The following is a 57,085-nucleotide window of genomic DNA, read 5'->3' on the forward strand; positions in this document are numbered from 1 at the left end:
TATTTAAATTGATCAAATTATCACATAAATTGATTTAATTCTAACAAAAACCGATAATTAAGTGTGTGGCTTAAAAATTAAAACAAATGGACCGTATAATCGACATCAAATTAAATTCAATGAACCTAATGATATTAAACATTAAGTTCAGTTTATTACATATCATTTTCAATAATAATTCAATTATTTTGTACAATAAAATATATTAAAAGTGATTAATTCGTGGCGGATTAAATTAAAATTCGGATTTAATTATTTAGGATAAAATGTTTAAAGTAAATAATTATTTTAATTTTGAATAATTTATTTAAATTATTTTTTGTCCACTTGAATTCAATTTGAGTAGAATATATTTTTATTCATCACTTGATCTAATTTAGGTTTAGAAAGTTTCATCATATTCGAAATTTGACCCGATTTTAAGTAAAAACTCCACCCGACCCAATAAATATATATATATATATATATATATATATATATATATATATATATATTACTTTCATTAGGTAAAATAGAGACCTAGTTGAAAATATATAGAGATGGGTATTATAACAATTATCCCTAAATATATAAATATCAATTATAATATTATTTACGAGTCGAGTTGAGTATTTTTCACCCTAAGTTCGATCTAACCGAATTGATTTTTCTTAAAAATGAAACAACTTTGTAAGATCGAATCGAATCAAAACTTATAGAGTTAATATCAAATTATAATTTTGATTGACCATAGACTTGATTAATTCTAACAAAGTGATAAAAGAAGTGCGTGCATGGATTAAGAACTAAAACAAATGAAGTTTAAAATCAACATCAAATTAAATTCAAAGAACCTAAAAGATATCAATTATTAAATTGAATTCATTACATGTCAATTTAAATATTAATTAAGTTGTTTTGTCAATAAAATATATTTAAAGTGATTAGTTCATTGCAGATTGAATTAAACTTAACAAATAAATACTACCGATCAGTTGGTCTAATAGGTTAAGACATTAGATCCCTTAAGTAAGGCCAGATGTTTGAATTCTGACGTTTGCGAATGGAGTAAACTGAATTGGGAGAGTCGCCCTTACCTCTGCAGTACCCGATCTAAATTAGTCGATCAATAAATCGGATATCAATAATTATATCAAAATATTTCAAATTTCACGCTAAAATCAAATTGGTATATGGCGGATTTGCTTTTTTACGGTTAGACAACTACCTAATTTCTTTTAAAGATGCGTGCCTAATTTCAGACCTACCCTTGTGGTTCATCTCACTTTTCAGAAATTATTTATCTATTTATTTTTAATTTAATAACATCAGATAATATTTGAATAATTACAAAGAAAAAAATGTAAAATTAATTTAAAATATAATAATTAAAGTAAAGTAATCACGTTAATATATCTTTTTTCTTAAAATCGCCCAATAATATAAACTAATCACTAAATAATGAAATAAAAATATAAAGGAAACGGTAAAAAATTTAATTCAAAGCAATCACATTTAACTGGTTCATCAAGTTGTTCATCTTTGTTCCCTCATATTTTCTTAGGTCATGTGTTCTAGACTAACTCGGAGCACTCTCCTTCCTTCCCATGGAGTTCCCCCCCTTCCCCTCCCCTCTAAATAGAATTAGGATTAGATTTAAAATTTGTTAAAAAAATAAAATAATAATAATAGATAATTCATTAATTCATACAAATAATAGATACAAACAAAAACCATTTTCGAGAGTGGAGGATAAACGCAATCGACACTGACATAAAAATATATATAACAATGATGATATGTTGACAAACTAACTTTACCGCAATTCAAATATGATACATACAGGGTGATTGCGAGCAACTATAAATATAAGATAATCAATATAAAGGTCCAAAATAATGTGTATATAATAATTTAAATAAGATAATCATAAGTAAAAATGAAGCACGTTATAAGAGTAGACAAAGAATGTGTTATAAAAATAAACAAAAACTATTAATTATTTTCGTACGGAAAGGAGAAGATTGATTGAAGAAATAAAAAATTTAAACTAATGGTTTAGAGTATTGATCAAAGTCATTTTTTACTGTTGAGTTAAAATCTCATGAGTTTTATAAAGATTTTAAAAAAAGTTAAATTAATAATGGTAAAAATCGATATTTTAAGTTATCTAAGAAGGCATTGAAAAATAATGGAAAGTTAATAGGCCACATCACCTTATTATTTTCTATTTAACGTCTTTTTTTAATATTTTATGATGATTATATGTAATATTTGTTTAAAATCTTTCTTAGTCATTGACAACTCACGCACACCCTATAGAGGCAACTGCTAGAACCTGAGATTTCTAGAAAGAATAATATTTCCTTTTAGTATTGAGGTTGCTTGATGGAATATTGATTTAACATGTCAATAATCATAAACAAAGCAATTAAAAAAATTAAATGGTCAAATTAATGTTTTTAAAGTTTAATGACCAAAACAAGAACATAATCAAAGTTGAGTGATGAAAAGCATAATTTAGCCTAAAATATGTCCATTTTAAGAAGTTTGGGAATCGCAGACTTCCGTTGTGAGTTGCTCCCAACTTCATCATCCGTAGCCACAACCTTACCTGACCCACCAATTAAACCCATGCATAAATATCACACAATCCTTCGCATTTCCCACGCCGTTTTCCTACACAACCAAAAGCAAAAACTTCTTTCGTTTCTCTTCTTCTTCATGGGGATTCCCACTGCTTACTCAAAATTTGTCTTACCAGAACCCATCCTTCACGCGCTTTCGATACTCGATCTCATTCTCATCCGCCTCGGACTCTCCGATTCCCTCCTCCAACCGGACATGATTTGGCCTGATAACCGGATCCAAACAACATCCGAACCCGCTCCATTGATCCGGATGAAGAGCCTTCCCGTTAAGAAGTTCGAGGAGCTTGTTGTCGGAGGGGACCCGCCAGAGAATTGTGCTGTTTGCTTGATCGAGTTCGGAGGAAGGGAAGAGGTCGGGTGGTTGAAGAACTGTAAACACGTTTTCCATAGGGCATGTTTGGAGCGTTGGATGGACCATTATCACAATACGTGCCCGCTTTGTAGGGCACCATTGTTTTAACAAGTTTATGATATTATATCATAATACTAAATTACGATTGCATCATAATATAACGATCGTATCATAATGTTTATTATCGTGATACTGCAATCGCAACTATAATTTAGTAGTATGGTTTATAAATAGGTTTCTAAGTTGCATAAGAATTGTTTCTTTATGGAGTAACGTGATTCATAACAAATGAATTTGAATGTATTAAAAATAGGATAAAATATACAAATGGTACATCAATTATATGATACAACTTTATTGAGTCTCTTGATTATTAAAAATTACAGAATGATCCTTCAACTATAGTGAGTTGTTTTGTTGAGTTTCTTGACTATTAAAAGTTACAAAATGGTCACCTGACTATACATTATGTTTCAAACTCGTCTTTTTCCGTTAAAAAATTGATGACAGTCTGAACTGGACGTTAACCTGCTAACTGAGATATGATAAAATTTGATTTCATAATCTCAAACGACTATCATAAATCCGTCAGTATGTTAACATCCAACTCAGATGACTGTTAAATTTTTAAATAAAAAGGATGAGTTTGAAACATAATGAATAGTCGGGTGACCAACAAAGCAATTCCCTATAGTCGAAGATCATTTTGTAACTTTTAATAGTCGAGAGGCTCAATAAAGTAATATTTTATAGTCGAGGGACCATTTATGTACTTTACCCTTAAAAATAATGGTGAAGGTGAAGTTAAAGGCAAAGGCAAAGGCAATTTGAGCTTCTTACTAAAGTCGGAGAGGTGGAGTAGCTGAATCCCGAAAATTGTAACACCCCAATTTAGGGGCTAAAATTAAGAAATTATAAAGTGGCGGATTTAATTGATATTTTGAAAGAAACATTGGGGATTAAATTGTAAAGTTTTAAAGTTGGCAGACCATTTTATAAAATGCAGGAAATTCAGTGGCTAAACCCATGATTTAACCATTTCTTATATATGATGAATTATAAGCTCCTCCCCGTGCGCATGTTTCATATTTTCCAGATTTCCCTTCTCCAACAACCCAACTTCCAACTCCGATCTACTCGCCGTCCGACCTCCAAATGACGAGCCGAAACCACCATCGTGTTCGTTGTCAATCGAGGAACAAAACCCCTCAAACCTTTCGTCGTGAATCATCGCCGTTCGTCGTGAATTTTAGTCGGAAGTATCGTCGGTAATAACTCGGTTTTAATTGGTTTCTCATCGATTCACGACGATCGGGTCATCTGTTTACGACACCTCCCGCACCATCGTGTTCGTTGCATCGTTCCGAGTTTACCGGTGTCATCCTTGGTCTCTGTCGACGGCGGCGCGTGAGGAGGTGAAGCGGTCAAAGTTTCCGATTTGTTGAAATCGAGCTCTCCGCCGTTCAAAATTGTGAACCGAGCTTTGTAAGTATCTCGAAATCGCTCAAAATAATTTTTAGAAAATTTTCCAGGATTTTAGCACTGTTCACGCACCCCAACGTGCCGCCACTACGCGTGGGGAAGAAAAAAAATGACCGGTTTGACCGGTTTTGGTGCATAGTTGACCGGTTTGACCAATCACAACCCGACCCGACCCGTTGACCCGACCCAACCCGTTTACCTGACCCGTTGGCCCGACCTGACCCGTTGACCCGTTGACCGTCGTTGACCACTGTTGACCAAAACTTTGACTGGCTTTGACCGGGCATTAAACGACCTTTGACTTCGACCGAGTATACCTACCCTGACATTTTTCGACGTTCCAAATCCGATTCAGCTGTCCGTTTTTCAAAATTCGAACCCGAAGGCCTCGAAATTACCGGTCAAACCCGTTGACTTTGATTTTGACCAAAAATTCCAAATTTTTGAAAAGTCACATTTAATGCTTTCGACGTCCTGAATCCGAATCCGAAGTCCGTTTCGCCAAATTCGAACCCGGTAAGCCATCTTTCACTGATTTATCACCTAATTTGATCCGTTTATCGTAATTAAGCTCCATTTCTGATATAATTTATGTTGATATGTATATGAGGAATTATTTGAAGTTGAATTGAAGATCAAAGGCATTCGAATGGAATTTTTATGGTCGATCGGTATTGCACGGAAATCGAGGTAATACTTTACTACCTCTTTATGCTTTATGGAACATGTTGATATTGGTAAATGCATGAATAAGATAATGTTGGTCACTTTTGGGGAGTTGAATACGGATCGAATGACTAAGATAAGAGATTGATAATTGTTAGAATTACATTACAAGTTTGTGATTGGTGATAAAGAAATCAGCTCTGGATTTGTAACTTATATTTTATATCATCAAGGGTTAAATGTTAAAGATACTTGGATGAAAAATTATGAGAATACTCCGATATGGTAAAATTACAAAATTACCCTTATGTTAGAAAATGATAAGAATTGCCCTGGAAGTTGGTTAATAACTCTGAAAAGACATATTGATCCGATATAACTACTGATGTGCATAAGAAATATTAGTTTTATTTGGAAATTATGGATAACCGGTTTTAATCCTATGAGAGTTTGTGAATGAATCATTTCAAAATCAAAGAATGTTCGGGAAAGCAATTGATCATAGGATCTCTAAATTATAATTATTTTAGTTAAGTGCTAATATTGAAATTATCTGGTTAAGAAATTACGAAAATGCCCTTGAGAGATAAAATAGTCTGAATTGACCCTGAATGAGAGAGTACTTTGAGGATTTATACTTTATTTGATTAAGTACGAATTTAATTGTTAAGATCCTGTCTTTGTACAGAAAAATTTATAATATTCCGTTTGTAAAATCTGAGAAGACACTTGACCCGAAAATATTCGAATAAGGAGTAAATACTTGAAGAGTAATTTATCGGAGGTATTCTGCTGACAGAATTGTTCGAAAGGACTGAAGTAAATGATAAGATTGAATTAAATAATAAGATCGGATGGAAGGAAATGATTGAAATAATCTAGAATTAAAAATGACCAAATTACCCCTAGAATGGAAATGACTCAAGAATGTCACCAAGCTCAGGAATGAATGGATATACTCAAGCTTTGAAATGAATAGAAAAAAATGTTAAGCACCAAAATGACCAAAATGCCCTTATGACCTAGAATAAGTAAATGTCTTGGATTAATTAAGAAATCCAAATAAACATAGATGTTGTGCTTCCAGTAAAAGTTGTGGAACGCAACTTAAGTGATTAACCAACATTAGTACTATATCATTACCTGAATGATATAAGTATCACTTGAATGTTTGTTCATCTTCTCAAATTTGGATCGATGATAATTCTGGAAGTACTTGGCGCAGCTCAACTCTAGAGCGCATACAGTACTAATAAGTGGGTAGTCGTTAGTCAAATCAACCACGGATACCAGAATGACTTTATTATATGAATAAATTGAAATGAAATGAAGTACAACGTGTATTTGAAATTCAGAAACGTCTGAATTATTCTGGAAAACTTTAAAGTAATCGGGATAGACTTGCTTACCAAACGAACTAAGTAACATCAATGACTAAGGATTAAATAGGTGATTTGATGAGTTTGGAAACACTGTTGAACTTACATGATGAATTGTCATTATGGGTTATGAGCCATGGATCAAGTACGTCAGTATTTCCTGATATTGTTGAAACGTGGAAATGAAATAAAGACCGTTGGAAGATTTATTCAGTGATGATTATGGGGATGATCTATGGATCTACACTATGGTATTAAAGAGTGAATACACTGGAAGGATAATGAATTGACTTGTTGACATGCATCAGTTTGAGAGTTGTGTAACTCGAGTTGTTTGATAATATGATCGATAGTCGTAGATTGTAAATGACTTGAATCTTCGATTCTATATTTCATCTAAAATCACTTCGGTCATGTTTGAAAAAAAAAACAAGTAACGCAGATGAAAAAGATTCTAAATATCTCATTTGGTTCAATTGGGCTGAAATCCTATGAATTTAAAGTATATTCCTGAATACCCCTGATTGTTTGGGTAATGGAATCACTCGCAGTAAATCTAAATTTAGAATTATTATGTATAAAGGTTCCTGAACATTTTCCTAAATCACACGAAAATATAGTGGGATTCTAATGTATCAACATTAAATGTCTGGCTAGATCGGTTAGTAATCGATTCTCCTCAATAGGACCTTGTTCCAGGAATTCGATCAAATTTCATAAGTTTCATGTTATCCAAAATGATAACTACAATGGCCTCTGGAAATACTTGGATTCTCTAGTGTGTTCCCTACTTATTACTGAACTGTTTTATTGGTTTTAATATGTGGTACACCGAATTCATTGGTTATTGTTTTATGGATGCACCAATTTATGGAATATGACTGCTATCTAATTTTTGTTTTGAAATGGTATATGATTACCATGTTTTTGGATTTATGGAATTTATGCCACGGTGCAATTGAATTTTGGAATTGAATTACGATGGAATAGCTCTGATCAAGCTAAATGGGCCTAATGTGACTCTTGAGGGCCCCAAGATGTTTCATTAGGTCGGTTTTCCTTTGCTGTGTGCTTAGGGTAAGCTATATGGACTTATTGACTTGGGCTTAAGGATACAAGCTTCATAGCCTATCCTTAAGCCGGCTTTCTTTTTGCTATGTGCATAAAGTAAGCTATATGGAAAATAATTTTGGGAACTACTGATGGTGTACCAGAAAAGGGTTTAAACTATGATTTTCAAAAGTTAAACTCTTTTACGAAATTGTGAGATTTACTGGACTATGATTTGTACCTATTATGATTTTATTATACTGTTGGAACACACTAGACATCTTGTTCGATCTCCTGAAAATGTCATACTTTGAAAGGTTTCTTATGAACTGAGATTCATAGCTTCTACTCGATGAACTTCTAAGGGAAGCCCAAATTATTCTGCAAGCTGGTATACGTATGATTCAATAAGGAAATTATATGGCTTTCCATTTATCTATATGTCATGTAGCATCATCTGGTAGTTCTGTATTACTGAGCTTTCCAAAGCTCACTCTATTACTCACCTTTTCAGGTTAAAACAATTGTACCAGTGCATCTATCGACTTCAGTAAGGGAGTTCTTCCGGCGTGGTTGCAGAGTATGATACTTGTGATTAGGGGGAATGTAATTGTATTTTGATTTATATACGAGTTTGGAAATCTGTTTTATTTTTAAATAGTGATAAATGATTTTATAAGTTTACATGTTCTGATAAAAAGTTTTAAAATTTCCGCTATTTTTACGGTGGGTCGCTCCGGTGGCCCTAATGTGACTTCCCGAATCGGATCAGGCTACCCGCATCGGTCTGTGCGGGTTACATTTAGTGGTACCAGAGTTATGGTTTAAGTCAAAAATTTTCAAGATAGACCGGCCGGTCGAATGTCAAAATATGTCTGATCAGTACATGCCCCTAGACTGCAATCATACCTCTCTGAGCCGGAACTCCAGGGCTGAGTCCCTATCTGTAACGAATAAACCAAAGTTTCTATCCGTTAAGGCTATACTTGTACAAAAAGGAATACCAGTAACATCTGTCTTAACGTAGTAAAGTACCTTAGCCATGTGAGAGTTATTCATCTGAGAAATTCTGACTCGACTCCAGAAATAAAATTGAGATGTGTTGCTGCTCTACGAGCCTATTCACGTAACCAAGGCTGAATTGATTTCACAAGGATAAAGTTGTTTTGATTACTTACTTGGACTGAGGGAGAATTCCGAAGAGATTGATTACTCGAGAAAATTTTCGTTCAGATTCTTTTATTGAAATGAGGAAGAGTTCTGATAAGAATGTATACTCAACTGGTTAAGGATTAGTGGAGAATCCGTATTTCTATAAAAAGCTACTCGAAGATATGGAAGAGTTGATGAAAGTTTCATTTCTACAATTATGTGACATGAATGAATTTCGAGGATGAAATTCTTTTAAGGAGTGGAGAATTGTAACACCCCAATTTAGGGCTAAAATTAAAAAATTATAAAGTGGCGGATTTAATTGATATTTTGAAAGAAACATTGGGGATTAAATTGTAAAGTTTTAAAGTTGGCATACCGTTTTATAAAGTGCAGGAAATTCAGTGGCTAAACCCATGATTTAACCATTTCTTATATATGATGAATTATAAGCTCCTCCCCGTGCGCATGTTTCATATTTTCCAGATTTCCCTTCTCCAACAACCCAACTTCCAACTCCGATCTACTCGCTGTCTGACCTCCAAACGACGAGCCGAAACCACCATCGTGTTCATTGTCAATCGAGGAACAAAACCCCTCAAACCTTTCGTCGTGAATCATCGCCGTTCGTCGTGAATTTAAGTCGGAAGTATCGTCGGTAATAACTCGGTTTTAGTTGGTTTTTCATCGATTCACGACGATCGGGTCATCTGTTTACGACACCTCCTGCACCATCGTGTTCGTTGCATCGTTCCGAGTTTGCCGGTATCATCCTTGGTCTCTGTCGACGGCGGCGCCTGAGGAGGTGAAGTGGTCAAAGTTTTCGATTTGTTGAAATCGAGCTCTCCGCCGTTCAAAATTGTGAATCGAGCTTTGTAAGTATCTCGAAATCGCTCAAAATAATTTTTAGAAATTTTTCCGGGATTTTAGCACTGTTCACGCGCCGCCACTGCGCGTGGGGAAGAAAAAAATGACCGATTTGACCGGTTTTGGTGCATAGTTGACCGGTTTGACCGGTCACAACCCGACCCGACCCGACCCGTTTACCTGACCCGTTGGCTCGACCCGACCCGTTGACTCGACCCGTTGACCATTGACCCGTTGACCGTCGTTGACCACTGTTGACCAAAACTTTGACTGGCTTTGACCGGGCATTAAACGACATTTGACTTCGACCGAATATACCTATCTTGACATTTTTCGACGTTTCAAATCCGATTCCGCTGTCCGTTTTTCAATATTCGAACTCGAAGGCCTCGAAATTGCCGGTCAAACCCGTTAACTTTGATTTTGACCGAAAATTCCAAATTTCCGAAAGTCACATTTTATGCTTTCGACGTCCTGAATCCGAATCCGAAGTCCGTTTCGCCAAATTCGAACCCGGTAAGCCGTCTTTCACTGATTTATCACATGATTTGATCCGTTTATCGCAATTAAGCTCTGTTTCTAATATAATTTATGTTGATATGTATATGAGGAATTATTTGAAGTTGAATTAAAGATCAAAGGCATTCGAATGGAATTTTATGGTCGATCGGTATTGCACGAAAATCGAGGTAATACTTTACTATCTCTTTATGCTTTATGGAACATGTTGATATTGGTAAATGCATGAATAAGATAATGTTGGTCACTTTTGTGGAGTTGAATACGGATCGAATGTCTAAGATAAGAGATTGATAATTGTTAGAATTACATTACAAGTTTGTGATTGGTGATAAAGAAATCAACTCTGGATTTGTAACTTATATTTTATATCATCAAGGGTTAAATGTTAAAGATACTTGGATGAAAAATTATGAGAATACTCCGATATGGTAAAATTACGAAATTACCCTTATGTTGGAAAATGATAAGAATTGCCCTAGAAGTTGGTTAATAACTCTGAAAAGACATATTGATCCGATATAACTACTGATGTGCATAAGAAATATTAGTTTTATTTGGAAATTATGGATAACCGGTTTTAATCCTATGAGAGTTTGTGAATGAATCATTTCAAAATCAAAGAATGTTCGGGAAAGCAATTGATCATAGGATCTCTAAATTATAATTATTTTCGTTAAGTGCTAATATTGAAATTATCTGGTTAAGAAATTACGAAAATGCCCTTGAGAGATAAAATAGTCTGAATTGACCCTGAATGAGAGAGTACTTTGAGGATTTGTACTTAATCCGATTAAGTACGAATTTAATTGTTAAGATCTTGTCTTTGTACAGAAAAATTTATAATATTCCGTTTGTAAAATCTGAGAAGACACTTGACCCGAAAATATTCGAATAAGGAGTAAATACTTGAAGAGTAATTTATCGGAGGTATTCTACTGACAAAATTGTTCGAAAGGACTGAAGTAAATGATAAGATTGAATTAAATAATAAGACCGGATGGAAGGAAATGATTGAAATATTCTAGAATTATAAAATGACCAAATTACCCCTGGAATGAAAATGACTCAAGAATGTCACCAAGCTCAGGAATGAATGGATATACTCAAGCTTTGAAATGAATAGAAAAAAATGTTAAGCACCAAAATGACCAAAATGCCCTTATGACCTAGAATAAGTAAATGTCTTGGATTAATTAAGAAATCCAAATAAACATGGATGTTGTGCTACCAGTAAAAGTTGTGGAACGCAACTTAAGTGATTGACCAACGTTAGTACTATATCATTACCTGAATGATATAAGTATCATTTGAATGTTTGTTCATCTTCTCAAATTTGGATCGATGATAATTCTGGAAGTACTTGGCGCAGCTCAACTCTAGAGCGCATACAGTACTAATAAGTGGGTAGTCGTTAGTCAAATCAACCACGGATACCAGAATGACTTTATTATATGAATAAATTGAAATGAAATGAAGTACAACGTGTATTTGAAATTCAGAAACGTCTGAATTATTCTGGAAAACTTTAAAGTAATCGGGATAGACTTGCTTACCAAGCGAACTAAGTAACATCAATGACTAAGGATTAAATAGGTGATTTGATGAGTTTGGAAACACTGTTGAACTTACATGATGAATTGTCATTATGGGTTATGAGCCATGGATCAAGTACGTCAGTATTTCCTGATATTGTTGAAATGTGGAAATGAAATAAAGGCCGTTGGAAGATTTATTCAGTGATGATTATGGGGATGATCTATGGATCTACACTATGGTATTAAAGAGTGAATACACTGGAAGGATAATGAATTGACTTGTTGACATGCATCAGTTTGAGAGTTGTGTAACTCGAGTTGTTTGATAATATGATCGATAGTCGTAGATTGTAAATGACTTGAATCTTCGATTCTATATTTCATCTAAAATCACTTCGGTCATGTTTGAAAAAAAAACAAGTAACGCAGATGAAAAAGATTCTGAATATCTCATTTGGTTCAATTGGGCTGAAATCCCATGAATTTAAAGTATATTCCTGAATACCCCTGATTGTTTGGGTAATGGAATCACTCGCAGTAAATCTGAATTTAGAATTATTATGTATAAAGGTTCCTGAACGTTTTCCTAAAGCACACGAAAATATAGTGGGATTCTAATGTATCAACATTAAATGTCTGGCTAGATCGGTTAGTAATCGATTCTCCTCAATAGGACCTTGTTCCAGGAATTCGATCAAATTTCATAAGTTTCATGTTATCCAAAATGATAACTACAATGGCCTCTGGAAATACTTGGATTCTCTAGTGTGTTCCCTACTTATTACTGAACTGTTTTATTGGTTTTAATATGTGGTACACCGAATTCATTGGTTATTGTTTTATGGATGCACCAATTTAATGTGACAATTTATGGAATATGGCTGCTATCTAATTTTTGTTTTGAAATGGTATATGATTACCATGTTTTTGGATTTATGGAATTTATGTCACGGTGCAATTGAATTTTGGAATTGAATTACGATGGAATAGCTCTGATCAAGCTAAATGGGCCTAATGTGACTCTTGAGGGCCCCAAGATGTTTCATTAGGTCGGCTTTCCTTTGTTGTGTGCTTAGGGTAAGCTATATGGACTTATTGACTTGGGCTTAAGGATACAAGCTTCATAGCCTATCCTTAAGTCGGCTTTCTTTTTCCTATGTGCATAAAGTAAGCTATATGGAAAATAATTTTGGGAACTACTGATGGTGTACCAGAAAAGGGTTTAAACTATGATTTTCAAAAGTTAAACTCTTTTACGAAATTGTGTGATTTACTGGACTATGATTTGTACCTATTATGATTTTATTATACTGTTGGAACACACTAGACATCCTATTCGATCTCCTGAAAATGTCATACTTTGAAAGGTTTCTTATGAACTGAGATTCATGGCTTCTACTCGATGAACTTCTAAGGGAACCCCAAATTATTCTGCAAGCTGGTATACGTATGATTCAATAAGGAAATTATATGGCTTTCCATTTATCTATATGTCATGTAGCATCATCTGGTAGTTCTGTATTACTGAGCTTTCCAAAGCTCACTCTATTACTCACCTTTTTAGGTTAAAACAATTGTACCAGTGCATCTATCGACTTCAGTAAGGGAGTTCTTCCGGCGTGGTTGCAGAGTATGGTACTTGTGATTAGGGAGCATGTAATTGTATTTTGATTTATATACGAGTTTGGAAATCTGTTTTATTTTTAAATAGTGATAAATGATTTTATAAGTTTACATGTTCTGATAAAAAGTTTTAAAATTTCCGCTATTTTTACGGTAGGTAACTCCGGTGGCCCTAATGTGACTTCCCGAATCGGATCGGGCTACCCGCATCGGTCTGTGGGGGTTACAGAAATGTTAGTTGCTTTTTCCCTCTCTTTTGGGGTGTTATATCCCCAGTCCCCTATTCACATCATTCCATTTCTTTATTATCAATATAATATATACACACACAATATTTATCCGAAAATATGTTTTCTATCTGAACTATATGGTAATTTCCGTTGAATATATGATTCCGTTATATATAGGGACGGATATTTGACACAAATTCGATATATTCTAATATGATTCTATAGAGTCGATATTTTAGTTTAAAACGATCGTTTGAGTACTTTGTAGAAGTTTGATAAAATTAATGATTATTTTGTAAAATTTTAATAAAATTTGATGACTATTTTATAACAATTCGATAAATTTAATTATTATTTTGTAATTTTCGAAAGTTTAGTGATTAAAACGATGATTTGAGTACGACCTCCGGTATACTTTAACCCAAAAAACAATAGTAAAATATGCCAATGATATGCAACGAACATACTGTAATCTCATTCCCTGGTGTTCTGGTCTCAGCTTAAGTTGCTTCAGTACTTTAGCCTTGGGCCTGATAAAATATTAGAATATCATTAGTATTGTAACCAGAGTCCGAACCGATAAATTCTCCAATTAGGAGTGTTTAAATTTCGGTTTTAATTAAATTAATAGATTGAATTGAAGTATTTTTGTTTAATCGATTAGTTAATTTTAGACTCAGTCGATTAACGGTTAATAATTTTATCAAGCTTCAATTATTTGTTAATTCGATTCGAAATTGGTTAACTAACCGATTAACCAAAAATATTAAATATTATTCATATGACTAAGTCAACAAAAAAATTGATTCAGTCAGTTAAGCCGATTAAAACCGAAATTTGAACACTCCTAATACAAACCATTTTTTAATAAAATGGTTAATGTTACTTCAAAATAGAAAAATTATAATAAATTTCAGTTAATTGGTTGACCGTATTTTGTTCGATTCAATTAAAAATTTTCGAAAAAATCAGTTCGATTAATGGTTAAAGAGAAAAAAATCGATTAATGATTTTTGGATAATTCGATTCGGTTAGTTAACCGAATCGATCGACCGAACACCTCTATCTCCAATTACTAGTCAGATAAACACTAACCCGGTTCCCAAGCCATATATCCTTCCAGCTGGGATAGTTACTCCAGCAAGTTCTCGTCGCATCCGCAAACCGGCTCTGAAGTTGTGCTGAAACATAAAGAAGAGTCAAAGATGATGAACCACCAAAGAAATTTATTAAACGGTGAAGGAAGAATTGACTTGTAGAGTAAGTAAAGGGAGAACCAGAAGAAGTTTAAGGTCAACCATAAAAAATTCACACTATGTATTACTTGGAGATTGGATCTAACTACGCATGTATCCATAATGTTTGCCACTCCATATTGATAGCAAGATTTTTCTCTTGTTTTCGTGTGCACACGAACGCGTTCGTGTGCGTGCGGGTGAGAGACAAACAAAGCGAGAGAAACTCACAGCACCTGTTTTGTTGTGACTATATATATAGCTGAGCTTGCGAATTTAAGGACATCGGGAACACCTGGATAAAACCTGCAGCATAAGCATCTTGCATTAATATCTTATACTCAATGCTTGACGCAAAAAATGCAACTAAAAAATTATCAGTCTTAAAGCAGGTAACATAACGGATCTAGAGTCTGCTGTTACTAGTTACCGTCTCTTTTGCTTTACATTTGAGTACCCAATGCTTATTAACGGTTAGTGTAGTTCTTATTCTTTTATTAGAATATTTTTTCTCCTAACTTTCATTTTAGGGCAAAAAATCTTAAACATCTGATTGAATAATCACTTTGACCCTTATTCTTTTTCCTGAAGTATTTTTTACCCCCCAACGTTTCATTTTAGGGTAAAAATATCCTTATTTTGGAACATTAACTGTTTGTTAACTAACAGTTTCCATCCACAGAGGGATCTTTTTGCTCCAAAATGAAACGTTGGGGCCAAAATGCTCCAAAATGAAACGTTGGGGGCCAAAATGCTCCAAAAAAAGAATATGGGCTAAAATAATCATTTTAGTAAACGTTGGGGACTAATTTTGACATTATGCCATTTATAAATTGATTTATTGACAATTTTGATAAGTAAATTCACACAAAACACTTCAGGTTCATTGATCATGCCTAGAATAGAAACCATTGCATCTCTGGTCTAACTCTACCTTAACAAGCTTTGATTAAAATATACCTATTTGCACCAATCCAAGTAGCCAAATCATTATCCATCCCTAACCTTTCCAAAAAGATCAATTAAAGCATCCCTGTTTTCATCCCATTGTTCCATGATTGCAGGCTTTATTTTTGACCAGTTCTCTAAAATATCTTCAACAGTTAGTCCCTCTGCAACCTTGCAAATCTAAACAAAGACTTCAGGTTCAGGCTAGAAAGAAATCTAATTAAGTATAAATAAATGGATGATAGTGAATCTTAGATACTCTATGTCGAAAAGATAGCTTCAAGGCGAGTCATGGGCATTATCTATACACCCACCGAAGATTTCCGAATAGAAGGTAATCTACTCTCCAGCATGCCTCACAAGTAGCAGATTCTCATATCCCCAGTTTCGACCACAGGTCGCACCTGCCACATTATAAACATTAGTTTCAACATAGCAGTCTTTCAAAAATTCGGAAATTTAGCTGAAACATAAACTACCGCCCCAAAAATGAATAGCAGTTCCTTTTAAGTTACAATATTGTGCAGCTTATCTCTTTTCAATTTAGAGACACTTCAGAAATTGTGGGGCCACTAAGGTGAAGTGTAAAAGGATAACTTCTCTTAAATTTGATACCGATGTTTTTCCCCTTTTCCTGAGATGTGCAGTATACATATGCAGCATAGCATGTGGAATAAAGGCCATTTAATTTCTGTTCGGAATTGCACATACAATGCTTCATATAAGGATGATGCAAACCCATAAAATTTCAAAGAAATTGAATGATTTGATAAGAAAGTGACTAGCACCTTCTAACATATAAGCAATAAGCAACGTGTGTTAGTTGGATCCAGAAGCTGAGTGTAGCAGAAGGTCATATTGCTCAACTTTGTTCAAGTTTCTTCATGTATTGGGACGATCATACTTAGGGTGTAACTAAGTTGAGTTGAAGCCGTAAGAAGCTTGAGCTCAAGCTTAACCTTAAAATCAAGGCACGAAGCTCGGTTCGAGCTCAATCGAGGTGTTCTTTTAAAGCTCGAGTTATATTTGAGATAAAAATCGAACCGCTTGTGCTTGCTAAATTAGCCTCAATCAAGCTCATTCACCTAGTAAAAATGAATTCGATTCTCATGCTTGAATTCAAACTTGATTATTTATGCTCAAGTTCATATTGAAAATTTCGGTACTACTTCAAAATATAAAATCTTGATTAAGCTCGCAAGCTGCTCGCGTCAAAATATTACACTACTTGAATTCAGTTCGCTTGACTAGACGATGACCGAGCTGAATTTAATTTTTCTCAAACTAACTTGAGCAGCTTGCAAGCACATATATCTTGTTTACACCTCTAATCATTCTCAACGTTGCATTTTGATTTTATTGATATTCCCATGTTAATTTCGAGTTCAAATTAAAAGTTCTTCGAGAATAATCTAGCACAATCAAATTACTCAACAAATTAAAGTGGACAAACAGATCAAGAGCTTACAATATGCATCTGATTAACAATCCAATCTTCCATAACGGAATCCACACCGTCAAACAAATCCGGCCACCTCAGTTTAGCAGCCTGTAGAAAGTAATTTTCAAAATACAAAAAAAATGGCGAGGAATTAGATCATAAAAGCATTAGCGATGAGAGTAGAACACTGAGCTGACCTTGACGGCAGAGATGGAACTTTCTCAACAGGACCACAGCTATCGCAGAGAACTCCATCAAAGTCCAAAGCGTATAAATCTCCCATTCTTCTTTTCTCTCGCGCTTTCTTCGAGATAATCTACAGGCAAATTCGTTTTTGAGCCCGTCACTCATCTGTTGTATACAACGACACAAATGCCAAATTCGGCGTTGCTTTCCCATCCAATTGTAGTTCGCCATGTGTCCAATTACTCTTCTTTAGTAAAGGGGTCAAAATGAAAATATGGTATAATACAAGGACTGTATAACATTTTTACCTACCACAAGCTCAGCCAAAATCATCATTTCCATCCCAAAGCTTCGCTTTTTCGTTGCCATATTCTCTCCCAAACTTCTTTTTCCCTTCTCTCATCAATCAGATCTCTTAAAGCCCATTGCAATAAAACCTCGAAAGTGAAATCACCCACGACGTTTGACTTATAAGGATCGACTGTCTCTGGTAAGCTTTTCCATTCCCCTTTCACGCTTCTTCTTCATCCACTACATCCTGCGTTTCATTAATCTTCCTTAGATTTGGGTTTTATACACTTCGTGCACTTATAAGCTGTTATTATTTATGGGTTTAGCCAATTTGTATGGATTAAACTAAGAAATGGACGGGGTTCTCTCTTATTTGGCTATTGTTCTATAGGTTCATATGCTTTTACAAAGTGTTTGGTAGTTGTTAATTTGTCTTCGGATTGTTTTCATTGTTGTTATATTCGATGAAAGTTTGAATTTTTTTCTGCTTAGGTTGAGCATCTATCCAACAATTTAATGTATGTTTAACCAATTCAGAAATTCTCAAGAATTATGCTATCTGAAAACTTTATATGAATATCCGATAGCTACTCGCTTGCTGTGGTGGTGGTGCCTGTGGTTTTTGGGAGTCCCTTGAGAGAGAGTAGTTGCTGAATACTTCAATGAGTTTATACCTTAGCGCTTTCGTATTCTGTCAATTCGATATTGATTCGGAACTTTAAATTAACCGATTCTTCTCTTGCAGTTGCAGAAATACTTCAACGAGTTTAGCCCTTTACGTATACTTATTCTATCAATTTGATATTGATTTTGGAGCTATTATATTAACCGATTCTTTCCTTGCAGTTGCAGAATAAACCTGAATTTTCCTCGAGGTCTTTTAATCATCCACCCATTTTCTAGAAGGAAATATTTCAAATGGCTGGCAAAGCAGCGCAATCAGTGGCGAAGGCAGTAGGGGAATACCAATACCCATGGCGTGAAAAGTTGGCTAAGTACAAGGTGGAGTTATCAAAGGGAGTGTGGGGTTATTGGGAGCTCGGAGCGTGGAAGCCTCTGGGGATCAGCGCGAGGCGTCGAGCCAGGCTCCGAAAGGAAATGCTCTTGGCGGGGCAAGATTGGCCGTACGATCCGGAGAGGAAAGAGATGAGAACCAAGATGAAAGGTCATAAATGTGACAGAATTGCAGCCGAGAAAAGGGAGAATACTGCTAATTTGATGCTGAAGATGCCTGAGATGCTGCTTGCTTATAAGAAACGCAGGTGGGAGAAGAAAATGAAGGAAGAAGAGAAATCCAAAGACAAATGAATCTGCATTTCATTTAATTTTAGTGAAAAAATAAGAACAAAAGGATGCTAAATCTTGTACTGATGGATTCAATGTTGTTTTGATCTTTTCTTAATGCTAATAGGGGGATTGAACTGTTGATTTTGCCTTTTTAGTGTGTTGATTTTGATGTCATCCATAACCTTTTGTGTTGAACCAGCCCTTAGATTCTCCCAGCCAGTATTTGTGCAAGTACTGGCTCCACTGACCTTATAGCTACATAATGGACACCTTTATTTCCTGCTATGCTTCTCAGATGTAAGAAAAACATTCTGTAGATATTAAATGGACGATTTACTCAAATAATTCGGGTTGGAGATTCGAGTAACAACTCTTGAGTCTCCAGATACATTCCCTCACTTTCAAAAGGGCTCTCATCTAAGGAAGAAGATGGGGGAGACATCAAGGCCGAGACCATTGTAGATTGCAGGATTTTGTTTATGTGAAATGTTTTCTGGTCTGGCAGACTGGCAGCTTTCTTGTCTGCATATTGGCACCTAGAGGCAAGATCATGAGCTCTGACCTCTTGCTTAATAAGGGGGCTGGTTGTGAGGCAGTTTGTGATGGTTCCGGTAATTTTATTCGTAGAACAACGGCAGTAGGTGCAAGTAGTCCGGTGCAGTTACAGCTTATCAGAGGAGCTTAATAATTTGATTTTAACGTGTCACGTTAACAAATTGGGTGGAAGTTTACCCGCAATCGAACTAGAAATGACTGTATTTTTTAACTTTAAATGCTTAATGATCAAAATAATTTTTTTTTAATTTCAGAGATCACTTTTGTAGTTTACCCAAAAAATTATAATGAAAATTTCTAAAAAGTAAATTTCCATTTTTAAAAAAATATATATAAACTTTTTAAAATTATTCATATAAAATTTTATAAAATTTGAACTTACCGATCGGATTATAAATCTGATGATATCTAATCTCAATTTATAATAATTTAATTGAAATGTCACTCGTCAAAATTTTGAAAATTCTTATGTGAGTAAGTTGTTAACTTGTTATATTATAATATATTTTTGCGTTTAAAATAATTTTATAGTTAATTATTTGTAATTAAAAATTAATGAATAAAATAGTAAATAGGATAAAAATAAATTCGTTCAAAATTTTATTAGTAAATAAAAATAAGCGATTAATTATACTTTCCATCAAACTCGGGGATGAACACTTCTTAAATAACTCAGGGATTCTCCCTAATTATTTGCTTCTCTTTTATCAATCACTTTGTAATGTGTGTGTTCTTTTATTTCCCCCCTTTTTCCCCCATAATTACTGCAACGATTTGATTTTATGAATTGAGGTTTGTAGGAGATTGAGGGTTCGTCTTAAGATTTTGAGGAAATGATGCAAATTCAATTACTCTCCTTCCCAAACTGCACTCAACCTCCTGCCAGCATTTCAGCTTCTCCCCACGGTTTCACTTCCTTTTCTACTAGACACCAGCTACCCAAACTTGTGGGAAATCTACATTTCCCGCCTTCTTCTTTTAATTCATCGAAAAGGGGATCCAGATTTCAATTCAGATCGAGAAAATGCGGTGGTTTGGCTAGGGTTCGATGTGAAGTGGTGGAAGACGATGGATTTTACATGAGGAGGTGTGTGGAGCTGGCAAGAACGGCAATTGGGTTCTCAAGTCCTAATCCTATGGTGGGATGTGTTATTGTGAAAGATGGCAAGTTCGTTGGTCAAGGGTTTCATCCTAAAGCTGGCCAACCTCATGCCGAGGTAACCATTTTTTAATGTTTCTATATATATATATATATATATATTCACTTGTAAATTGTATGATTTTTGAACTAGATTGCTGTGATTCTTCGTTTTATTCGAATTATATCTGTGTTTGATGCCTGTATCCGATGTGTAACCCTAAAAGGAACTCCTAATAGATGAAAAAGCTTAAAAAATATAGATCATATCCATGTTGGATGCATATCGGATCCGATAGTCACCCGAGTCCGACTAACAGTTTTTGAGAGCAATGATGGAACTGCCAATCAGGAATCCTAGGATAGATGAAGTTAGAGCAAAACCACTTGGTAAAGTTTGGGATTATAGTGTGAGGAAGACCTTGTTAAATGTTGTATTGGGATTATATAGTCTGAGTTTTATGTTTTCCGTTTGGAATTTGTCTTTCTTCTTTGTTAGGGATGTATATTAGAGTGAATGTAGAAAAAACAGTAAACTATTGCCAAGAGAACAGGAGCACACTAAGCACCAGAACTATTATATTGCACTAAAGACAGTACATATACATGCGTCTTGTGCATATAGAATAAGATTACAACTTATGATTCTAATAAAAAAAATCAAATCGTGGTCCAGTGTATCCTACAAATCATGCAAAAAAAAATTTTTTCATTTGCAGGCCATTTTCCTGATAATTGCATGTTCATTGATCAAGACTATGTTTGCAGGTTTTTGCTTTGAAAAGTGAAAAGGGTGGTGGTCGGTATGGTGGATCCTAACCCGTTTGTAGCTTCAAAAGGGGTGGACAGATTGACGGATGCAGGAATCGATGTGACTGTGGGTGTTGAAGAAGAATTATGCAAGGGGCTCAATGAAGCTTATATCCATCAAATGTTAACCGGAAAGCCTTTCATGACTCTTAGGTAAATCTCCACCCTATTATAAACCCGAATAGGACCTTTTATTTCCTTTTGTTCTGGGTTGTGCTATAGAATTCTAACCGAAGGCATCTGCTTGATATCCAGATATTACCTCTCAGTCAATAGTCACCTTTTAGACCAGCTCGGGGAAGGAGTCATCGAGGCTGGTGGATACTACTCAAAGTTGTTGCAAGAATATGACGTGATAATAATTTCTGGATCTTTAACTGAGAAGCTTTCAAGTTCGATGACACGGGAGCCAGTTGCCAATCAACCTCTTCAGATTGTAATAGCAAGTGATCCCGATCAACTTCATCCTCTCTCTAAAGAAGTCTCAAAGACTAGCATTTTCCGACAAAGAGATAACAGCAGGAAGAGATTTGGCTCAAAAAGGACTCAAGGGAGTGGTGTTGGAACAGATAAATTTGACTCCAATTCTGGAGTACTGGAAACGTCAGGGGTTGTGCAGTGTTTTTTGGATATGAGGGGCAGCTTTGCCAATCTCGAAGGGCTTGTTAGAGAAGCTATTGAGCAAAAAAAGTGTTGCAAAAGATAGTAATTGAAGTGTTGCCATATTGGGATGAAGCAAATGGTGGAGAGTCACTTGTGGCATTGAATGGTTTGGTTAAAAGACTAGAAGTGAAGAACTTGCTGCCCGTGATCTCAAATTGAAGCGTTGTGGTTGAGGGATATCTTCAACATAAGTGATTACGATCTTATCAGCTGCCACCATGTTTGTATGATAGGAAGACGGCCCTTGGATGTCAGGCGAGTGTATGACAGGGATAGGTGTGAATACTCATTAATTGTTAAACATACACCAATTCCTTCTTGCAAACCTAATAATATTTATGACAACAGACATGTATTGCAATCAATAAAAGAAAGTACAAAAGAAGGCAGTTTCTTTTAGAATTCAGATGCTTTTATTTATAGTGATAAAGATGATAGCAAATGCAACAACCGAGAATTCCCGGCACGAACTAGCATCGAAGTAGACAATGTGATACCATGCCAACTAAACTTCTCTCCTACAACCCTGGTTAAAGTTTCAGGACTATGAAATTTGAGAACCTAATAGAAGCATAAAAGGGTTATATCCCTTTAATGCATAATCGTCACCAGAAAAAGTCTGGATCACTTGAGTTTTAGAATGCGTGCCCACCATGCGTAAGGACCGAGACCTTGAAAGACCAGCTTCATTAACCCTAGGAAACATCCGAATGAGAGTACAAAATCAATAATCTCGACATATTAGCAGAGAATAAATAGTAGAACATTCCAAATATGGAAAAAGAGAACAAAGAAATTACTTCATGCATGTAATCTAAAACTGTTGCTCACCATTGTTACAACTGTAGGCTAAGGAAACATCCCAAATAAATCACCGGCAGTAGATAGCCTGATCGATATGTGGAGGAATTTGCTTAATTTCAGTCCCAAGTTCTTGCTCAATCCTATACCTGTTTGAAAAAGCCATATAATCAATGAATCATTATAACTTCAATGTATACGGTACTAAAAAATTTCAAAGCCTTGTTGTGGTTAATTGGATTAAGAATTTGGGGGTTGTCCCAATCAGCTGTGTTTGTTGTTGAATGGGATTTTAGAGTTTATTAGGAATAAAGCTGTGATGATCAGACATATTCTTAGAGGGGCCAATTGGGAGGCGGATAAGTTGGTTAAAGAAGGCATTAGATGAGAGGGGTTGTTATTATGATGGTTAAGGGGGGGGGGGGGTTTGTTTTGTTTGGTTTTTCTGGTTGTATGTTTCTGGTGTAATCTAAGTTGTAATTCTCAATGGTTCAATAAAATTTATGAGACACTCTTTTCCTCCTTCCATTGCTCGACGAAACTTTCATATTTCGTTGAGTACGAAGGGGGGTTTTTAATGAGGTATCCCTATTCTATCAAAAAAAAATTCAAAACTGCTAAATATATGATAACATACAATTTAAAGCGGTCCTCGTAAGTGATCAAATTTACTGCTAGTCCGAGATGCCCAAACTTTCCTGATCGACCAACCTGCTCATTTAATCGGATGTCCATGAGGATTACCAAAAAGAAAGATATATGCTGCAACTTTAAAAGATAGAATATCTTAACCAGCATACTAAGTGAAGGTAGGTTTCTGAGTTCTTTGGGAAGTCGAAGTTAATAACAACATTCACCGCTTGAATATCTATACCCCTTGTGAAAAGATCTGCCACAAGTATACTTGCATCATTATGAAAATTATTCTTCATATAGTGAGTGTTACGGAATGCTTATTAGAGCAAAACCATTTTCAGCACTAGGGAATTAATACAAGTGAAACTAAAATTAGAAGAATGCTGACAGAACAAAAAATCAAAACCAAAGCTTCTATATTACTCAAAATGTACCACCATAAGTTGGCAATCATTCAAGTTCCAATATCCACATACTTCAATCAATGTCTTAATTAAGGATTTTGCAAAAGAGAAACATCTAAGCTCAAAGTGTGGAGTAGAACTGAAAAAGACAAGCAGTTGGGGGTTCGGGTAGTATGTTATACATTCCAGCAGCACAAAACAAAAGAAGATGAAAAGAAAACAAATGCCTACAAGAAATACAGCAAAAGGAAGTCCAACAAACTATATAAGCTGTAAAACATGTAAATTACTAGTTAAATAATCAAATTATCCAGGAAGATTAGCACATACGATAAACCCACAGCATGACATACCAGTACAGACAAGGTTCCTGCAAGCTCCATTGCCGAAATCATGAAATACCCTGTTACGATGGTCCTGAAGCATCTTTGCATGGATATAAAAGCAAGAATAACCAAGCTCTATAATTTTCTTGGCCAACTACTCCACTCGATTAACCGAGTTGCAGAAAATGATTGATTGGTTTATTTGCAGCTGTAGATAAAAAACTTCACGTATCATATCAACAAAAGGAACAGAGAGAAGATTAGATAAGTTCATCCATTAGATTAATGATATAGGGTTTTTGTAGATATCTGTCTTTGAAGTCCTTAACAGTAGCCAGAAATGTGGCTGAAAACATCAAAATTTGGTGATTTTCTGAAAGGAACCGGATCAGCTGTTCCACAGAAGGTTGAAACTCAGGAGACAAAAGTTTATCTGCCTCAAAGAAACCAAAACACATAACATCGAATTGTGCAACTGACAAATTTAAGTCAAATACACTCCAAGACAAGGGGGGAAAATCAAATAGCTTTCCTTTTACATAAACCTCTAAGAATTATTATCCTAATGACACACTTCTTAACTCGTGTTGAAGACAAACTATATAAAAGAAATATGAGAAGAAATAATATAATACGAAAATAAAAAGAACAAAAAAAAATCAGTGCAGTAATATGAATGCTAAAGATAAAAGCGCTCAATCATTGCAGAAAAATAGACATTGAGACTCTGGCATCTAATGAAATTAGTATGCACAAAAATAAATAAAGACAGCCAAAACCAACTTCACATATTATATCAGTTAAATTTTCCAAAGAGAATATAGAATAATGGGTTTGGTATATATCATTAACTTGCAAACACAAATGAGTATTAAGAATTACATTTAAATACCTTAAGCCAAAATTTCAAAAAAAAAATTAATGCAGACAAACTAATGCAAGAACTAGGAACTTGGAGAAAAAACAGTAAACTATTGTCAAGAGAACATGGCGCACACTAAGCACCAGAACTATTATATTGCACTAAAGACGGTACATATACATGTGTCTTGTGCATATAGAATAAGATTACAACTTATGATTCTAATAAAAAAATCAAATCGTGATCCAGTGTATCCTACAAAGCATGCCAAAAAAAATCATTTGCAGGCCATTTTCCTGATAATTGCATGTTCATTGCTCAAAATATTGAGAATGAAGAGCTTGATATTGTCCCCAATTTTTAGAGTTAAAGGTGCAGTTAACTAAGAGATGTAGAAAGTAAAGGAATTAAGAACTTCAAACAGGTGAGCATTTTTTACACCTATCAACTTATAAAGAAAGGATGCATAGGCGCACCAAGTGCATGACCAATCAGATGTACCTAGGCACACTTCTTCGGTGCATGCCTCAACATGGATAAATGTACCAGGTGCAGGATACTAATACTTTCCCCTTCTAGCGAAAAAAGTACAAATACTTTAACGACGACCAGTTCAAATAATTGCAAACACTTCTATCCTCCCACCCAACCAGAAAGACAGGCCATAAAACCATTTGTCAGGTTACATCAAAAAACAGATTTCTTTCCTTGTACATCCAAAATGCTGGTGGATGGCGTGGAGTCGGCTTTCTTTTGAGTGGCCTCGAGGACATGGGAGTAGCTTCCTTTCTCCCTGAAGAGTTGAGCGAAATGGTGGTTGCAGTAAAAGACTCCATTTAAAGCAGCGTATGAAGCATGATTTATGGAAACATTCGCCTTCCATTGTCACCTAATCACCAATCAATATGGAAAAATATCCGATCATAATATTTAAACCATTAGTAATTTATAAATAGAATTGAAATTCCAAAATTTAAAAATATAAAGAATAAAATTGCTCAAATTAAAATATAAAAAATAAATCACAATTTACGAATAACATGAAACTAATAGTAATGTTTTACGTAAATAACTTGTTAAAAGTGGTAGTTCTGATATGTGGCGTTCTAACTAAAGGTTAATTTACGGCGGGTTTAACTTAAAATGTTATACAATTGATAATAATTTTACTTATAACTAAGAATGATACATTGCAGCGGATTTAACTTAAAATGTTCTTTGTAAACCCAAAAAGTTGCATAAAAAATTCAGTTACATAATGTATTTACAGTAATATTTTAGGTTGCAACCAGAATAGTTATACAATTTACATGATTTATTATGAAGAATATAATATTTTTGGTTTCAACCTAAAATATTATCCAATTTACTCTAAAATTTTACTCTTGATAAAATTTCCCATTATAATTGATTTCTGTCTTTTTTAACTCTATAATAACCGATTGTATTTTAAACTCATTAAAAAGATAACAATGTAAGCCTTTTTAATATATATATATAAAATCCAAAGAAACATGCATTTTGTAAGAAAATGTAAGAATACTCGATAAATAAATAAATAAATCCTACTCAGTAGAATTCTGCTATTAAAATTGTTACATAATATATGAGCATTACTTGTATGAAAATTCTTGATGTAATTTCCAGATTCCTTGAATAGTTGCTCAAAATGAGTCTTGCAATAAAGGACTCCATCCATTGAAGAATAATTACTCCATCTATGGGGAAAAAACAATTAATTCATATATTCAAATTTAAGTCAATAACCTTTCACGTTTTCTTATTATTTTTCTAAAAGGGAAGGAGTAGAATTTTAGTTTGACATTTCTTTGAGGACATCCGACAAAGATAGTAACATATCTATAAATATTTTTTAGGTAAGACACATACATATATATATATATATATATATATATTAACAACATATAAAATTTATATAAGATGAGTGTAAATAAAATTTCATGATAGATACTATCAATATGTAGGTTAAGACAATGACAAAATTAACATTTCGACCTTGAAGCTTATAATTCGGTTCTTGCTCCTAAAATTGTAAGATTTAATTGGATTCAATAATCCTAAACGTAACTACATTTTGACCCCTTCAAAAATTTATAATTTAATTTCAACTATTTTTAAAACATTCATAACTTCACCACTATTATAATAATTACAATAATTTGGTTCAGATCAAGGATGATTTATCCTAAACTTAGGGGTTGTTTGTTTACTTCAGAATGATTAAGCGCTGAATGATTCAAATGCTGAATGATTCAGAGGCTCTGTATGAATTAGCTCTGAATGTGACATGATGTTTGATAATGACTCTAAATCATTCAGAATGTACTTCTGTGCTGAATCATTCAACACTGGATCATTCAGAGGTGTGAAACAAACGCGCTAAATGATGAACGGTTCAGCATTCAGCGTTGAATGGTTCCATTAAGAGGCAAACAAACAGCCTCTTAATTTTGTTCTGATCTCATCTCTCTCCTTTATAAAATATGTCCTACACCGATTCTACTAAAAAATGATCTTATAAGATCAGATCAAAACTCATCGAGTTTGAATATTTTATTCATCTTCATATCTATTAATCTTCTAAGGATCCTTTAATTTAATTAAAAGGATTAAAAGCATACGTATTAAACACAAATATGTACTCACGACTAACATCATAGTCCAATTAACATATCTAAAAACCAACCCAAAAAAAAAAACTTAAAGCATATAATAAAAATTGAAATGAAAAGGAGAAACATGAAGTACCACAAGATTTCCCTTGCAATGGGTACCACAATATTTTTGCATTAACAAAATTGCTATTTGGAGATGGGGGTAATAGTGCTTATTACATCTCACCATGGCTAGCTCCACCTGTACTTGTGCTATGCTTTTATGTCCATTCGAAAATGTATGAAATTCTTTAATTTTTAAAAAATAAAATAAATTAAGTTTCTGAACCTTTTATATCTAATACTGATTATAGGATCATTTAGTTCTTTGAACCGAAAATTGATAATATAATTTTTAAATAATTATGTATAGATCATATGAAAATTAAATACCCAGAATTATAGTATTAATACAATTTCTTTTTTTGTTTAAAAGTTTACTAAAAGAAGAAAATATATAAAATAAAAAAGCTATTTGAAATTTTAAAGAATTCAAATTAGTCATTCACAAAATATACATTTTAGAATTACACTAAATTACCAAAATTATATGTAATGAATACCATACGTAGTCTCAAACAATTCCTCTCTCATAAATTAATCATATAGGATGCATTACACATGCATAATTTACGGTCACTCATACACGTTGTCATGACACGTATTACACGTGCTTTCCTCTTAGACGTTATATGATGTTTCTTTTTTCTATGTAATTTTTAGATTTGAACATTTCTTACCTCGGATAAATATAACATATTTTTTTTTACTTTTATTTAAATTTAAAGGAAGTGATTAGAACTTGTAGAGAGATTTGGAGAAAATGTATATTATTTTTAGACGCTTTTTTCTTTATGCTTCTTCAATAAAAATAAGAATTTAATGGTGTGAAATTATAAAATTTCAGGCATAAAAATTATTTCTTCAATAAGAATGATATCGATTGAATTTAAAATTATATTAACAATGGACACATTGAAACATAATCAACAAAAAATTGATTAGAACCTAATCCGTAAAGTACATTGAAAGCTTGAAATTAGGGAAACCTCTTTGAATAAGAGTACATGAACATTATGGTGTTAAAAGGGAAATAGAAAGATGATGCAAGGATTTAAAGAATGGTGAATTCAACGTGTTGGATTGAGATAAACAATAAATACTTTAATTCAAACAACTCGAACTTTTACCTCAAATCAAACAGGATTATTAAAATTAAAACTAAATCTTGCTTGAACCAACGATGAAGTCTCAAATTTTGGGTCGAACGCATATTTTTAGTGCTTGGACTCGGCTAAATTCCAGTACACCGGAGAGGCTAACCGGTTAAATTTCATTGCTAACCATTTCCCATCCCATGATATATGGCTTCACTAGTCAAGTTGGCAGCACAGTAAGAAGATGAAGTTATAAAGTGGTGAACTCACGAGTCCTCTAGCTGAAAAAAAATTAGGGTTTTTGAACAATGAACACTAACGAGACATCTTTTTTCATTAGTTGAGGTAGATAACACAGCATATATATATATATATAAAGAAAAAAAAATCCCAAGACCCCATGGCTTAGCAGTCCTATATTCCATCCACCTATAACCATCCCGGACTTGCGCTTTCTGGTCTTCGCTTGTAACTATTAAATGAAGGAACAAAGATTATCGGATTCAGACCTGAGCTAGCCTGCGGTGTGGCTCGTCACTGATGGCATACCACAAAACCAATTTACAATGCCTACAGATGCTCTGTCTCGTCAGATCTTATGTCCTTGCATGTTCAGGGATAAGACGTTGCCGTAGTTCGGTAGGTGCACCAGCCAGTTCTGGATAACCATTGACATGAGTAATTCTGGACCCCGAGGATTTGAGGGGAAAAATGGACGTGAAAATATAGAAGTAGCTCTACCTTGATCTGTGAAATTGAATAGAGAAGGTGGGGCTCGTCCATTAGGCAGGCTCACATTGGGGTCTCTCAAATCATCAAAGAATGGGTGCGCTAACGCCTCCAACTGAAAGCCAGGAAGTGGTACCCTCGTTAGATGCAACACAGAGAACACGAGAAAATCTTTCCGAAAGACATGAAGCGAAAACAATACTCTCCAACAACTCTTGCACATGTCAAAATGTCTTTACCAGTCAATCGTTACTAAAATTCTCTATATCAAGATTCAAGTAGACGAGCACAAGTGAATATGCAACTGAACTGAAAAACAACATTATGTAAAATTCTTACAGCCGAGCAACGTAGTTTTGGCGAGTACTGGAGCAGCCTCGACACAAGATCCACTGCTTCAGGGAGCATTCGCTTGTGAAATAACTGAAAATTGTACAGTACGTAAGATTTCCACTTTTCTTTATAGCATAATAGGAGATGATCCAATCAGCAAACCTTATGCCAAGGATGAGCTTTGATCTGAGGGAATTTGAACTCGGTGTAATTCGGATTCATGCATTTAATTTCTTCTCTAGTCGGTGTTCCCAGTATCTGATGTGATAAAGAAAAAGGAAGTTAAAAGATGAGAATGCGCAGAAAAAGTTCACCACGGGAAAAGAAAAACAAAAGATGCATACCTTAATAATTTCCACTAGCTGATCAACACCACTTTCGCCGGGAAACAGTGGCTGCAAATTGTATAATAGCAAATATGTATTAGCACGTACCTTGTATAAAGTATTATTGCATACTATAAATGGATGCTAAAAATAATGACTAAAGGGTTCAAATGATGGTAGAAAGGTAAAAGACTAGTTTTTCCAAGTGTGCCTCTAAAGCTCATAAACAAATAACAAGGGTTCAAAAGATGACCGCATCCTTGCATGGTGCAGAAATAGATCTCGAAAGCAAAAATAGCAATAATGTTTAAATACAGAAACACTTATCATGAATGTTAATACAATCAGCAAAATAATAAGTCGACATCAAAGCTGAATCAGATATATGTTTTTATAAACTCACATGTCCAAGCAGAAGCTCAGCCATCACACAACCAACGGACCACAGATCGATAGCAGTTGTATATTCCGTCACCCCAAATATAAGCTCCGGAGCCCTATAATATCGTGAACATATATACGATATGTTGGGTTCACCTGGGACCTAAAGATTGTAGAGAAAATCTCACAAGTACTACAAACAAGAAAAGAAGAATTTTAAACTTTGAAAAAAGTAGAACATACCAACTTCTTTGCACTACCGAAATCACATATCTTCACCTGGTGACTCTGGGGATTTACCTGGGAATATATCATGACATTAGCTCTAATATGCATTGGCATTGGATATTCAAACAATTACCAGAAGAATAATAAAAGCAAAGACAAGTTTAAGCAAACCAAAATTTGAAGAGAATAATCACGTTATAACATTAGCATACTCAAAGAAGTCAAATGCCAAGCAGTATGACCGACCAACACTCCACAGAGACATTATTGTGCATTAAGTTGATAACAAATTGTCAAGGTGATGAGTTACATCCTCTAAACTAGATATTCAAAAATCTTTTAGCATCAACCTCCAGCTTATAACAAAAAAATGTCTTACCAGTATATTCTGTGGCTTAATATCACGATGACATACACCAATCACATTATGTAAATAATTTAGTGCACGGAAAATCTACAAAAAGAAAGCAATATAGATTATCACAGCATGCACTGAGAATTTTGCAACCCACTACGATTAGCTAAAGAAAGAAAGGGTCAAGGTTACCTGGTATGTATACAGCTGCACGTAAACAATGGGCATATGCTGATTCATTCTGCTGTAGTGTTTTGAAACTCTATGAACGGTTTCTGGAACATACTCCAGAACAAGGTTAAGATAGAGATCATCTTTTTCTGTGGTTGAAAAGAAAAAGTGCTTCAGCTGGATGACATTAGGATGGTCAAGTATACGCATAATCTGGAGTTCCCTATTCTTGTATCTTTTATCCTGCAAAACCTTCTTTATAGCAACTGATTCACCTGTCTCCAAGCACTTAGCCTGCATCATAACATAAAATGTTTCTAAAATTCAAAGAGGGAGGGGGGGAACTCTGAATAAATGCAAAGATTATGAGAATATAGACAAGAAGATTGCTACACCATGATAACTTCATACCTGAAAGACAACGCCAAATGAACCTGTGCCAACCACGCGCTCTGCCATATATGAGATTGTCTGAGAATTAAGAAAAAATGCATTGTTAAACATTCTTCCAAGCCCTACCCAAATAGAATAATCAAATAGAAACTGTATACAATGCATGCAATAGGGCTTCATTATTTAAATAGCAAATACACACACGGCCTCAGAAGAGGAAAAAACATATTCCCATTCCACTAAGAAGGAAAAAAAGAGTTTAGAGAGCCAAGTTCAAAAAGGAATGAAGCAGCATGAGCTCACATATAGACTGCTAAGGATAATTTACAGTTTAGATGAGCAGTTATCATATGAATCTATAAGTCAACAGAAAATCAAATCACCTGTTTTGGTTGCCCATTTCGACCACCAACAGTAGTTGAAATTATCTGACCTGTTTCTGTTCCGTTTCCTCTAATAATAGTAGCCTCCAGATCCTGTGAATTACACTCCAGAAACAGTAAATTTTATAAATAACCAAGCAAGCTATACAAATTGTAGAAAGAAATTCAATCATTTCATAAAATAAATATATCTACATATTATATACACACACAGAAAGCAAATCAAAGATATCTTGAAGAACCCCAAGCCATAGCCTGTGGAATAAATAGACAGGTTCCTTATTAATTCAATTCATTGCCCTCATTAAGTTCAATACTGAATACTTCAAATTATTCAAGAGCTTCAAATTATATATATAAGCATGTGTGTGTCCAAAATATATGAAGACGGGATTTAAGAGGAAAAATAAACATGCATATATATATTAGAAGAGCATAAGAACAAAATTCACCTTATCGTCATGGCTGGCAGTTTTCTCATCTCTAATTCTCATTTCACGCATTTCATCATGGAGCTGATCAACACCTGATTTTTCTTGTCTAGCAACAGAAGCAACCCTGGACGTGCTTGCAACTGTTTCCCGTGATGTAGAAGCCATATGCTGCTCTAGACCAGTGCTACTCCTCTCAGCTAAATTTGAATCTCTGTGACCCCTACTTGATTCTTGATTAACCTTTGACCTCTTGGAGCTAGTATCCCCACCCTGATAAGAAAAATATAGTTTTCCAAAAGAACTCAATACATGAAAAAAAAAGACAAAAAGTAAACCGGCATCATCATAATAATAGAGTGCCTTTATATTTAGAAATTAGTCTCAGCATAAATTTCATAGAGCTCTTTTCAGCCCAAAGGAGCTTCATAGATAAATGGCTAATGTGACGTTCAACAATGAAAAAACAACTCAAATTGCATAAATATTATCTGTACAGGCACAGGAAAGCAGTTCAAATTACAGATCAGCATTCAATTCAGCCTCCTCACTCGAATTGCCACTATCACTAGCATAAAATTATGTAGCATCCATTAAGATTGAGTTCAGGGAAAAGATAAACAAATGGACCAAAAAAAGAAAAGAAAAAAAGAATATCCGAACTTTAAGGATTCAAAACTCTAAATAAGTGGGATGCAGCAATTTTAGTTGTAGATTTGATTAATTACTCTCAAGTAGGTGTAATGGGGGAAGAAAAAGAAACTGCGTAGATGGTTAAATGTAATTTTCCAATCTCCTTTACTTTCTAGACTTTGGTCCACCATTACATACTGCAGTCAACATCACAAGAACCAAACAATTTAGGCATGAAACTGATCTGCAGCACATCCCATCCCAGGGAAAGGAAGTTTGTTTAGAACAATACCCATTCTCAGGGGGAAAACAATAACAGTGATTTGATACATTACTGTCTGACAAACATAACAACAATGCAAAATATCCACTACTAAAACACAGCTTACCATCAACAATCCTTATGGTAATCAATAACATATAATCTAAATCTACACTTAACCGATGACAATTAGGCCCCCTTTACATTATTGCTGGCACAGCTTTCACCGTGCTAAACAGATACAAAATTTTGACTTTTGCAGTTCAAATCATGGTTTGGCAACCAAAGCAAAAGGCCAAGAAAATAGAGCTTTTGGATTTTGGAAGCTGACTTTTGGATAAAATAACAACGTTTGCACGTATATAATAGCAAAAACAGGAGATTATCCTCACACAAACATATAAGTAAAATTAGGATATTCTCACTAAACAACAAAAAGAGATCAACCCACATTGATGGGCACAATCAATGTTGAAAAAAAAGAAGCACGTAACACTAACACATAATGCAAAAAGTATGGCAAATAACCTGTCAGAAACTAAACAAAAACAACGAAGCAAAACGGAAACGACTTCAGCTAACAATGTCATTCCTCTTTTCCTCAAAAGGTGTTTCAACAAAAAGGAAAAGTCCAAAAATTATCTCAAATTTCAAACTATACATATAAGCCAAAATAATTTTGATGGAAGAATAAAAGGAAGAAGATTTCTTATGATGCGTGCGCGTAAAACAATTAATAATCCAGCTAAATCTAGACAAATATGCCAGGAATGATTGAAATATAATATAAAGTGCAGGAAAATTAAAGGGGAATTTTTTTTTACTGAACGAAGCTTAAAAATATTCCCAAAAAAAAACATTTCGTTTCACTTTCCTTCTTTTAATTCGTTTTCCCTATAAAACAAACAGAGATTACCACCGACCGAATCCAGCACAATAAAAGATAAAGTAAAACCACGAAGGGAAGAATAGAACTTACGGGATCGGAAGAAACGGAAGAACGACCAGAAGCAATGCTCTTGAGACGACGTATAACATTCATGATTTTAGACGTCAACAAAACCAACCCTAATTTCCCCGAACGTGAACCACGGATTAGCCGATCACGACAAACAATAAAATAGAAGAGAGAGCATCTGCATCTTCTCTTCTTCTCCTCCTCCTCCTCCGCCTCCGCCTTCAAATTTATCACCAGAAACAACAAATAATGGGGGGAAATGCAATCCAAACAAAAACTAAATATAATCGCTAAAAATAATGAGATAAACGAAATTAAAAAAATACATCATTAAAAAAACTCAATTTCTCTTTTGTTTTCTCTCTCTGTATCAAAGAAAATCAGAAAGAAAAAAATAAAACTTTTGTCATCAATAAATTCTCTAATTTTCTTCCAAAAAAGCTATTTTGGTCAAAGCTGGATCAAAGCCAATTGGTATTTTTAGTCAAACAAGAAATATTATCCGCCGATTCTTTCATCATTGAAGGATCTAATTAAGTGTGTTTTCATGTTGCGGTTTGACTATCCTCTTTGGGATGTGGTATTTACCGAGATATGTGGAGGTTTTTGAGTTTTCGGACAGAGATATCCCTGCGGAATATCCGGGGGAGCTTTGACCAGTTTTTGACCTTTTTAAAATGAGAATTTAGACGACTAATTTAATCAACACAAATTATAATTAATTTCAATCATATCTTAACCTAAATTTTATTTTTTTTAAATATATAATAATATAATTTGACCTAACAATTTTATTAAAATGAGATATTATTAGCATCTACCTATAGTTTGGGATGAAACTAAAATGTTCAATAGTGTGGGGACCAATTTAAAATGAATGTCATAGTTTGGAGATGAAATTGAAATGTTCAAAAAATTAAAGACTAATTTAAAATAAGAATTATGATTTAAGGATAAAATTATAATATTTAAAAGTTTGGAATTTAATTTAAAATAAAAATTATAATTTATAGACATGTAATAAAATTAACTCATAGTGTTAATTAATCAAGGATCTCCTTATAATTTACTAATATGTGCACTAACGAAATTAATTTTAAATTTTATTTTATTCAACAACTTCTTTATGATTAGAATGAGAAGAAAATGGAAATCTCGTAAAGGAGATTCTAACCCAATGTTTCATTACAAGTCCTTCGGGTATTAGCATTGATAGATATTATTATTATTATACATTGTTAATCGTTCGATTTTAAACTTATATTGATTTTAATATTAAATTTAAAAATATTTTAATATAAATACTAAATTTTAATTTTGAGCTCAATTATAATATTAAACTTTAAATTTTAAAACGGCATGATAACTTGGCAGTTTTGATACTGACGTAAAAGTAAAAAGAAAAAAGTTTTTGTTTTAACTCGTCATTTTCTTCGTCAAAGTTTTTTTCACTCTTTTTGAAACGGCATAATAAGGCATAAGCACCTTTATTATGTTATTTGAAAATCCAAAATATATCATTTAAAAACGATTCTGTTATTTGAAAATTTTAAATTGATCGAATAAAAATATTTTGATAAAAGAATAACACGAACAATACCTAAAAAAAATGTGTGTGACGCATCAAAGACACATAATAACATGAACACAAACTCCCCAATAGCCAATGGTAATCTAATACGAGGAAATATACGAAACTATGCACCACTAATACGAGGAAAAATACGAAACACAACATACATATACCGATGGATATGCCTACCGGTAGCTAAAGTTCTCGATAACACTACCCCGAGAACTGATCACACCACACGTAAAAGGGTCACAATTATGATCTCAGAGCAGTACCAAGTTAGTAACAATCTATGGCATGAAATTAACTGCAATCTATGTATGTACTACAGTCAAGTTGCAGTCTTTTGATTCATATGCTTTCTAAATCTACAGATTCTTGATGTTAAAAAGATACCAAATAAGGAACAAGAAACAAGATTGCACCTTTTTGATGCAAGGGGAAGACAACTCGGCTTCAAATCGTAATAGAAAAGAAAAGAAAAGCGAAAAAAATACCTACAGAGTGAAGAACAGAGGCCGTCTCACAAGGACGATGAAGTTAGCTGCCAAAAGGTTTTGGTTGCGACCAGAATGTTCTCTCTTCCATGTGATTCGGGTTCCTTTTTGTTTATGGTAGCAGTCCACCTTACCGCATGAGCCATCCGAGCCACTTTCTCGATTACTTCAGGGGAATCTCTAATAATAACCGTTCCTTCTGGACGCAGCATCCGATCTATCTCCACCATTAGATCCACAAGATTACACCTGCATGAACATTAGAGTTGACAATAAAAGGTACTGGAACTCGAAAGCTGACAAAAACTCGAAGAGTAAACCAACAGAATGATCCATGCAATAACATTGTATTGTGTTAAGGAGGTGAAGCTCAAAATGGAGAACAAAATCAAAGGGGCTATTTTAAGCACATAAAAGTATTGTGATGTGCAATAACTCAAAAGACTTGTGTTTCAAGTGATTGGTGAATTTCTGGCACGACTAAATCAATAGGAAAAAGAAAACTTGTGCTGCTCACTCACACGCTAAGAGAGTTCAAGAAAAGCCAAAGATGGAATTAAAGGATGAAATTAAAGCTTATAAGTTATATCTACCTGCCCTTGCTTGAACCCATGAGTTTGATTAGTGATTCAATGCCAGCTACATGGATGAGATCATAAGTACGGGGGTATGTCGAGAAAGGCTCACACCTGCAAGCAGCAATCAAGATCAGTTAACCAGAGAGAGTTTCCATATAACACCGTTGTGCATCAAACCATAGAACCAAGAAATTTAGAAGTCAAGCAAACCATAACAAAGATTCGAGGATAAGGTTAACGAGGGATCTAGTTTGGAAGTTAAAACACTTCTGATCACTCATCTAACGACATTACCTAAATCCTATGTTAGTATAGTTTTCCAAGGTAGATTCAATCAACATAGAAAAATAAATATGAGGTTTGCTTTTAGCAGAAACAATTCCATGTTGAAGTTTATCATAGAAATTTAAAGACTAGGCACTCTATTATACTCTAGTTTATAAAAAGACAGCAAATTTTTAGAAACGATCAGCTTCCTGAGTAGGTCCGATCACCAAAACAGAGAGCGTTTCACCCTTCACATATAGTCCCTTTCAATTAGATGTCCACACGCTAAGTCACAATTGTTAACATTTTTGGTAAATTAGGCTAGAATGATATGGTGATAACTCACCAATCATGGTATACACCAATAAGGCCCCTGTCATATATAACATCGAGAGTTAATGGCTTCCTAGCAGGTACAACATTCATCACCCATACTGGATCAGATTTGAGTGCTGCTGCAAACCCTCCAAAGAAAGTATTAATGTCCATGACATTACGTATAGCAGAAGTCCCAAGCTTCACATTCAATGTATTCTTATAATAGGCAACTCTCCTTGACCACCGCCTTGCGTCCGCCTCGAACAAATCAATCCCGTTTTTCATGACGAGGGCCCTTGAAGGAGCTGTTATTAGCCTGTCAGGCCACTTGGGAATTGTCCCAAAAGCAAATTCTCCATCCACAGAAGATGTTTTTGTCACACACTTTTTTAATTTAAAGTACCTATAAACAAAAAAATATAGAAGAGAAAATTAGAAAAACACCATGTTTCTTCTCTAGAAACAGTGACTAGACTAAACTAAACAGTAAAAGTTGGAAATAGAATCCAGAAAATAGCCAACGTGCAGCTAGATTAGGTAGAAAATTCTATCAAATTATTGATGGAAATTTATGAGGATAATAGGAAAATCCTATTAGAATATAGAATTCTTTGAAACTAAGGATCTCCATGACAATTACCATGCATAACTTGGGTCATTTGATTCATCACATAGTTCAATACCAAATTCATTTTGGTTTGGTATACATGAATCAGGCTTTTTCCAAATGACTGTATTTCCATCCACAGCAATAAGCTCATAACACAATGCTCTTGCCACAGCCTGGAGGTCAGCCCACTCCTTGTCTTGCTTAGGCCACTGCACGGGAGGTCCGGAGATGACCAAATATCCACCCGGACGAAGCAACCTATCCACTTCAATGAAATACGTTGCATCTACAAAAGCCATATTCCTTCACATCAAGACCAAAGAAAAGAGGCAGAACATGAAATAAGAATATAAGAAAAGCACTCCACAGACACAAAAAAACCCTACTATAAGCTGTAAAAGGGATCAGGCACCGGGAGCAATGAATGAAGTCAAATGCAAAAGCAGGAAACGGGAGTCTGCGGGTGCCAAGCATTAGAACAAAGGCCGGTACCCCTCTTTCCAAAGCAAATTGTATTTGTGCTTTGTGCGAATCTCTTGGAGAAAAGAAGAGTGTCAAAATGCCTTCCGATAACAAAGAACCCCCAAAACTTGCAACCTGCAAAAAGAACAATGAGCATGATATTCATACAACACAAACAGTATTAACATAGTATAAACTTACCCCGCAGCCCATATCGAGAGCCGTCCTAATTGTTCCACCGGTTATAGGAATGTACTGTCCCAGTTTCTCTATATACGGTGCAGCTCCATCGGGAAACATTGTTCCGCCGCCAGGGAAAATAAAGTAAGGACCTTGCTCTTTCATCCATCCTTGGTGACCTTTCCTATCAGCAATTTTGTTGTGTGGCATATTGGAATGCCATATCTAACCATTAAACAATAGGAACAGTTTTAAGTAACACTAACAAATTACTCCCATTTCTAAAGGAATAACAAATTATATTACTTTAAATGAAACAACAAATGGTCACTTTTATAGACTTTGAGTTTAATGATCTCCAATGGAATTCCTTTAAGAATATATATAATGGTAGGCAACAAGGGAGCATGGCAATAACCAAACCACTTCATGGATTTCGTCAGAGACATTCGTAGGATTTTATGTTAGGAGACAAGTTTATAAAATTTTAAGGGTAAACATATATTAACAATAGAAAATACAAAAAAAAAACTAAATTGTATGAGAATTTGGAGTTTTCATGAGGACGACCGCCCCCTCCCTTCCTAAATTTGGTAAAAATGTTGCTTCGGCTGGCCGGCTGGCCAACTTTTTAAATTACTATTTTACCCATTATAATGTTTGATGTATTTTTAATAACTTTAACATGTATATAAAATCATAAACATATTAATATATTGTAAGATTTATATTACACATATACTAAAATATCATGTACATATATTTACAATATTGTAAATATATATAATTATGTTTATGAATATATTTATAAACACATATTTTTACAATATTGATCATAAAAATGTGATGGAGAGTTAGCTGATCCATCGAAATGATGTTTCCAACATTCATACAAGAGTTCATCCCTAAGTAAATTATCAATAATCTCACATGAAACCCAACAAAACCCACAATTTCTTGGGGGGGAAAATACCTTGTGCAAGCTTTCAGGCCACTGAACAGGAATCTTATACCCAAGCGGAGGAGGGATCAAGCAAAGAGGCATTTCATCAGGCAAAGGGCAATGCCTTTCTCTATAAGAATTCATCTCCCTGCTCAGCTGACTGTTCCGCCTGGGATCCTCACACGGCATATGATCGACGGAATCAGCAGGACAAGCTTCGATGGGCTGCTGGTGGTGGCCCTGCTCCAACAGCGCCACCAAACGGTGTCGTTGCTTCGGATCCGAGGTGGAAACCAGCAGAGCTTGTCTTCCGGAGGCAGCCATGGAATCGCCGAGAGGCGTGAAGACTAACACGAAGAACAAGAGTACCAAGGCGAAGAACAGGGCGGAAATGAAGTCCAGAAGGTTCCATTGGCGTGGGTTCCGTTTGGACGGTGGTAGATTTAAGTGACCCATGATTTGCTGGATCTTTGATGAGATTGAGTTTCAATGGTTCATTGAGTGGAAGTGAGCTCGAGAATTAGAGGAAGATGTGGGATTTTCAGAGTTCGCACCTAAGAATCCGTTTATTTGTGTTCCAGTCCTTTGTTGGATATTGATTGGCTAAATTATACATTTTGGTATCTCAACTTTATTTGAAAGTACAATTTAATATTTAGAATTGACTCTAAGGTGCAATTTAATATCTGAACGGTCTTCTCTCCAAATAAGTAATTAAATTTGACTTTTTAATTTAATTAATATTCAAATCCTAATTAATCTTTTATTATATATATATATATATATATCATATGATGATAATAGTTCATATGATTTCTTAATTATAAAATTCATGTCTGATTTCTACTCATTAGTACGAAATATATTTTGTGGTCAATATTTGTTTTTTTAAAAGTCTTTCATAACGAAGAGATTAATTATTATTGTTGATACAATTATTCTTTTTCTCGAACAAAAGAAAAGATATAAATCACATGTAAAATATGTGATTTTAATCTTAGAAACTTAATTTATTCACATAAATTTATTTAGATGATGATACGTGTTACGTACTTACAATAATTTATTATTAAAATGTTAAATAGTTTTAAAATTATTTTATATTATTTATACTTTATTTAAATAATTGGAAAATGTAATTTTTTATTAAATAATTATTGTAAATAATTATAATTAATTTGAAAGTTAAAAAGATTAAGAGTCAATTTAACTAAAATTATAAAGTTAAGGGGTTTAATGTGTGTTTTAAACCTTTAAATTAAAGTCGACGGATCTAAACTAAGATCACTTGGGGTGAAATATAGGGAAGGAGTGATGGGGAGCATGTGGAAGGTGGTGTATGCGGTCGAAAATGTCGCTGTCGTTCAACTTTTATAGACATTAGAAAACCATTTTTAAAGTTTAACTTTGAGCAAATTACCCCGTAGATTATTTAATCATGAATTTAATAATAAATAGGGTAAACTACATATTTAGTATTTAAACTATTACTTTTATTCTATTTTAGTATCTAAATTTTTTTTTTGATAAGTAACTTATATTCATCCAAAGAAAGCAGCAAAAGCTGCAACAAAACAACGGTAAACACTATATCAGTCCCCAACACATATACAAGTGCCTATATACATCATCTCTTCTATGTGTAGAGTGTCTATACAATTTGTATTGGACAGTTTCTTTAATCTTTATAACAACCACATCAACTGAACGCGAAACCCTCCTAAAAACTCTATGGTTACGCTCCTCCCAAATGTGATACAAATAAACAGTCCAGGCGAGCTTTAAAAACCTCACTCGAGGGGACTTACCCCTCAAGTTCTCAACCAGCCAATCCATTCATTCATCCCAACTGTACAGACCAGAACGAATCCCACACACGACAAGAACAGCATCCCAAACCTCCTTAGCAAAGGAACAATTAGCAAATAGATGGTCACGTGTTTCCAGCCCATTGCCACACATAATACAACCATTGTCCATTTCCAGACCAAAACGAATCAACCTGTCCTTAGTGGGCAGTCTATTAAGGATGACCATCCATGAAATGAGAGAGCATTTCGGAATATGAGCAGGGAACCAAATGACTTTGTGCCAGTTAACCTTCTCTCTGCTAGTTCTAATATTTTCCCATATCCATTTGCTGCTAATTAAATGCCAATCAGTACTAGGAAGAAACAAAGTTCTAGCCACCTCGCGGAGCTTCAGCAGCTTTTTGATAATCCAACTGAAATGGCCTTTACAGATCACTTCCCAAAAACTCACAGCTTTAAAACAATACTCTTTAATCCAAGCTATCCAAATAGAGCCTTCATTAGCCAGAATGTTTTTGATCAACAGCAAGCAACACGCTTTACTCCACAGAGATAGGTCTCTAAGACCCAGACCACCCTCAGACTTCAATGAACAAATTTGGTTCCATCCAACACGAGCTCCTCTGGCAGGAGAGTCACTGCCCTTCCAGAAAAAACGCATGCATAGCCTCTCAATGTCCCTGACAATCCCCTTGGGGAGGATGAGCTGTCTGCTCCAATAATTGAAAATACTGTGTAGCACAGTCTTGATCAGCTGAAGCCTACCCCCAAAGCTAAGCTTCTTGCTAGACCATTGGGAAAGCTTGTCCCTAATTCTCACCAAAAGAGCAACACAATCCTTGATGGAGAGTTTCCGAGTGACCAGAGGCACTCCAAGATATCTAACAGGTAACTGAGCCACTCTAAATCCAGTAACAGAATGTATCTGAGCAAGTGAACTCCCACTTAAACCACAAGCGAATAGTTCCGTCTTCAGAGCATTGAGCTTAAGTCCTGACAGAGAATAAAAACCCTCAAGGGTGCATTGGACCCCAAGAACAGATTCAAGGGAACCATGACAGAACACAAGGAGATCATCAGCAAAGCTAAGGTGAGTTAGGGAGATTCTTCTACATTTCGGATGGAATCTAAAAATTCCAAGCTTAACAGCTTTGTTTAGCATAGCAGAAAGAACATTCATCACCATGACAAAAATATAAGGAGACAAGGGATCACCTTGTCTAATCCCCCTTGCCCCCTTGAAATACCCCACCAAGCTACCATTCAAGCAAACAGAATACATAGGGGTAGTAATACACTCCCTAATCCAGTAACAGAAAACTTCAGGAAAGCCCATAGCCTTAAAGACAGTCAGCAGAAAGTCCCAGTTAATGGAGTCAAAAGCCTTCTGCAAATCAATTTTAATAGCACATCTAGGAGATAGTCCATTCCTATAGTATCCTTTCACAATTTCCTGGGCTAAAAGGGTGTTATCAACAATGCTCCTACCCTTTACAAAGGCTGACTGGTTATAGGAAATCATGCTAGGGAAATAAGGAGTAAGCCTATTAACCAGGATTCTAGTGATGGTTTTGTAAACTACTGAACAACAAGAAATAGGCCTAAACTCCTTTTCCATACATGCATTCAAAGACTTTGGGACCAGGACTAATATTGTAGCATTAAAAGCAGGCAATAAACATGAAGATTGGAAAAAAATACTGTACGGCAGCAATAAAATCACTGCCTACAATGCTCCAGGCAGATTTGAAGAAACCAAAAGTATAACCATCAGGGCCAGGGCTTTTGTCCTTACCTTGCTTAAAGAGAGCATCTTTAATCTCCAAATCACTGACCTCCTTTGTAAGGAAGGTATCTGCACCATCAGGCAAAGGGTAGTTCAGAAGGTCCTTCAAAGATTCAGCTGAACACCCTTTTACAAGAGAATCAGGGGAGCCAATGAGGTTGGTGAAATAACCCACTAGCTCAGTAGACATTCCTTCAAAAGAATCATAGCACTGCCCATCCTCACTCTTAATAACCCTAATAGTGTCCCTCTTCTTGTTGGAGAGGACCCTTTGATGAAAAAACTTTGTATTCAAGTCACCCTCCCTTATCCAATGGACCTTGGCTTTCTGTCTATAGAAAACAGCTTCAGCAACTTCTAAATCAACTAAATCAGCATGAATCTTCCTTTATTCATCAATCTTCCTCTGGTTAATGTGAGCTAGATTGAAAATCTGAATCTGTTCCAATTCTGCCCTCTTATTCTTGACTCTACCGGAGATATCAGCAAAATAATCCAAATTAAACTGCTTAAGAACATGCTTAAGTCTTTTCAACTTGTTGAATAAGTATCACATAGCATCACCAACACATTGGCCCTGCCAAGAATCCCTAACAACATCTAGGAATTTCTCATGATCAGACCAAATGTTAAAGAACTTGAATGGATGAGGGTTCTTTGCCATAATTCCCTTATGAGTCCACAGCATACCCAGGCAATGGTCAGATACCCCCTGGGCCTTGAATTCAACAAATGAATCAGGGAAATCCACCAGCCAACGGTCATTAACAAGGATTCTGTCCAACTTACGAGCCAAGAAAGAGCCTTCTTGCTTATTGGACCAAGTAAATAATGGTCCAAGGAAAGGGTGGTCCATGAGCTCGAGATCTTCCATGCAGTCTTGAAAGTCCTTCATATCAGGAGTACAGTGAATCCCCATGATATCAAAATCTGAACTCTCCTCAGCCTTTGCAATGATGTTAAAATCCCCCCCCAATTAGCCAAGAGGAGGGGCCAATCATCTTCTCAACTAAGCCCAAGTGTTCCCAAAGGCTCCTCCTAGCAACACCACTATTACTACCATAAACAGCAGTAATAGTAGTCACATGCCCATCAACAGACCCAGTTACAGATATGGCCTGGTCACAGCAACTCAAAACTGAGAAAGAGAGGTGTTTCCTCCAAAAGACCCACAATCTACCTCCTTCAGCGCATTCGTAATTATCAGCAAAATACCAATCTTCAGACAGAACAGAAGTAAGACTAGCAGAGTTCACACTACGAATGCGAGTCTCCATCAAACAGAAAATATCAACCTCACAAGCAAATAACCTCTTTAACACCTTCAGCTGCTTGAGGGGGTTATTAATCCCCCTAACGTTCCAGAAGCTGACAATCATCAAAAGGAAGCAAGCTGAGCACTAGCCCTTGTGCTCGGATTCACCACAGAACTTCTGACTTTCTCAAGTTGATCTTTCTTTTTAGTCTTTATTTCATTAAGCAGCATGGCTACCCCCAAAGAAGCCACTCGGGCTTTCCTGATGCCCTCAACTACAGCTTCTACTTTAGTTGAAGAGCTAGTGACCTCTTTTTTCCTTCCCTTTTGCCTTTTCTTCAAGGAGTCCTGTAGGGTTGGGAAGTCACTAGATTGGGTAGTGCCCTGTGTATCAACACCATCAGTAGGTGCCTTCTCAAGTAAAATAGGCTCAGAAACTGACAGCTTCTGTGACCCAGTAGCATCTGATAACTTCCGTGCCTCAATAGCAGTTAGTGAAATACTAACAATATCCTTACTTACACCCATCAAATTAGGCTCACTGCTCTCTTGTAGGGCATGCACTGTAGTCTCTACAGCATTACCCACAAGTAAAACTTTAGAATTGCAGACTAGAACAGGAGGCAAAACTGAACTTTGCAGAATCTCAATAGGAGCATTAACAGATCCAGTTGTCCCTGTGTCAGAAATAACAGTAACAGGTAAATTACCCTTACTTTCAGAATCTATAACCTTACTATCCTTCTTCCTCCAAACTTGCACCTCTTTAGATTTCAGATGGGGCTGCCTTCCATCAGTACACGAATTGATATGGTGCCCAAATGTATTACACTTAGCATAGAATTTGGGCAACCAAGGAACATGAACACTAACATCAACAGAGGAACCATCCTTTAAGACAACCTGAATGGATTCAGGGATGGTGACACCAGCTTCAATTTCCACGCACACCTTAGCATATTCGAGTCTCTCTCTTGAAGCTGTAATAGTGTCCATGTACAACGGATTTCCTAAGGCACTAGCGAGATAACTAAGTCCCTTCTGGGAATAGAGTTCTAATGGAACATTATAAAGTTGCACCCAGATCGGGACAAAGGAGAAGTCAAAGCTGAGTTTCTGCATACCAGGTGACCAGCTCCTCAAGAACAATGGCTTATTCTGAACATGCCAAGGTCCATTATCCAGAACCCAATCCCTCAAACCAACATCAAAGAACGAAAAAACAAAGAGATTAGGGCCAGCGATACAAACCTTAACCTGAGAAGAGTTCCCCCAAATCGATTCAATTATACGCTGCAAAGATCCAAAACTGGGAGCCAATTCAAAAAATTGACCTACCAGGGCATGATTCCAGTCCGCAATACCCTCATCAATCACCTCAGGCGGAGGTTTAACGATAGCCACACCATCCTTTAACTCAAGAGAAAAGAACTCAAGAGTTTGATCTTTTGAACCCACGAACAAATCCTTCCAATCCAGACTCACAAAACCCGACTCCATGACCACAACAGATCCAGAAAATCCACAGAGAATGAGAAACGAACAAAGATTAGAAGAAAAGAAGAAAATCTGAGTGAGCATTAGTCCTGCTAACATACGCCCAGAGAGCCTCCATTTCCTCAGTATCTAAATTTTATCAAAGTTATATCTAACATTAAATTTATGTTTTATTTTTGGTACAATTGTATAACTTTTAATAGTCAATGGACTCAACAAAGCATCGTCCTGTAGTCGGGAGATTATTTTGTAACTTTCAATAGTCAATGTACTCAACAAATCGGAAGATCATTTTGTAACTTTCAATTGTCAGGAAACTTAATAAAGTAACATCCAATAATCGAGGTACCATTTGCATACTTTAACCATATATTTAATCTTTCTCATATATTTTTGAAGAATTATATTTTGTATTTACACTCAAAAGTGGACTTAAATATTAATATTGGAAAAAAACGAGTAAATTGGATGTCACGTGTCTGATTGTGCGGTGTTGAATTCTGGAGGATCGTGCAACGGTAATCGGCATATGGGGCAAGAAGACTGTTTTTTTAGCCATACGTCGATGCAAGTAAGGTGAAAATCATGGCCGCACTTGGGCAGCATTCTTAGTACTTCTTTCTCCTCGTACTCGCCTAGGCATATACAGCATCTGCGCATAACAATAAGTCACAATCGTGAACCCGAGTCTTACTTTGTTAAAGAAACATATAAATTATTATCATTAAAATTATATCCGAATTCCATTTTTTTTAAATTTTGAATAAAATAAAATATATATTTGTAAATAAGACATGAATTTAAAATCAACTTATTAAAGAATTTTAATGATAAAAATAAATATTATTTATCCTAAAAATTTAATTTTAAATTATATATATGTGTCCGAAATTAATTGGTTTAGATATGTATTTGAAACAAATGGTAAAACATAAAAAGCGTTCATTTCAATTTTATTATATCTCAATTAATAGTTTAACGTTTATCTCATATGACTGTCAATTTTTTTAACGAAAATGACGAGTTTGAAACATATGAATAGCCATGTAACTTTTATAAATTTTAATAATAGAATGACTCAACATAATAATATCCTATTGTTAAAAGACAATTTTGTAACTTTTGATAGTTAAGAATTCAATAAAATATGTTCATATAATTGGGATACCATTTATTTATTTTACCCTATGGTTAATTTGGACCTACAAATAATATTAAAAATAGTAGTTTTATAGTTAGAGAATTTAACAAAGTAATATCTTATAGTCGGGAGTGTACTTTATCAAAAAAAAAAAAAACGGGTGAGCTTCAACTTACTGTGCATCTTCCATGGAACTGAAAGCCTCGCGAGTGAACTTAACGGTGGGCATTGCAGCAATCACAACTGGTTCAAGTCCTCTCATTTGTGGCTCCGGCTATTACCATAACAACAAATAGTAAAAAAAAGACGTAAAATTTTATGGTACGAATGTATAAACTTTTAAAATTTCATATCAAAGTTGTAATATTTGAGGTTTAGAATTATAAATTCAGAGATTTGATCGTTTTCAACGTTCGTTCGATCCATCCCTGTATGCAACGAGTATATAGATAAGAATTTGCAGATAATTTAGATAATATTATGAAACCTGTTCAATATCAACACTGGACTGAGCCTGGAACATGAGATGTCTGGTTCGAGATGCTCTAATCCTCCGACAAATCATCCTCGTACAAACAAACACGATGAAAGTGGCACTCATTCCAAAACCAATCACGGTTGTGATCAAGTCCGTGCCCGGACCACTTAACATCTTCTTTAATTCCCTGTTTCTGGAATCGATGCTTCTTGTCTGTCTGTCAACAAAGAGAAAAAGTAAGAAATACCCAGATCAGGATTTTCCGAGAAAAAAACTTGTTTGGATGGAAAAACAAGTGGGAAAAAAAGGGGTCAGTTTTGGATGGTGAAGACGGGGTTCAACACAAATAGACAAATCGGTTTCGTTCTTGTCGTTTAATCGTTGGATTCACACTCAAAAGACCCACTTTCGAAATAATTGTTTTTTTTTAATTTCGATGTTCGATAATAATAAGAATTTTAATTTAAGTATGAAATAGTTTTGAATCGGATTTCGATTTTAAAAACAAGTGCTATTAATGTCGTTTTTCCTGTTTATAAGATTAAAATTTGATAATTTATTTAAAAAATATCGAATTTCTTATTACGATTCAGATTGATTCGAATAGATATCGGGTTTTCTTTTTGCAGCTGTGGTAAAATCTTCTGTCGATTTCATAGGTAGAGAATCTCATGATATGTGGCATTTAGTGTTTGCTGCTTTTGGATAAGGCCTACTCTATGGTTCAATTAACGGTTTTTCTTGCTTCAGGACTTAACCAGTTATATATTTAGGATAATTATGAATTTTACCCCTTGGGTTTACAAATATTAAAAGTAAATCTCTTTAATTTGCAAGAATGGACTCTTCAACTTGTCAGAAAATTTTAGAATTTTAACTAATTAGGTAACACCGTTAAATTTCTCTGTTAAATATCTTATTTGAAAAATATAAAAAGAGATATTCTAATTATTATTATTAAATTCAAATATATTTTTTTCAATATTATGTCCTATCAAGTTAAAGATTTTTCATCTTAAATCTGACCCGATCTCACCCTTTAAATAATCAAACTCATCCCAACCCGAATCTAATTTTTGAAAAAGATAAATCAAGTCAAAATCTATCAAATTCGAATTAAATGGTTAATAAGGATAAGATAATAACCCTAAAATAAGTTAGGAATCAATATGCAAGGAGCTTAATATTATTACACATTGAAGATAAAAACACAATTTTTGATACATAATAAAACAACACATTATATATGAAAAATTAAACTACCTATGTCGGACAAATGCCCATATTCAACATGATGAAACGATGATTGTCACAACAAACTCCATTCTACCAGAACAGAAACAGATAATAAAAAAACAAGCAGAACTTGTGTTTAATTACTATATTGCTACAAACTGTTGAAACCGGACCTAAAGGAACAACATCGAATAAAGAGGCTCGAACGGTGCGATCCCTCCATCAGCCTGGAAAGAAAGGGCCGATCTCATAGTTATGGCTTAGCATCATCTTTTTCTTCAATGCTATCGACCGGAGTGGTGGTTTCATTTGTTTTGCTGGAACCCCCTGTTATGGTTTTCCCCATGAATTTTCCTGCTTTGCTCAGTCCACTGCCAACAGCTCCAAGGCCACTCCCGAAAATCCCAACTCCAGCACCAACACCACTTCCCACAAGACCAACTCCAGTGCCAACACCGGATCCAACCAGCGAAACCGCTCCGTCAAGTGCATCCATTGTGCTGCCGATAACTCCGGCTTCTTTTAACCTCTTTCTTTCTTCTAGGATCCTTTTCTCTTCTTCCAAAACAGCCGATTGTTCTTCCTTGTTGAATAAATGGTATAAAAGCTGAAAGTATAATAAAGTCGAGACTATATTAATCCGGAAAACACACCCACATATCAGTTAGAACTTAGAAATATGTTTCAGGTCCGTATATGCGTCCGACGAGGATATTTCAAAAGGGAAAAAAAAAACAAAGCAAGAAGGGAAACAAAATGTCTACCTTAATGCTACAACTTCCCCTGTCCTTATTATCTTTTACTTTAAGTGTATCAAGTGAGGACAGAAGGCTCAGATTAATCTCCTTAGGTGTCTCTGGTTCCAGTTCGATCAAACGGAACTTCGCAATTCCCAATCTCTTGTCTTGCCCGATGTCCTGGTCGAAAACCTGTTTGAAGCCATAGCGAATATCGCATAAACCAACTGTAACGGGTATGTACATCTATGTTACTTAGACTTGAGTATGAGTTTCAAAAACAGGTATACATCCAACACGATATTGCTCAACTTTTTCTAAGTTATTCCAAATACGGGTAGGACACAAGGATTTTAGAAGGAAAATATGATAGCTTAAACCAAAAAGAATAAAAGAGAAACAGGTTCCGAACCTCCACAGTGAGTGCCTGTGTCTCTCTATCTTCCACAATCAACTCAAATGTTTCATTCCAAACAGGATGCAGGTTGTTCTCGATGACTTTCGTTTTAACCTTGAAGAGAGGTCGAATGTGCACAACAACATAAGGATCAGATTTTCCGATCATTTCCATGTTCTTTAAATCATTAGCTTTGGCTACTGTAACCGTCAGCTTTCCTTCCGGTTTAAGCTCCAGTTCACTGCATAACAAAAAGGAGAAGCGATTCATGCAACATTCCGAGAAATTTCGAAAAGTCAAACCAAATCATTTTTTCTTTTTGCAGTTTACCATTCCAAATGGAGAACCGAAGTTTCGGATTTACCTTGTATCAACTGGTATACCACCAATCGGAACAACAATTCTATGTGGCCACTGAAGCATGTCTGTGACAATTGAATTCACGGTATCCTACAGAATACGATAAAATTGGAAGATCTACCATATTAATTAGGTGTATCTATATGCGAACATAAACCAATAAAACTTACATCAATCATATCTGAAAGTCCGGGAACCGCTGTTAAGCTTCCACCAACAGCCTTCAGAGTGTAATCAATTCTAGGCTCTGGCTGATTGAATTTAGAGAAGAATCAATGATTTCAAAACAACTAGAAAAGGGTAGATTCATTCATGACTATAAAGAGCTTACTACTTCAGGTTCTTCAAATTTAGACTAAAGCCACTTATAAATAGCACGCCATAGCAAAAGTTGAAAGAACATATATATATATATATATGATTTTTGAATGTGAGAATGCAGAACGGACATTAAACAATCTATATAAAACCCACTGCATTTACAGCAATTTCTAAATTACTCTAACAGATACCTCAGCAAGGAGAGCAACAACTACGGCAGAAATACAAGGTATCTCTTCAGCAAGTTGGAAGATGACACGAACGATGGTGAAAACTTGAAGATTTTTCAACTGCATCATGAAGCAACACACTGATAGTAAACCTAAAATCTCATCCCGTAAGAATCGAATCTCACGATGGGAAAAGTAATATGGTATTGTACAATGTTGAAACATGATTACAGTTACATTTAATATAGATGATTGAAAGGTTGCTGATGCACCGACCTGGATTGGTATTGAAGCAACAAGTGCAGCTTCAACAGCTAAAATTATACTTGGATCACCACCCCACCGAAGATCAATATCCATCGTGATTTGGCCTTTCTTAAGGCTCTGAACACGAATACCTGCATTGCACAAGTGAACGTGCTGGTAATGCTTAAAAAGAGAACCTTTAGAGGATATTTTTAGGACTATTTAAGCCTGAGAAAACTGCTAGCGAAAAGAAGCCCACAACAATTGTAATGAGATCTCCTTGCTAAAAGATACAATTGTATACCAAGAAACAAGAAGTAAAAGAGGTAACAATCCCCATCAAGTCATACCTTCGATCTTGGGAGCCACAGTACCGAGAGACAATTTACCGAACTTCAGTGAAGTAATACCAGGAGGCCGGTATTCTTCCAAGAGTGGTTCAACGGACTCTTTGATCACCGCTGATGCTGCCTGAAAGTATCACATTAAACAAACTTTGGCTCAAACTTGCATATAAAAGAGCTGCAATTATTTTCACTTCACAGAAGCATCAACACAGCGGAACAAGCTGCCTAAAAAGAATCTATATTAGTGGAAAACCTCAGTTACACGAAAGCCTCACTGCTAAGTTTCGTTAGCTCTTACTAGCATAATCTATCTCGGCCACAAAATATAAGTATAAAAAGAATAAGTAGCTTACCTCCGCAACAAAAGGCCATAATTTGCTCAATTGCTTGTTCAACCATTTCACCTAAAAATGCCAACCATAGTATAACTGTAAGCAACTATACTGCATAAAGTCTTAATTGCAACATGAAAGTACATGTATTCTACACCTAACGCAAGTAGAAGATGCATATTTTTAGGTAATAAATGTTATTGTTAAAAAGAGAAAATATACCCAACTCTCTCAAACAAATTGGTAGAGGGTATTTCTCTTCAAGGAAAATGAAATTATTAGCTAATTGTAGATACCGAATCGAAATTGGAATGGATTCCTTTTTTTCTTTTCTTTTTTCAGGTATAAGGTATACAATAGAAAGACATCCTTAAACTTGGCAATATCAGACAAGACATGAAAAAAGAACATGACATGAAATATGACACTACATGAAAAACAAACATGAATACAACACAGATACACTTAATATACTCTTACTCTTTATTATTCTTGAAATACTCGTTCCAAAACCCATTTCCAGTGCATATCTTAACGTGGGTATAGGGATATGATCCTACAAGGACTCTAAATATGTAAACTTGAAAAAATTGAATATGCTCATTCTTGACACTCATATTCTAATCCAAGTAACATGGGAATACATGACAAAAATACATGAAAATCCCAATAAGAATTGTTAACTTATTAAAATTTATATGAATATAAAATACATTAAACATTAGTACAACACGGCAAAAATTCATATCAACAACATGTATACACAAATTGTGAAGCCATATTTTTCACTTTTACAAGTGAATCAAGAGAAATTTGGTTTTCTTCACGTAGAATCACAGTAGCCTAAAAGAATATTTCCAAGAATCATAATTAATTTGACACCATTAAACCAACCTGTTCATAAACAGGAAAAGATATCCACTCAGGATAGTTATCACCACAAATTTTCTTCACGTCATCTCTTGTGAGAGCCCCAAGAACTTTTATATCGGCTGCCTGTCGAAGCAGACAAATATTACAATTAATAAGCACACAAAAAGATTCATTTATCTAAAATTTAGAAGATGACAAAAGTAATAAGATCAGATTCCCCTAGTGAACACGCCTAAAAGGTGAACCAAAAAGCAAACCAAGCACCGTTCAGTAACCATGACCATGTTCTAGAAGGTCAGGTGATGATCTAGTAGCTCCCTTCTCCAGAGGTCAACGCACCTAGTATATCGAGGACCATGGGAAGCTCCTTCACTAGGACAGATCACCCCGTACCTCTAATTAGGTGACCACCAACTGTCAACAAGAGAGAGACACATGATGCTCAGCAAGTCTCCCAAAGGACTATAAAGAGCTCATTTTGCCTAACCAAAGGTATACACATTTTATCACCTTATGCTATTCATTTCCTTCCCATTCTTGCACTACCCTCATTTACTTAAGCATTGAAACACATCCTGGAGAACTACCTCCGGTTCTATCTGATCTTCTTCTCCTCCTCTACATGAACTCTGACCACTTTCATCATGTCGACTCCAATCAAACATCAACACACAACAAAATGCTCTGCTAATTTCTAATAACCGCCCCACTGAGGCACTAAATATAGCCAAACTTGAAGGGGATGGTAAGTACTAAATAGTAAATTAAATAAAATCCTTCTATTTAATTACATCAAAGATACCCAAAATTTAACTTCAAGAAACTAACGCTATACCAATAGAAAAAAACAAAGCGAGGTTGTCTAATTAATACAAGGAATATTCCAATGAATTTACTCACTCAACTACGGGTTCGGAATTCACTTTAGTTCATTTCATAAATCAGTTGAACTAGCAAAGTTTAAGGAATTATGATCAAATAATCAAGGAAATCTAAACAAGTTTAAAACGTAAAAAAGAAAAATGGTGAAATAAGGATACCTTTGCGATTCTCTTACTGCTTCGGTGCCTCATCATATAACGCCAACCAGCCATCAACGAAATCCCGAAAACCATTCCCATAAAAATCCCAGAAGTCAACCCCATTTTCCTGGAATTCGAACAGAAATATCTTGAACAAAAGGGGGAAAAAGAGAAACGAATCCAAAGAAGTATGGACAGATAAACTAGAGGGATGAATGCATGAAACGATAAACAAACAAAGAAAGAGTTGCAGCGAACTCAAACAATGGGATCTTAAAAAGAGTTTACGTTTGAAACAATTCAGTTTCTCCGTCTGTTTCTGCTCTTTCAATCCCAGTTATTTCAGTGATTTAAGCTCCAAAGCGGAAGTCTCTACAAAGAGAGCTGGAACTGGCAGCTGAAACTGAAGAGAAGACAATGGAAAATAAAAATTCAAAATAATGGGAAAAAAGCAGAGTAAAGCTACATAAAGCAGGATTAAGGATGGGAGGAAGACGAGACAAGAGAGATAATCTTCTTTGCCTTAAAATCTTCAGAATTCAATTTTCTATTTTTCAATTACACCTCTGACTCTTTGTTTGTTAAAGTACATTGCTCATTAAATTATGATTAAATGATCACTTTAGTTATTAAATTTATAAAATTTATAAAATCATCATTAAATTTATTGAATTCTTACAAAAAATATTATAATATCATAAAACTTGTAAAAATATAATAGATTTATTGATTATTTCATATCAATTTGATAAAATTTAAGTATTATTTTAAAATAGTTTGATAAATGTAATGATCATCTTATAATTGCTGAAAAATTAAATGACTTAAATGATCATTTGAGTATAATTTAGCGACTTATAATGTACTTTAACCTTTCTAATTACACCTGTCGGTATTGTTTCAATTGGAGATAATAAAGATTTTTTTTTGTAAATTACGTGGCGTGAGTTCACAAAAGTTGATTTTGTACTCATATACGTTATACATGTGTCACAATCGTCTTTCGGGTGAGTTTGAAATTGAGCTTCGACTTGAATAAAAATCTTAGAGCCATTACCAATTATTTATTTTCTGTTTTTTTTTTTGTAAAAAATCTGGTTGATCGGACACCATCTTATTTGATCTGCGTTTTACAATAAATATATCGAATTCGAGAGTCGGTTACAATCAATAAAGGATTAATAACCTTGAACTGCCCTTTCAGTAGCTTTTTAATTACCCGATTATCTTAATTACGAAAAATAGAAATTTAAATAAATTAAATTCGATCTAAATTATTTACATTTGACAATCATTTGAGATTTAATTGGATTCCCTAAAAAAATTAAGAAAGAATATAAAGAAATAAATAAAAATATATATACAAAATTAGAAGGAAAAAATTTAGTCTTGATTAGAGGGAACTAAAACAAAACAAAAGAAAATAATTAAATTAAACTCTAAATAAAATTAAAATAAAAAATTGAAAGTGTAATAAATTAGTAAGCGAATTATAGTCAAAAGGAAACTAAATAATAAAAAGAAATATCAGTGCTTCAATATGAAGAAACTAAATAAATAAAAATAAAAAAATCAAATAAAAAAATCGATACTGAATGAACATAAAAAATAAAAAGAAAAGTTAGTAAAAACATTAAAAATAAAAAAAAAGTCAAAGAGAAACGAAATGAAACGAATATAACCCATAATAGTTGAATGATTGTGGAGGTAATTTACCCAATGTTCAAAACCATGTGAGTTTATTTTATTTTCACACTCAGAAGTCGAAGAGTTAACTCTGTTCATTCATATTGTCTTTTTTCCTGAAAAAGAAAAGCAAAAGTCTACGATACTGATTATCGTTCAACGTCGGCCACCATCGTCTTCGATCTTTGATGAAGCCCAAATTTTACCTGCAAGCTCGTCCCGGTGTCTTGAGTCTGAATCTGAGGTTAGTTTTTTTAGAATATGCTCGGATTGTCACGAAAGGGCCAAAATCGTTCGATCTTCCTTGCTCCGATTTTTTGTTGTTCACCGTTGGATCGTCTTGATTTTTCAGTATGTTATTTGTGGCTCTCCGTTCTCTTGTCTTACCATTCGGATTCATGAACGGAGCCTCCAATTACTATCAGCGACGTATTCGGCTGAATGGGTAAGGTTCCCTTTTTGCTCCGTTTCCGTTAGTGCTCTCACTCTTTCTCTCTTTTTTGAAGGGTTATTCGTCGTAAGCGGTTTCTTCACGCATTTTGTTTGTTCCATCAAAGAAAGTATGCAAGCAAAACAAAATATATATATAAAGCAAGAAAGAATGGATAGTAATAAAAAAATCTAAACTTGAACTTTTATTTCTTTGATTTTTTTAAATTACAGTGGATGCTCCCCCCTCTTTTTTGAACTTCCCCACATTTTTGTCGGTGTAGCCGATCTCCTCTTATAATTTGTTACTAACCCCTTAAGATCCATTAAATCATGGGATTTAACAAGATTTCGTGGATTCATGGTGGATTAAAGGTGTTGAAAGTTTTGTGGGATCATGGTGAGTGTCATCTGAGTTGAGAGCATTTTCTGGCCGTTGGATTGGATCAGATCCAATTGTTCAGATCTGGCTACGCTATAGCTTAAGTATGTGAAACTCTAACCTATTGGGATTCTTGAGCAATTTGCCCACTGGGTCAGGTGGGCTTGTGGATGTGCTTCCCACCGAGTCTGCTTGTTGGGGCAGGCTAATATGCCCCGGTTTGACTCCCTTGTTGGACTGAACTCTGATTTGGACCTAAAAATAAAAATAAAAGAAATAAGTGAAATAAATAAATAAATAATATAACTTACTAAAAAATATTATACGTTTTCACAACTATATATTATATGTTTTCAAAATTATTTTAAAAATTATATACTAATGTTTTCAAAATTGTTTTTTAAAAATTATATATTATATGTTATTTTTGAAATAAGTTTCTAAAAACTATATGTTATAATTTTCCAAATCTACATTTGAAATTATTATATCTACTATGTTATATATAAAAAAAAAACTGGACGAAGATCAATGTCTGCACCATGTATTTGTCAGAGTGAAGAATTCAAAAAATAAGATTAAATGTATATATTGGCACTTGAACTTAGCTTCAAGGTTTAATTTAGTACTTAAACTATTTTTGATTCAATTACATACCTTAACTT

The 57,085-nt window shown here is 34.7% G+C and overlaps 8 protein-coding genes and 2 pseudogenes across 10 annotated transcripts; 3 read left to right on the plus strand and 7 right to left on the minus strand.

Annotated features, from left to right (window-relative positions):
* Window positions 1–2,623: 2,623 nt before the first annotated feature.
* LOC120188815 (probable E3 ubiquitin-protein ligase XERICO) lies at window positions 2,624–3,212 on the plus strand. Its single transcript, XM_039192208.1, has one exon. It carries the CDS (start codon window positions 2,704–2,706, stop codon window positions 3,088–3,090), a length of 387 nt encoding a protein of 128 aa, XP_039048139.1. The 5' UTR covers window positions 2,624–2,703; the 3' UTR covers window positions 3,091–3,212.
* A 10,699-nt stretch (window positions 3,213–13,911) lies between these two features.
* Window positions 13,912–17,412, minus strand: LOC120188712 (annotated as a pseudogene).
* Window positions 17,413–17,660: 248 nt separating this feature from the next.
* On the plus strand, window positions 17,661–19,024 carry LOC120188639. The gene is made up of 2 exons (XM_039192050.1): window positions 17,661–17,788; window positions 18,436–19,024. The coding sequence occupies exon 2, from the start codon at window positions 18,508–18,510 to the stop codon at window positions 18,895–18,897; it is 390 nt and encodes a 129-aa protein (XP_039047981.1). The 5' UTR covers window positions 17,661–17,788; window positions 18,436–18,507; the 3' UTR covers window positions 18,898–19,024.
* Window positions 19,025–20,264: 1,240 nt separating this feature from the next.
* On the plus strand, window positions 20,265–22,390 carry LOC120188543 (annotated as a pseudogene).
* A 301-nt stretch (window positions 22,391–22,691) lies between these two features.
* Window positions 22,692–24,431, minus strand: LOC120188610 (DEAD-box ATP-dependent RNA helicase 8-like). The gene is made up of 5 exons (XM_039192008.1): window positions 24,237–24,431; window positions 23,644–23,732; window positions 23,481–23,554; window positions 22,902–22,992; window positions 22,692–22,746 (listed from the first exon to the last, which is right to left on the minus strand). Exons 1-4 carry the CDS (start codon window positions 24,307–24,309, stop codon window positions 22,914–22,916), a joined length of 315 nt encoding a protein of 104 aa, XP_039047939.1. The 5' UTR covers window positions 24,310–24,431; the 3' UTR covers window positions 22,692–22,746; window positions 22,902–22,913.
* Window positions 24,432–29,319: 4,888 nt separating this feature from the next.
* On the minus strand, window positions 29,320–34,795 carry LOC120188663 (shaggy-related protein kinase theta-like). The gene is made up of 13 exons (XM_039192074.1): window positions 34,508–34,795; window positions 32,655–32,906; window positions 32,203–32,295; window positions 31,838–31,897; window positions 31,448–31,720; window positions 31,280–31,354; window positions 30,916–30,972; window positions 30,695–30,835; window positions 30,310–30,360; window positions 30,128–30,223; window positions 29,972–30,055; window positions 29,645–29,747; window positions 29,320–29,561 (listed from the first exon to the last, which is right to left on the minus strand). Exons 1-13 carry the CDS (start codon window positions 34,568–34,570, stop codon window positions 29,500–29,502), a joined length of 1,410 nt encoding a protein of 469 aa, XP_039048005.1. The 5' UTR covers window positions 34,571–34,795; the 3' UTR covers window positions 29,320–29,499.
* Window positions 34,796–36,382: 1,587 nt separating this feature from the next.
* On the minus strand, window positions 36,383–40,441 carry LOC120188662 (probable pectin methyltransferase QUA3). The gene is made up of 7 exons (XM_039192073.1): window positions 39,945–40,441; window positions 38,993–39,196; window positions 38,716–38,926; window positions 38,360–38,615; window positions 37,748–38,122; window positions 37,150–37,245; window positions 36,383–36,805 (listed from the first exon to the last, which is right to left on the minus strand). Exons 1-7 carry the CDS (start codon window positions 40,368–40,370, stop codon window positions 36,583–36,585), a joined length of 1,791 nt encoding a protein of 596 aa, XP_039048004.1. The 5' UTR covers window positions 40,371–40,441; the 3' UTR covers window positions 36,383–36,582.
* Window positions 40,442–41,750: 1,309 nt separating this feature from the next.
* LOC120188544 lies at window positions 41,751–44,430 on the minus strand. Its single transcript, XM_039191940.1, has 3 exons — window positions 44,066–44,430; window positions 43,427–43,897; window positions 41,751–43,269 (listed from the first exon to the last, which is right to left on the minus strand). The coding sequence occupies exons 1-3, from the start codon at window positions 44,428–44,430 to the stop codon at window positions 41,751–41,753; spliced, it is 2,355 nt and encodes a 784-aa protein (XP_039047871.1).
* A 2,295-nt stretch (window positions 44,431–46,725) lies between these two features.
* On the minus strand, window positions 46,726–48,100 carry LOC120188667 (RING-H2 finger protein ATL80-like). Its single transcript, XM_039192079.1, has 3 exons — window positions 47,892–48,100; window positions 47,581–47,678; window positions 46,726–46,915 (listed from the first exon to the last, which is right to left on the minus strand). Exons 1-3 carry the CDS (start codon window positions 48,054–48,056, stop codon window positions 46,735–46,737), a joined length of 444 nt encoding a protein of 147 aa, XP_039048010.1. The 5' UTR covers window positions 48,057–48,100; the 3' UTR covers window positions 46,726–46,734.
* Window positions 48,101–49,164: 1,064 nt separating this feature from the next.
* On the minus strand, window positions 49,165–54,467 carry LOC120188607 (synaptotagmin-4-like). 3 transcript variants are annotated; one of them, XM_039192005.1, is made up of 13 exons: window positions 54,446–54,467; window positions 54,212–54,326; window positions 53,942–54,050; window positions 52,923–53,024; window positions 52,050–52,100; window positions 51,700–51,820; window positions 51,380–51,501; window positions 51,125–51,223; window positions 50,783–50,863; window positions 50,617–50,702; window positions 50,268–50,493; window positions 49,883–50,047; window positions 49,165–49,725 (listed from the first exon to the last, which is right to left on the minus strand). In XM_039192005.1, exons 3-13 carry the CDS (start codon window positions 54,044–54,046, stop codon window positions 49,372–49,374), a joined length of 1,512 nt encoding a protein of 503 aa, XP_039047936.1. In that variant the 5' UTR covers window positions 54,047–54,050; window positions 54,212–54,326; window positions 54,446–54,467; the 3' UTR covers window positions 49,165–49,371. The 3 variants fall into 3 exon arrangements, with proteins under 3 accessions (XP_039047936.1, XP_039047935.1, XP_039047937.1); XM_039192004.1 differs by lacking the exon at window positions 54,446–54,467 and having other exon boundaries at window positions 54,212–54,431; XM_039192006.1 differs by lacking the exons at window positions 53,942–54,050; window positions 54,212–54,326; window positions 54,446–54,467 and adding an exon at window positions 53,489–53,581.
* Window positions 54,468–57,085: the final 2,618 nt, after the last annotated feature.

This window comes from Hibiscus syriacus, unplaced genomic scaffold (assembly GCF_006381635.1).
Source record: "Hibiscus syriacus cultivar Baekdansim isolate YM2019G1 unplaced genomic scaffold, ASM638163v2 tig00116951_pilon, whole genome shotgun sequence".
Taxonomy (NCBI): domain Eukaryota; kingdom Viridiplantae; phylum Streptophyta; class Magnoliopsida; order Malvales; family Malvaceae; genus Hibiscus; species Hibiscus syriacus.

Bases quoted from the DNA above. Each gene is read 5' to 3' on its own strand.
- LOC120188815 (XM_039192208.1), top strand. From the start codon at position 2,704: ATGGGGATTCCCACTGCTTACTCAAAATTTGTCTTACCAGAACCCATC.
- LOC120188639 (XM_039192050.1), top strand. From the start codon at position 18,508: ATGGCTGGCAAAGCAGCGCAATCAGTGGCGAAGGCAGTAGGGGAATAC.
- LOC120188610 (XM_039192008.1), bottom strand. From the start codon at position 24,309: ATGCTTCAGGACCATCGTAACAGGGTATTTCATGATTTCGGCAATGGA. The intron at 23,733-24,236 runs GTATGTCATGCT...TACTTGTGGCAG, and splicing joins CAGGAACCTTGTCTGTACTG to ATCTTTTCACAAGGGGTATA. The intron at 23,555-23,643 runs GTATGCTGGTTA...TTAAATGAGCAG, and splicing joins CAGAAACCTACCTTCACTTA to GTTGGTCGATCAGGAAAGTT.
- LOC120188663 (XM_039192074.1), bottom strand. From the start codon at position 34,570: ATGAATGTTATACGTCGTCTCAAGAGCATTGCTTCTGGTCGTTCTTCC. The intron at 30,973-31,279 runs GTAAGACATTTT...ATATATTCCCAG, and splicing joins TTAAGCCACAGAATATACTG to GTAAATCCCCAGAGTCACCA. The intron at 29,748-29,971 runs GTAAGAATTTTA...CCTGGCTTTCAG, and splicing joins CAAAACTACGTTGCTCGGCT to TTGGAGGCGTTAGCGCACCC.
- LOC120188662 (XM_039192073.1), bottom strand. From the start codon at position 40,370: ATGGGTCACTTAAATCTACCACCGTCCAAACGGAACCCACGCCAATGG. The intron at 38,616-38,715 runs GTAGGGTTTTTT...TGGCTTTTGTAG, and splicing joins GATCCCTTTTACAGCTTATA to ATGCAACGTATTTCATTGAA. The intron at 36,806-37,149 runs GTAGATATAACT...ATGTTCATGCAG, and splicing joins ATGGGTTCAAGCAAGGGCAG to GTGTAATCTTGTGGATCTAA.
- LOC120188544 (XM_039191940.1), bottom strand. From the start codon at position 44,430: ATGGGGATTCACTGTACTCCTGATATGAAGGACTTTCAAGACTGCATG. The intron at 43,898-44,065 runs GTGATACTTATT...TGATGAATAAAG, and splicing joins CAATGTGTTGGTGATGCTAT to GAAGATTCATGCTGATTTAG. The intron at 43,270-43,426 runs GTATTTTTTTCC...CCTGGTTAATAG, and splicing joins GATTTTATTGCTGCCGTACA to GCTTACTCCTTATTTCCCTA.
- LOC120188667 (XM_039192079.1), bottom strand. From the start codon at position 48,056: ATGTTAAGTGGTCCGGGCACGGACTTGATCACAACCGTGATTGGTTTT. The intron at 47,679-47,891 runs GTTTCATAATAT...TTATGGTAATAG, and splicing joins CCAGTGTTGATATTGAACAG to CCGGAGCCACAAATGAGAGG. The intron at 46,916-47,580 runs GTAAGTTGAAGC...TGTTATGCGCAG, and splicing joins AGTTCCATGGAAGATGCACA to ATGCTGTATATGCCTAGGCG.
- LOC120188607 (XM_039192005.1), bottom strand. From the start codon at position 54,046: ATGGGGTTGACTTCTGGGATTTTTATGGGAATGGTTTTCGGGATTTCG. The intron at 50,864-51,124 runs GTATCTGTTAGA...AAATTCAATCAG, and splicing joins TTGTTGCTCTCCTTGCTGAG to CCAGAGCCTAGAATTGATTA. The intron at 49,726-49,882 runs GTAGACATTTTG...TTATACTTTCAG, and splicing joins GGGGAAGTTGTAGCATTAAG to CTTTTATACCATTTATTCAA.